At 37.7% G+C, this 72089-nt stretch overlaps 2 protein-coding genes across 5 annotated transcripts; both read left to right on the top strand.

The window, feature by feature from the left end:
* The first annotated feature begins 50619 nt into the window (after positions 1–50619).
* LOC140803088 (vesicle transport protein GOT1-like) lies at positions 50620–53580 on the top strand. 2 transcript variants are annotated; one of them, XM_073158788.1, is made up of 7 exons: positions 50620–50772; positions 50908–51012; positions 51398–51489; positions 51582–51662; positions 51757–51854; positions 51962–52043; positions 53393–53580. In XM_073158788.1, exons 2-7 carry the CDS (start codon positions 50982–50984, stop codon positions 53429–53431), a joined length of 423 nt encoding a protein of 140 aa, XP_073014889.1. In that variant the 5' UTR covers positions 50620–50772; positions 50908–50981; the 3' UTR covers positions 53432–53580. The 2 variants fall into 2 exon arrangements, with proteins under 2 accessions (XP_073014889.1, XP_073014890.1); XM_073158789.1 differs by having other exon boundaries at positions 50622–50790.
* A 2303-nt stretch (positions 53581–55883) lies between these two features.
* On the top strand, positions 55884–65076 carry LOC140803087 (transcription initiation factor TFIID subunit 7-like). 3 transcript variants are annotated; one of them, XM_073158786.1, is made up of 6 exons: positions 55884–55959; positions 58515–58661; positions 59480–59613; positions 59696–59815; positions 64178–64247; positions 64621–65076. In XM_073158786.1, exons 2-6 carry the CDS (start codon positions 58547–58549, stop codon positions 64779–64781), a joined length of 600 nt encoding a protein of 199 aa, XP_073014887.1. In that variant the 5' UTR covers positions 55884–55959; positions 58515–58546; the 3' UTR covers positions 64782–65076. The 3 variants fall into 3 exon arrangements, with proteins under 3 accessions (XP_073014887.1, XP_073014888.1, XP_073014886.1); XM_073158787.1 differs by lacking the exon at positions 55884–55959 and adding an exon at positions 58148–58324 and having other exon boundaries at positions 58512–58661; XM_073158785.1 differs by lacking the exon at positions 55884–55959 and adding an exon at positions 58149–58324.
* The last annotated feature ends 7013 nt before the right edge of the window (positions 65077–72089 follow it).

Below are 72089 nucleotides of genomic sequence, written 5' to 3'. Positions count from 1 at the left end.
CTCGTGCCCAAGGTCAGGTTTTTGCGCTGAACCAGGATCAGGCTGCAGATGAAACGGAGAGAGTCATAGCAGGTACTTTTCATTTATGTGGTATTCCTGCTTTTGTTCTTATTGATACCGGAGCATCACATTCATTCATTTCTGCACGATTTGTTAAGCGTCATAAGTTACCGTATGTTTCTCTAGACGTCATTCTTTCTGTTTCTACTCCGATGGGTCATTCGGTGTTAGCGAAGCGTCTAGTGATGGGTTGTCCCTTAGATTTTGAGGGTAACGAATTGATTGCGAATCTTATGATCCTAGAGATGGAAGATTTTGATTGTATTCTAGGTATAGACCTATTGACTACCTACCGAGCTACCGTGGATTGTTACCAGAAGCTTGTTCAGTTTCGTACGACTGAGAGCTCTAGTTGGTTTTTCTATGGTGAGGGAGCACGACCTCCGATGCCAGTGGTATCTGCTCTGAAAGCCTGTCGTGCTTTAGAGGCGGGCGGGGAAGGCTACCTCATCTATGCGATTGATTCCTCCACAGGTAGTGTTGGTATAGATGATATTCCAGTGGTTTGTGAATTTCCTGATGTTTTTCCAGATGAGATTCCTGGTTTTCCTCCGGTTAGAGAGGTGGAATTTGGCATTGAGTTAATGCCAGGGACTGCACCGATTTCTCGTGCCCCCTATCGTCTTGCTCCGTCAGAGATGAGAGAATTGAAGCAGCAATTGCAGGATCTTCTTGATAAAGGTTATATTCGCCCGAGTGTTTCACCTTGGGGAGCTCCAGTCTTGTTTGTCAAGAAGAAAGATGGATCTATGCGATTGTGCATTGATTATCGCCAGCTGAATCGTGTGACGATCAAAAACAAGTATCCATTACCTCGTATCGATGATTTGTTCGATCAGCTTCAGGGTACCTCTGTTTACTCCAAGATTGACTTGCGATCGGGTTATCATCAGATGAGAGTTAGAGATGATGATATTTCCAAGACTGCATTTCGTACTCGATATGGGCATTACGAGTTTCTAGTTATGCCATTTGGATTGACGAATGCGCCAGCAGTGTTCATGGATCTGATGAATCGAGTCTTTCGGGATTTTCTAGATCAGTTTGTTGTGGTTTTCATCGACGATATCTTGATTTATTCTCACAGTGTGGAAGAGCATATCCAGCACTTGAGGATTGTGTTGCAGATTCTTCGCGAGAAGCAATTGTATGCTAAGCTGAGTAAGTGCGAGTTCTGGATTGATCGTGTAGTATTTCTTGGTCATGTGATTTCCAAGGAAGGAATTTTTGTGGATCCTAGCAAGATTGAGGCAGTGCTGAATTGGTCACGTCCGACGATGGTGGCTGAGATCCGTAGTTTTCTAGGTCTGGCAGGGTATTATCGTCGCTTCATCGTGAATTTCTCTCAGGTAGCTAGACCATTGACGCAACTTACTCGGAAGGATGTTCCATTTGAGTGGTCTTTTAAAAACTGTTGTAACTGAGGGTGTTGTTGAAAGTCCGTTCAACAACAACGGTTTTTATCCGTTGTGGTAGGTAGAATTTGCGACGGTATTTAAAACCGTCGCTAAATCAATTAGCGACGGTTTTAATCATAACCGTCGCTAAATTTTGCGACGGCCTACATATAACAACCGTTGCTAAATTTAGCGACGGTCAGCATATAAAGACCGTCGTCGTCGTAACATTTAGCGACGGTCTTTAATCATGAATTCCGTCGCTAATTTGTTTCGAAAAATAAAAAAAAAATCTTTTAATAATTTAATAAATCTAAAAGAAACTGACAATCGAAACTATAATCGTGTAAAAGAGAAAAATTTTAAGTGTTTTAAATGTAAGAGAAAAAAATTTTAAGTGTTGTGAAGTGATAAAATTGTGTATGAGAAAAATTTTAAGTGTTGTGTGAAGTGATAAAATTATGTATGAGAGAAAAATTTTAAGTATTGTGTGAAGTGATAAAAATGTGTATGAGAGAAAAATTTCAAGTGTTGTGTGAAGTGATAAAAATGTGTATGAGAAAAAAATTTTAAGTGTTGTGTGAAGTGATAAAATTGTGTATGAGAGAAAAATTTTAAGTGTTGTGAAGTAGTGAGAAAAATTTTAAGTGTTGTGAAGAAAATGGAGTGGAACGCGGGTATTTATAGTGAGTTAGCGACGGTTTGTTGTAAAATCGTCGCCGAAATTTAAATTAGCGGCGGTTTGGATTTTATCGTCGCGAAATTTAGCGACAGGTTTTGAAATACTGTCGCATGTTTTACTTTTGCGACGGTTGGAATTTACACCGTCGCCAAATATTGCGACGGTGTTTTAAAAACCGTTGCTAAATTTAGCGACGGATGGCATTAAACCGTTGCTAATTTTAAGCATGCGACGGTTTGATTTAAAACAGTCGCTATAATTAGCGACTGTTTATTCAAACCCGTCGCTGATCTTATTTGAGCGACGGTTATTTGAAAACCGTCGCTAATTTTAGCGACGGTTGTTTGAAATTCTGTCGCTAAATTTGACACCGTCTTCCCCAACCGTTGTTATTTTGTCCAAAAACCACGCTATTCGACAACGGTTTCTTAAAACCGTTGTCTATTTTCCAAAAAAACACGTTAATAGACAACGGTTCATAGAACCGTTGTCATTGACCCTAAAACCGTTGTCTTTGACCCCCCAAAGACAACAGTTGTTTAAAACCGTTGTCTTTGGCCCCTCAAAGACAACGGTTTTAAAAAACCGTTGTCTTTGATCCCCAAAAGACAACGGTTTTGGCTAAAACCGTTGTGAAAAACTCCACGACAACGGTTTTGCACAAAAACCGTTGTCGTATGTGTGTTGTTGTATGGCGTTTTTCTTGTAGTGTGCTATGGAGGAAAAATTGTTGCAAGTTCTCAAAATGCACAAAAGGGCATTCGCTTGGAAGGTGGCAGACATCAAGGGAATCAGTCCATCAATATGCATGCATAAAATCTTGATGGAAGAGAAGTACTCACCTCTCGTGCAACCTCAAAGACGACTAAATCCAAAGATGCAAGAGGTAGTGAAAGCGGAAACTATTAAGCTTCTCGATTCAGGTATTATCTACCCTATTTCCGATAGTGCTTGGGTAAGTCCGGTTCAATGTGTGCCTAAGAAAGGTGGGATTACGGTGATCACTAATGAAAAGAATGAACTTATTCCCACGAGAACTGTTACGGGGTGGAGAGTGTGTATTGACTATAGGAAGTTGAATGATGCCACCCGTAAGGACCATTTTCCCCTTCCCTTTATTGATCAAATGTTGGAGAGATTAGCGGGGCATGAATTCTATTGTTTTCTAGATGGGTATTGGGGGTATAATCAAATCACAATTGTACCTGAGGACCAAGAGAAAACCACTTTCACTTGTCCTTATGGCACGTTTGCTTTTCGCCGAATGCCTTTTGGTCTTTGTAATGCACCTGCTACATTTCAGCGCTGTATGACTGCTATATTCCATGATATGATTGAAACCTTTCTTGAAATATTTATGGATGATTTTTCTATCTTTGGTGCAACGTTTGATGAGTGCTTGCAGAATTTGAGATCCGTGTTGAGAAGATGCGAGGAGACGAACTTGGTGCTCAATTGGGAAAGTGCCATTTCATGGTACAAGAGGGAATTGTTTTAGGGCACAAGGTTTCGGAGCAAGGAATTGAGGTGGACAAGGCAAAAACTGAAGTCATAAAGAACCTACTACCACCAGCCTCAGTAAAGGGAGTTAGAAGTTTTTTAGGCCACGCCGGTTTCTATCGGCGGTTTATCAAAGATTTTTCTAAAGTTGCAAAACCTCTATCCTCTCTACTTATGAAAGATATGCCCTTTGATTTTAATTCTAACTGTTTGCAGGCATACGAGGGTCACACTATATACTATGCAAGTAAGACTCTAGATGAAGCACAATTAAATTATGCCACCACTGAAAAAGAGTTACTTGCAGTAGTGTTTGCACTTGATAAATTTCATGCATATCTTGTTTTGTCAAAAGTCATTATTTACACAGACCACTCTGCACTGAAATATTTGCTTGCTAAAAAAGATGCAAAGCCACGCTTACTTCGGTGGATCTTACTGTTACAAGAGTTTGATTTGGAAATAAAAGATAAGAAATGTGTTGAGAATGTGGTGGCGGATCATTTATCTAGACTAGAGCTTGTTAGTAATGAATGTGTAGATCAAGCTATTAATGATTGGTTTCCTGACGAGCAACTGTTTGAGATGAAACATTGTCCATGGTATGCAAATTTCGCTAACTTTCTTGTCACAGGCACACCTCCACCAAACCTATCGTTTCACCAACGAAAGAAATTCTTTTCTGACGTGAAATACTATTTTTGGGAGGAACCGTTTTTGTTTAAAATTTGTGCAGATTCCATGATAAGACGGTGTGTTGCGGAGGAAGAGTTTGATCAAATTCTCAACCATTGCCATGACCGTGACGTAGGTGGTCATTTCGGACCAACAAGGACGGCATCAAAGGTACTTGAATATGGCTTTTATTGGCCAACTCTTTTCAAAGATGCTCGTTCTTATGTGCTACATTGTGATAAATGCCAGCGGTCAGGTAACATCTCTAACCGTCATGAAATGCCGTTAAATAATATCATTGAATGTGAGGTTTTTGATGTGTGGGGAATAGACTTCATGGGACCGTTCCCCAGTTCTTTCACGAAAAATACATCTTGGTTGAGGTTGATTATGTGTCTAAGTGGGTAGAGGCGGAAGCATATGCCAATAATGATGCTCAAGTGGTCCTAAAATTTTTAAAGAAAAACATTTTTAACCGATTTGGAACACCACGAGCAATCATTAGTGATGGTGGCACGCATTTTTGCAACAAACTATTTGAAAAACTTTTGAGCAAATATGGTGTCACACATAAAATCTCTACCCCCTATCACCCCCAGACGAGTGGGCAAGTGGAGGTGTCTAACCGAGAGATAAAGCGAATTTTGAAGAAAGTGGTAGGTGTCCATAGGAAGGATTGGTCGGTGAGATTAGATGATGCTCTTTGGGCATATAGGACTGCTTTTAAAACACCTATAGGCACTACACCGTATAGGCTTTTGTTTGGTAAAGCATGTCATCTACCGGTAGAGTTAGAGCATCGCGCATACTGGGCCACAAAAGCACTGAACTTTAATTTTACTGATGCAGGTGAACAGCGTTTGCTTCAAATAGATCAGTTGGAGGAATTTCGGAATCTGGCCTATGATCTAGCACTGTCATACAAAGAAAAGACAAAGAAGGCTCACGATAGGCGGATCATCGAAAGAGAATTTAAAGAGGGTGAAAGTGTCCTACTCTACAACTCCCGGTTGCGACTGTTTCCCGGAAAATTGAAGTCACGATGGTCTGGTCCATTCGTGATTTCCAAAGTTTATCCATCGGGAGCTGTAGAATTGAAAGATGGGAAGGACGGGACATTCACGGTCAATGCCCAACGCCTGAAGCACTACATGGGTGGCACAGTTGAGCCACAACTTGGAATCACCCGGTTCCAAGACATGCCGAACTGAGACCGGCCGACAGTCTAGCTCTCGACGATAAATTGAGAACTTACTTTTCTTTCCCTTATCTTGCATTTAATTTAATTTTCTTTTTATTTCGTATCAGCATATTTTATTTCACTGTTGTTTTTATTTTTTTTTTAAAAAATGTAATTTTCCCGAGAACTCGGCGCTCGGGCGACAGTTTTCTACCGCTCGAGCGCGCCCGAAGCATCAAAAAGTTCCCGAGAGGTTGGCGCTCGAGCGGTAGTTTTCTACCGCCCGAGCGCGAGCGCATACCTGTGAAAAACAATTCCAGAGAGGGTCGCGCTCGAGCGGTAATTTTCTACTGCTCGAGCGCGAAGTCTTTTAAATCGCGATTTCCCCTTTCCTCATTCTGCACGAAATTCTCCCCAATTTCACTCCCCAAATCCCTAACTCCTCTCATCTTTTTTGTCCTTTTCGATTTTCTTGTGCAGGCACCACCATCTCCACTCAATTTTCCGGTGGCAAGGCACACTCTTCTTTAGGAAGCAAGAACACCTTTCTCCAATTCAAGGCATCATCTTCCACTCTTCAATCCCATGGCCCCCAAGAAGCAACGAGGTAATCCTAGTCCCTCCTCTTCATCCTCATTTGATAGAACACGTTTCGTGAGTGCGGAGGCTCGTGCTAGATATGACCATGCTAAAATTCACCGAAACCCCATTTCCGAGAGGGGATTTCGTCGTACTTTTGAGGATCGATATATGCCACCTCTTGTGGACTTGGAAAGAAGAGGATGGGAGAAATTTAGCGAGCCACCTAAGGCGGCTGTGGTATCTGTGGTGAGGGAATTTTACGCGAATGCTTGTGAGCGCACTGATGATAGAGCATTTGTTAGGGGCAAGCTTGTGCCGTTCGATTCCACTACGATTAACGCCCTATTGGAAACGGCCGAGGTCGACGACTCTAATTTCCAGGCATTGATGGTTAATCCCGACTACAACCTGATTATCGAGACTTTGTGCCACCCGGGTGCAATGTGGAAACCATTGGGTGGAACGCCGAGCTGTTTCGAGGAGAAATACTTGAGGGCTGATATTGCCTTGTGGTATTTGTTTGTGGCCTGACGGATGATGCCGGTCTCGCACAAAAGCGAGGTGCAAAAGGAGAGTGCGGTGTTACTTTTTGCGTTGCACCAAGGATACGACATCGACGTGGGAAAACTTCTCAACTCGCAAATCACACTGAGCGCCCACAACAGCCACATAGGTCTTTTCTTCCCGACCATCATTTCCGAATTGTGTGCACGGGCCGGGGTGCACTTCAGGGACGACGAGGAGTGGCTTCAACCGATGAAGCCTATTTGTCAAGAGGATGAACAGCGAAAAAGGGCCAAACGACGGGCGGACTTCCCCCCTCGGGCGGAGGATGCCGGTGGATCTAGCACTACCGTCCCACAACGACGCCCGCCACAACCCCGCAGGCGAACTCAGAATGATAAGATGGATGAGAATCTCGCCTTCCAAGCGCATCAGAGTCAGTTCAACTGTTACGTCGCGGACCATTTATCTCACATTGACTCCATGATGCGCTCTTTGCTTGTGCACGGGGGCGTTGACCCGTCAACCATCCCACCGACTCCGCTACCTCCCCCCCCCTCCATTCCAGTTCCAGTATGATTATTCTCAGCATGGGGAGGCCGCAAGAGTGCCACCACCGGAGCAAGATGAGGAGGAGCAGTGATCAGGGGAGTTTCCTGTTTCCCCTACTTCGCACTTTTATTTCTTTGCCGCTTTTCTGTTTTTCTTTCTTATCGTTGTTTCCGTCTAGCATGTTTATTAGCTTTTATGTTTATTAGTCTGCATGTGTGTTTGCATTTCTGTGTTTTGAGTCTTTTGTGCAATGGGGACATTGCACACGTCTAGTATGAGGGGGTCGTCGTACGTCTTCTTGTTTGTTTGCATTCGTCTTTGTCTTGCATGAGCAGCAGTGATGGTGACATTAGTAAATGGGTAGCCGATGATGATTGTGGGATGAATGAACTGCATTCTACTTAGTCTTAGCACTCGTTATAAATACCTCAGTGAATTGAAAATTTCCATATGCACACATTGTGGGTGTTATTAGTAGTATAAACGACAGTCGAGTTTAAGAATCTGTGGGAGAAACTGAAAAAAACATGAGATGAAAGTCGAACTTGAGTGAATTTTTGTTGACAGTCGTGACCAACCAGTGACATGAAGTAGACTAGATCACTTGAGTCCACCGGAATAACTTTCGTCCTAATTGTGCATAATACTTCAAGAGTTATCCCTAAGCCAACTAAACAAACGTTCCATATACTCAAAACCTAGGGAGTACACTTGAGAAAATTGTGCACTAAAAAAAAAAAATAGTGTTGTGAATGAAAAAAGGGGATGTAAGGTGTGGGGGAGCCAAAAAGGGATGAAATCCTATCCCAAGGCTAAATAGATGGAGAAGTAAGGCGTTGAGGAATGTCAGATAAAAATTCTAACAAGTGCATAATGAAAATGATCAGTGTACGTCCCATCTTCTTTAGCCGTTCGAAACCTTATGATATTAACTCCCTACGTCCTGAGGTACAACCTCGGAATTTTTCCGCTTCGTGTTCACTTGTTGGTCGCAACTAGAAACAGAACTCAGGATAGGGAGACTTGCATTGAATTGTCGATTTGGTGACTCACATGATTTGCAAACAAAACTGTCTGAAACATGGTCTAGTGAGACCCACAGCACACGCACGACCACACTTTCTAGTCAAACCAAAATGATATAAGGTGCTTGAAAAGGGGTATTAATGAATGTTGTAATTTGGCAAATTGGATGTGGTTCAAACACCCGCTGAGGCAGGAGACACCGGTTTGCTACTTCACCGTCAGTTTCGTTAGTTTAATTCTTTCATTTTGTGTTTATTTCGTATTTTGGTTGTGGGTTGTAACCTATTTTGCTTGAGGGCAAGAAAAAGGTTAGTATGAGGGGGTTGATATGTGTCGTTTTTACGTGTTTTATTGCATTAGTCTGAATGTGTTTTGCATTGTGCATACGTTTATTTCAATCACATTTTGTTCATTTTAGAATAAACATTTGCATTTTATCATATCTCACTAGGGCATGACGAATTTGCAGGAAAAGTGGCCGGAAAACCAGAACATGGAGCAAAGTGTACAAAAGAGAAGGCAACGGACAGAATAAGCGGCGCCCGAGCGGTAATTTTCTACCGCCCGGGCGCGAAAGATGAAGTCCACAAACTCGACAGAAGAGTCGGCGCTCGAGGGGTACTTTTCTACCGCCCGAGCGCGAGATATGGTTTAGAATGGCCAATGTACAGAAGAGTCGGCGCTCGAGCGGTAGTTTTCTACCGCCCGAGCGCGAATGCCGCACACCCCAAGGAAGTTTACAGAAGGTGTGGCGCTCGAGCGGTACTTTTCTACCGCCCGAGCGCCACCTATTTTTGACAAGATTTTTCCAGCCGATTCTTTACCTTATTTGGAGAGGCTGGCTGATATGGCAAGGGGGAGGCACGAATTAGAGGATGATTCAGACTTGATTTTGCAGCCGCCACAAGCTTTTGGAGAGAACTTTGCGCTTTGATTGAAGATTGGAAGTTTTCCGAGCATCGTTCTTCGCAGATTTCGTCTCGCCTAGTATTTCTAATCAAGTTTCTTTCATTTTAAACATTGTTGCATTTATTTTTACTATGAATTCTAGTAGCTAACTTTATTATTTGTTGGGAATAAAGGGGATCCTACCCCGAACGTTGATTTAACTTAATTTATATTTCGACTGTGCGTTATTATTGATTTTACTACTGTTTTACTGTGTCATTAAAGCGTAGCTAACTTTAACGACGTTTTCATATCACGAGTGAGTTCGAGAGAATAACGAGTGATAGGAACGAGTAGTATAATTCGCGGATCTACAATTTACATAGATATATGAAATTGGATACGTGCCGATAGTCATAGTCCTTAGGGTCGAAAACTAGGGGATTTCATAGATCGAAATGCGATTTGCTCTTGATAAATAATTAAAGATATTTAATTACTTCATTGAGTAGAATTAGTCTGGCATAGCTCGAGAGAGTGTGTTCAATAGATTAGGAAATCTAGTCGGAAGCGTAGATCACGATCCAACGAATTAATTGATTAACGAGAGGTAGGTGAACCGAGATTCCCAACAAATCCATTTCTCATTGAATTTTAACTCAACATTTTAGATTAAATTCTCATTCATTACTTGTTGAATCATTTTAATTGCATATTTATGTGAGCATAATAGGAATAATCACACAACTCAATTTTCGTTGCTAAATGTTAAACAACTGAAAATAATAATTGTTAAACACAGTCTTCAGTGGAACGATACTCGTACTCTTGTACACTATATTATTACTTGACATCGTGCACTTGCGATTAATTTTGAGCATACAAAATCATATTTTTATTGAGGATATCACAGTGCAAGTTTTGCTCGATCAGGCTGATATCGGATCTTGTGTCTTTTGGAGGATCCTTATCGAGTACATATGCAAACTTATCCAAATTCAAAATAATCTTTAGATTTCATAGCCAGTCATGGTAATTAGGGACCATTGGCTTGTTTTGATTGAGAATAATGGAAAGTTGATTATGTGAAGACATCGCAGATATACTGAAAATTGATACAGATAAAATATTACTAATTATTTTAAAATCCCACAAAAGGAATAGGCTTTTTTTTGCTTTATTGTGGCGTAATAAGTAGTAAGAATGTTGACCAATTCTTCAAGGTGGACTCCAGCTTGTTCATATTGAAATTGGTCACAAAACTGTCGAATGAGAAAGGTAGCGATAGAAAGAGAATATTAGTCGTTAGATTGTTTCGCGTAACCAAGTCGAGGCCAACCAATTTCCCAATGATTCAAATCATCCCAACATTATGCTCTTTTAAATGCAGGTAATCATCAATAGCATTTATCGCTTCCTTGAATCTCCTTTGCATTTCATTCGACATTGACAACGAAGTTGACACCCTTAACAAACAGACAATAAAAAATGCAGGTAATTGTGTGAGGGAAGGAAAATTTGACACCTTAACAAACAGACAATCAAAAATATCTAAATAAACAACGACTCAATCAAATGGTGTAAAATACATGAAAATTCAAATATAAATTAACAATGAATTAAGAAAAGAAATAATTAGAAAAAGAATATAATTCTTGTATTCCGTCCGAAGAAGTGTTTTGTTTACGGTCATCAACCTGACTGTATGTTTCACCATGAAAACTTGTTTGGTCCTTTTTCTCTTAGTAAAAGGATATCCTTGTTGGAGGATTTGTTATTCTATTTCACAATTGAAGTCGAATAGGATAAAGGATATCCATAAAGTTGAAGACTTGATCCGGAAGTTGGTTAGCTGACAGTTAGTTAGCTGACCGTCGGAATACATCAATGGCCAAGAGCCTCTGGAGATCAAGAGTCGTTGGATTCAAGATGGTTTAGAAGGTCTAATTCATATAGCTCTTGATGGGATCTGAAGAAAAGAAAACGAAAACTTACTGAAGAGAAGAAAAAGAGGTGTTCCAAGAAAACGAGCATCATCTTCTTCAAGATAGATACAGAGTGTTCTTTTGGAATTCATAGAAAAAGAACAAGAGAGTATTTGCTTGAGTGCTGTGAGTTCTTGTATTCCATTTCCTTGTGTATTCTGGATTCTATTCAATTCTTAATGAGATCACCTCCTGTGGATGTAGATCAGATTTGATTGAACCATGTAAACCGCTTGTTGTTTACTTGTTTGCGTTCATACAAAATTCTGATCTGTTGCATTGTGGCTCATTCGGTAGTCATACTCTGAAACCTTGAGTTCTTGATTGTTACTCATTTGATCGTGGAACTAGTAAGGATTATAGCTGACAACTGGTATTAGAGCCAGGTTCTTGGCAGTTATATTCACACGATGATGGCTGGAAAAGTTGAACTCGATCAGTTTGACGGAAAAGGACACTTTGCTCTCTGGCACAGAAGAATGCACGCCATACTGGTGCAAAAGAAAGTTTCCAAAGCATTTGAGGGGGAAAAGAGACTCCCTGAATCTCTAACTAAAGAGAAGAAGCAGGAGATGATGGAATTAGATTTATGTACATTAACATTGCACCTAATTGACAAAGTTCTTCGCGAAGTCTCATCGAAAAGAACATCTGCAAGCATCTGGGTAAAGCTTGAATCCCTCTACATGACCAAATCTCTGCAAGATCGTATATATCACAAAAGAAAACTATTTTGTTTCAAGATGACTGAGTCTATGATCGTTGGTGAAAATCTAGATGATTTCAATAGACTCGTCTGGATTTGGAAAATATCAGGATAGAGATTGAGGATGAAGATAATGCCATCTTAGTCCTCAAATCACTTTCAAAATCTTATTCAGTGTTTGTGGAAACAATGAAATATGCCAAAGAATTGTTAGTCTTTGGTGAGCTACAAAAGGCACTGAAGGCAAAGGAATTCCATAACATATTGAAAAGGATGCGAAAGAAACTAGCGTCAGCCTTTATATAAGATGAAGATCAGACAAGAGGGAAACCAGATTCAAGAATTGAAGTACATCCATATCAAAGCCAAGAAAACTGAAGTGCTTCCTATGTCACAAATAAGGACACTTTAGGAGGTACTGCCCTGATCGACATAGACTCGTATACAAAATCAAGGTGGAAGGAGAACGTTTCATGATCTTATAAAATCGAATGCATAATCATGATCTGTTAAAGCATAAACATTTCAAAGCATAACTCAACATATCAACATATACGTGTTCATTTTCTTAATTTTAATTCCGTTCATTAGCTGTGACTTTTGTATCATCGTATTAGGAGATGGATCCATCAATGTGTAAGCGCGGTACCCGGCGGCAGGGACATCAGCGATAGTATTACCGATCCACTGAGCATTGGCCTTACATATCATCGTAGTAACGTATTCGTATTAGTCACAACCAACTTCCTTCCTTCAAAAACTTGTCACCATATTCATCACTTAATAAAACATGCATATACATAAATTTTTCTTTAAAATCAAGCATAAAACGTATTTTTTAATAACTGCATAAAAAGTCATATCCATGATGACATAATGTTTAAAACATATAAACTCGAGTTTGGGGCGCTGTCAGGACCGCTAACTCTGCTCGAAGATAACCCGGCTTAAATCATAATTCAAAGGTTTCTAATAAAGCTTCGCATGACCTAAAAAATCCTTACTAAGCTCGGTCATAACGACGTACCAATACCCAAATGAACCAATGGTGCTTAAACTAAGAGTTCCTCAGACCCTGGACCAGCGCCTAGGCACTGACATTGTGGCGCTTGGTGAGAGCCTAGGCGCCCGGTGTCAGCGCTTCAGTGCTGCCTAATTCTAAGCACAGGTGTGCGGCGCCTAAAGGGCAACGCCGCGGCGCTAACCCTGCGATAGAAAAGTTCCCAAACACTTCAATGACAACATCTACCCTGCTCTCAACCAACTCGAGCCAGCCTCAAACCAACACTTCCTAGCCCACCTTTGGACCCTTCCTAGACCAATATAACTAAGAACCCTAGCCCATGCATGCTGCAATGCGCAACAACCCAAGAATCACCCCAAATAACTCCAACCGAGACCAACCTCAACCAAACCATTCGATCGACTCCAAGACCCCCATCAGTTGTTCATAGCCCTCTCACAGCCCTGTCACGAACCCAAGAGAGTCAGCTTCTTGTCTAGAATCGTGTCATGCACGGCTGTAACTCCCTAACCTCTCGATCTACCATAGCCGAGACATACACCTAAGGAAACTGATCGGCTGTAACTCCTCGACATATGCAGCCCCCTAGGACCCTTACTCGGCAGCACCTTCCACATGGTAAACAAAAATGTGAGTTGTACACAAGATAAACGCATGTTCATGTCAAAAACTTTAAAAACGATGCTATATGATAGACCAACGAAATTTCATGCAAAAAGGTATACAACAACATATAAATGGTGTAAATGATGATACAAAGCGTGCCTTAGCAATAAAGTGATCAAAAACTCGAAGAAATAAGCGCAGGACATGAACCTGCAGGGCAGGGAGGTAGCTTTCTTTGAAAACTTGAAGGGCCGAAGGTGTGCTACTGAAAACTCATGTGGAGGCTGCTGGTGGAGGGGAGGGGGCGGTTGCTACTGGGTTTAGGGTTAGGGTGTATTTTAGAAATGTTTAAGTAGAAAATTAACACACTAATGGGGCCTATTGAAAATTTAAAAGGTTTTGGGCCCATTAAGCACTAAAATAAACCCATCAAGTCCAATATCACTTTCGAAAAATATTTAGTTTAGGTACTTTTATGATGGAAAAAGAGTCGTTTTAAGGAAGGAAGTTGAGGGTGTGCTCGGTCTTGTGTTGAAGGCCGAGAGGTTGTAGGGTAGGCAGCTAGGGTTCTTGTGATCTCCAAGCATTTGGGCGTGCATAGAGCGTCGATGGGCTTAGGGTAGTCCATTGAGGGTCCAATGTGATCATTCATGGCCCTGGGGTGGCTAGTTAGGGTTTGGCCTTGGTGGTTTGGGGCTTGAGTCGAAGGGTTAGCGGGTAAGGATCCGGTAGGGCGAAGGGAACTTGTGCAGTAAAATTCCAGCAGCTTTAGGGCTGATTTTCGTGAATCTAGGTGGCCTGTAAAATGTGGTTTAGAGGCTGATAGGATGTATTTTAGGCATGGTTTGAGTTTGGTAAAGTATGATTAGGTTTCGGGTTGATTCGGGTTAAAACCGGGACCCTCGGTCCAAGTTCTAAAACGAATCGATTAAGTTTTGAAACGGGCTCGAGTTTACGTCTAAGAAACACTTTTAATATGTTTTGGGATGTTTTAAGGAGTGTGGTAAGTTTCGGGTTAAAATTTAGAGGTCCAGGGGTAAAATGGTCATTTTTGAGGCCCTATCTTCTCTAAATTCATTGTTTTGATCCCTACAATTCTAGAATTTATGAAAACAGCCACTGCTTTCTAGAATTCGCAAAACAGTCCCTGAAATTTCAAATTTGCAATTTAGTCCATTAATTTTTGAAAATCACATATTTTAACTAGGAACTTTCGGTCATCTCAATTTTAGTCCCTGGACTTCTTAAAATTACATATAAGCCCTGAATTTCTAGGTCGTGTGCACTTACACCCTCAAGCTCTCGGTTTTTGCACTTTAGCCCCTCTAATTCTCGATTGATGCCATATATGTCCCATAACTTCGTTCTTTTCATTTGTAAGCCCCGTAATTCTTAAATTGATACAATTCATTCCTTTACATCCTTAAAGCTTATATTTTATGCCCAATTTATACAATTCTCAATTCCATCCCTTTAATTCAAATAAAGTAGAGCATGCAGCCTATTTTATTCTAGGTTCCTTATTATCCCAATCAATTCCACTAACCAAATTATCATGTTGTGGCCACGGAGCCTGCTGCTCGAAGAAACATGCCATACCCTCCAGAACATGCGTAGCAGCATACCTATTGAGAGGTGGTACATTCTCTCTACGATTTTCATGGGTCTCAGCGTGCCTATCATTACTATGTGTGCGTCTAGGAGACGTTATATCTAATCGTTTTCGAAATTTTAAACATAACTAACATGCATTTGAATCTAAGCTTCTAATCATATAGCATAAATAATCCATTTTTGAGCAACTTTAAGCATAAATATCATTTAACTTGAAAAATCATTTAAACATATAACGTAAGCATATAAACCATGTAAATATGCAGGTACCATCATAAAAATCATTTAAAGAAATTAAAATCACAGACTTGAGGCTTGATGACTGAGCTTTCCGGAACTGGCGGTGGTACAACCCTTTGCAAGAACATTGCTCTGATACCAATTGAAACGTCCACTATTTGTTTTTCTTTAAAATATACTAATTTTTTTTCTTTCAATCCTTCTGAATGTAAATGAGCCGAGCCGAGCCGATCCGAACAGTATCAGGCTCGGGCTCGGCTCGTTAAACTATTTGCTCGGCTCGGGCTCGGTTCGGGCTCGTTACGAGCCTTTGGTTTGAAGCTCGGGCTCGGCTCGTTCGGAAGTTATGATGCTCGGGCTCGGCTCGAGCTCGGCTCGTTAATAGCTCGTTTATCTTGTTTAATGAGCCTAGCTCGGGTTCGGCTCGTTAAACAAGCTCATTAAGCGAGCTCGTTTCTGCTCAGAAGACCTCGCGCAGCATATGCGCGAGGAGGCCAGTAGCTACGATGCGAGAACAGAGGCACTCGCGCATATGCGCTGAAGTGTGCGCGCATATGCGCGAACAAACCGTCGCTATTAGCGATGGATTGATTGAAAAACCGTCGCTGATTAAAGCCGCGACGGATTGTTTGAAAAACCGTCGCTGATTAAATCAGCGATGGTTTGTTAGCGACAAACCGTCGCTAAATGTTCAGTATAATTTAGTTTCCTTTGTTAATCTGCGCGGTTCATCTTATTACTTCAGCATGAACTTATTTTTCTTATTTTTTTACTTCGTCAACATTGATATGCCGAAGTAAAATTTAATAAAAAATATAGTGAAGCCCGTGTTTTTAAACATCCGAAGTAAAATATATTATTTTACTTCGCTTGTGTTATTACTGAAGTTATTGGTAATGTATTACTTCGTAATTTATTATTGCCGAAGTAAAGCCTGCCGAAGTAAAATCCGATTTTTCTACTAGTGTTATAACATTGTAATTTCTGTAAGATACACTTTAGAATTTTGAATAAATGAATATTATATATATATAAATATAATGAATTACGTGGACTTATATAATTTTGGACCATATCATATTATAATATGATACTATATAATGTATCACGTACATGGCCTTGTATTTTTGGACCTCACAATGCTAAGGTTTCTTCTATGCGGCGACATTAGATATCTAGTCGGTTGTCTTTGATGTCTGATATTCAGTTTATTATATTAAAATATTTTAATTTTTTTATATATTTACTTTAAAGTATAATTATTTTCAAACCATAATATTTTTAAATAATAAGATTATATGCGTATAATCATATGTAGAATTAATTAGGAGTGAGAGTGCATACGCTAGATTCATTGTCGTAGCAGCAATAACAGTTTGAAACTTTTGAACTTTTGTTTCTACATACGCTAGAATTAATTTCTACGGAGTGAGAGAGCATACGCTAGAATTAATTTATATCATTGCATTAACAGATATTTATATCATTGCATTAACAATCCAACAAATATGAGTTTCTTAAGTAGAATAAATTCATTGCCGTAGCAGCAATATTCAAACACACCTGAGAGGCTGAAACTTTTGAACTTTTGTCAATAATTGTTTTGCCCACTGTATTTGGAGATGAAACCAAACCAGAATTAGAGCTAGGGTTCGCGACCTATACGATCTCTAAACTCTCGATTCACGCCTCAATCAAAGTCGACCCAGACGGTACAAGGATATTCAGCCCTCGGCGCCGGCGGAAGAACGGAGAATCGTCGGAAATCGTACGCGGTTTAGAAGTGGACGGGAAAGGGGTCTCGCTACCTATACACGCTCAAATCTACCGATTTCTGCTTCGATAATGGTCGACCGAACCTGGGCTACGACCGGAGACCCTCGGCGACGGCGGGCGGAGGTCGGGAGGCGCGGATTCGGGGGGAATAGGTGAGGTTACGGGAATAGCCGAATAGGGTTTGGGATTTGGAATAGATGAGGATGAGGTTACGGAATATGCCATTATTGCCATAACATTCATATTTTTAATATAATTTTAATTTATTATTATTTATCATACATAATTATTTTAATATTATAACTCATTAATTATCTCAAATTCGAGCTCACGATCTACCTAAACGAGCCGAGCTCAAGCTCGAGCTCACGAGCCAGCTAAACGAGCCGAGCTCAATTTTGAGATCACGAACCTATTATCGAACATGTTCACGAGCTAACGAGCCAAACATCATTAATTTCCAGCTCGGCTCCACAAAATTGTCGAGCCCAAAATAAGGCTCGGGCTTGGCTCGATAAGCTTAACGAACGAGCCCCGAACGAGCTTTTTAACGAGCCGAGATCCGAAAAGCTCGCAAATGGTTCGGTTTATTTACATCCCTAAATCCTTCCATTCGGCCTAAATATACACACACACACACACACACACACACACACACATATATATGTATAGTTATTTGAAAATCCAAAAGAACGTATGCAAAACTTAAAATCATAAATCGTAAACCAAAACCTAAAACTAGCCCTTTCAAAACAAAGCATAAACTCTTAAATCTCTCAAAATCACTCAAAATCATAACTTCATAAATTCTTAAAGTAAACTTAATGCGAAAAACTTGCAAAGGCCTTCGGGTTATGTGCACCATTAGTCCAGCTAGTTCAACCATCAAGTTCTCCATCATCAACAACATCATGCTCACCGGCATCGATCAAACCTAGTGAGTCGATTGACTCAGCAAACCTTAACCATGATAACAAATAATACATATATGTTCACAAGCAACAGTGAAAGATACTTTTGATAAAATAGCTTTTCATGAACATGCATAACTTCAAAACATTTTTCTTTTCATCATAAACATTTCTTCTCATGATATACATATACAATTCCCTTTTTATTGAATTCAGATCGTTAATTGTGACTTTCGTATCAGCTGTAGGTTGATGGATCCATCTACGTATAATCATGGTACCAGGCATCGGGGACATCAGAGACACTCTTATCCGTCAACTGAGATTTGACCTTACATATCATAATATCATCGTATTAGACACAATCAAGTCACCTCCTTCAACCTTTCATTATATTCATCACTTATAAAAATTCATCCATATATATATATATATATATATATATATATATATATATATATATATATATATATATATATATATATATATATATATATATATGTATATAAATTGAACCTACGCCCCGGTTTTAACCCGAATCGATTCAAAACTTAGCCAAATTCTACAAATTTGAACCATTGCTTATTAACACCTAACCATGCCCTATGCAACCCAAACCAAGCCATTTAAGTCCAATAGAATAGCTTAAGAGTCTACTGAATTTTTGCACTCCTTTTTTTTTTTTTGGAAACCCTAGCTTCCACCAACTCCAACCCTTCGAACCTAGACCCTAACCACCATATCCAGACCCTAACCATACCCTAGATGACCCTACTGGGACCATAACCAAACCCCTTAGCCCCTTCCTAGACCAGCTCTATTGCCCATGCACTCAAACGTGTGAGTTCATCCCCCTTGCGCACGGAAACAAGGAACGCAACTCCTCCTTCGGCTCCAGCCTTTCCTATCCCCTCCAAATGTGCATGGACCCCCATGGCTCGATGATATTACCCCCACGAGCCCAGCTACTCTCTTGCAAAGCCCTCGCGCAGACCCCTTTTCTATTTCTTTCCCAAGTCGTGCCCTAGCCCTCATGGGCTCTATTTTTGTTCAAACTTGTTTCCCTCACTTCCAGCCCTTATGCAGCCTCCTAAACCCTCTGAAATTTATCCCTTCTAGTGGCCCTATCATGGCATCCAGTTTATGCATCAAAACATGAATTTTAAAGCATGAAAACTCAAGTTTTGATCATGTATTGCCATAAAAACGAAAATATTAGACAGTTTATCATATTTTTCATGCAATTATTTTAAATACACATAATATGGTATGAACTATCAGTGAAGGAAGATTAAGACGTGTCTTTGCGTATTTCATGCACGAAAAACAACTTGCGATGCGAGGAGCGTTGGAGGAGAGAATACCTTGCTGAAAATTCCTTCAAAGTTCACGTGATTTTGCTCTAAAAAACGTGTGGTGTGTATTTGTGTGCTAATGGTGGAAAATCCCTAGGTTTCTAGTGTTTTAAACATGTGGTTTGAAATGTTTTGGGTTTAGGAAACTCAATCTTTTGATATAAATTATTGGGTAGAAAGCTAAGCTCAATGACCTTTTATAATAGGCCCATCATATTGTAGGAAAAATATTTCGTTTAGGAAAATTTTCGAAAATATTAGTCGAGTTCCCAAAATGTGGCCGAGTCCCCTTGGTGGAAACTCATGAATTCCCTTGTCAGGCGACCCCGAACATCAGATGGGAAATACTTATCATAGAGCAGCTCCTTGAATTGATCCCACATGAGGGTAGCCAAGTTCAACCCGTGCGCTGCTCCCTCCCACCAAAGGGATGCATCATCTCTCAACATATACGTGGCGCACCTAACCTGGTCGCCATCCCTTATATCCAGGTACTGAAAATTGAGCTCCAATGAGCGGATCCATCCCTCCGCTAAAAACGAATCAGTGGTACCCCCGAACTCCTTCGGGTTGAGCCGTCTGAACTACTCATATATATCAGACTGTGGTCGAGGAGCCTGCTCCAGAAGTCATGCCCTCAAGAACTCGAGTAGCTGCATCCAATGGCGGCGGTGGTCCTCTGCCGCCTTTTGGAGTATCGTCCTGTCGGTCTATACTGGGGTGGGGGGGGGGGGGGAGTCTGTGAGGCATGATAGCTGAATACAGTCCAAATTCTAAACGTAACCCATCATGCAATTTAATATAGTTTTCAAAACATTTCCATCCTTAAATCATGGAAGTAGCTAATCATGTACTATAAATCGTAAATCATGTAATCATGCATGTGATAACATTAAAACATTTAAAACATAAAAACTTACAGACTTGAGGCTTGAAGACTACAAAAACTGGCTGTGGCACAACCCTATATAGGACCCTTGATCTGATACCAACTGAAACGACTACTAATTATAATGATACTAAAGATTTTACATATTTTTTTAAAAAAAAAACTACATTTCGAAAATAAACAATTACAAGCATGCATGCAATAACTACTATAAATCACACATTTTTTAAATACACTGAAAATTATTGCAGTTAAAAATGTTCTCAAAACTCCTATCGAATCATTAACACAAAAAGAAACATAGTTTGAAAATATTCAATAATCACTCATATACCATAAACATGATATGCGGAAGAAATAAGGCCCTCGGGTTAGCGTGCACACATCCAGCTCTGCCTACTCAGTCTTCGGCACCTACAATCTACTGATCAACAAACTTACCTTCATCATTCACACCTAGTGAGTCTAAAAACTCAACACACATGTAACATTATAGCAAATACATATACATAACAGGCAACAGTGAAAAGTACTGTAATAAAAATATATTTCATGATCTTATAAAATCGAATGCATAATCGTGATCTGTTAAAGCATAAAAATTTCATAGCATAACTCAACATATCAACGTAAACGTGTTTGTTTTCTTAATTTAAATTATGTTCATTAGTTGTGATTTTCGTATCATCGAATTAGGTGATAGATCCATCTACGTATAACCATGGTACCCGGTGGAAGGGACATCAACGACAGTATTACCCATCCATTGAGCCTTAGCCTTATATATCATCATATTCATATTAGTCACAACCAACTCCCTTCCTTCAAAAACATGTCATCATATTCATCACTTAATAAAACATGCATATACATATTTTTTTCTTAAAATCAAGCATACAACGTATTTTTTCATAACGGCATAAAAAGTCATACCCATGATGACATAATGTTTAAAGCATATAAACTCGAGTTTGGGGCGCTGCCAGGACCGATAACTCTACCCGAAGATGAACCAGCTTAAATCATAATTCAAAAGTTCCTAATCAAGCTTTGCATGACCTAATCTAATCCTCATTAAGCTCGGTCATAACGACGTATCAATACCCAAATGAACGAAAGGTGCATAAACTAGAAGTTCCTCAAACCCTGGACCAGCGCCTAGGCGCTGACACTGTGGCGCTTGGTTAACGCCTAAGTTGCCTGGTGTCAGCGCTCCAGCACTGCCTAATTCAAAGCATAGGTGCTGTGGTGCCTAAAAGGCCCACAGCCGCAGCGCCGTGACGCTAACCATGTGATAGAAAAGTTCCCAAAGACTTCAATGACAACATCTACCCTCCTCTCAACCAACCCGAGCCAGCCTCAAACCAACACTTCCTAGCCCATCTTTGGACCCTTCCTAGACCAATCTAACTAAGAACCCTATCCCATGCATCCTGCAAGGCGCAACAACCCAAGAATCACCCCAAAGAACTCCAACTGAGACCAACTTAACCAAACCCTTTGATCGACTCCAAGAACCCCACCAGCTGTTCATAGCCCTATCCTAGCCCTGTCATGGACCCAAGAGGGTCAGTTTCTTGGCTGGAATCGAGCCATGCACGGCTGCAACTCCCTAACCTCTCCATCTAGCCATAGCCGAGACATACAACCAAGGAAACTGATAAGCTATCACAAAATATCGAACTCCAACCATTTCCAGCACCTTGAATCCTTTCTCCCCGACATATTCAGCCCCCTAGGACCCTTACTTGGCAGCCCCTTTCACATGGTAAACAAAAACGTGAGTTGTACACAAGATAAATGCATGTTCATGTCAAAACCTTTGCAAAAACGATGCTATATGATAGAACTACGAAATTTCATGCAAAAACGTACAAAACAACATATAAATGGTGTAAATGATTCATTGGTTCGCTTTCAATCTGAGATGCCACAGAGAATGCATAAGACATACAGTCAGCACGTCCAAACTTTTGCGGGGGTTTTATAATCCCCTATCTCTATCTCTTGCAATTTTGTAGTCATGCAAATTTAATGGATCTTGTGTATAGATGTTTGACTCATCATCATCTGTTAGGCAATCACTTTGAGCCGAAGGATTTGTCTCTGATAGCTCCACCTTGATCTTTGTGGTATCTGAACTATTTTGGATCTCAGTAGTTAATTTTTCTGCTTGTGTTTTCTTGAGTGGAAAAAAGTCCTCCTTGAAGGTAACATCTCTACTGACAAGAGTCTTGTGATTGCTCGATTCAATGAACCAAAGTATATAACCCTTTATTCCAACAGGATATCCCAATAAAATGCATTTCATTGCTCTGTCTTCCATCTTTCCTTGCTTGACATGAGCATAAGCAACACATCCAAAAACTCTTTCTCATCCAGGTGAGGAGGATTTGATGTCCATTGCTCCATAAGAGTCTTAAATCCAAGTTGAACTAAGGGACTTCTATTCATTAGGTGATAGGCCGTATTGGCAGCTTCTACCCAAAAAGACTTTGGTACAGCTAAATATGATAGTAGACACCTTACCCTTTCCAGGATGGTACTATTCATTCTTTCAGCAAGTCCATTCTATTGTGGAGTGTAAGGGGCTGAAAAATGCCTTGCTATTCCATTGTTGTTACAGAACTGATGGAATTCATTGGAGCAGTATTCCAGTCCATTATCAGTCCTTAATTTCTTTAACCTTCTTCCAATTTGGTTTTCTACAGGAGTAAGACATTGCTTGAATTTCTCCAATGCCTCACCCTTGTTTTTAATAGTGTATATCCATACCTTCCTTGAATAATCATCAATTATTGTAATGAAGTACCTTGTCCCACCATTGGATGGTACCTAGATATCCGAATGTACATAATCCAATGGACCAGTAGAGGTATGCTTTCCCACATTGAACTTAACTCTTGTGGACTTGTCTCTTATGCATTCTTCACAGAATTCCATTTATTATAGTGGCTTCTCTCCAAGTAGGCCTTGTTTATGCAATTCAATGAGGCCTTTCTTACTAATGTGTGCTAACCTTAGATGCCATTTTCTAGTATTATTTTGTTGTCCCTCAGCTACACTTGCTGACCCTACAAGAGTGTTTCCTTATAGGAACATATAGGCCATTTATCCTTTGTCCTTTCTTCTTACTTAATGCTCCATAGTAGATATTCAGGGTTCCTTTCTCAGCCTTGAAAGTTTAGCCAACCTGATAAAGGATACCTATTGAGATTAAGTTCTTTTTTAAATCTAGGACTAATCTTACTTCTCTTAGGATCAACTCTGTACCATTTGCCATCTCAAGTCTTATAGATCATATCCTTTTGATCTTACATGTCTTATCATTCCCAATTAGGACTTCCCCACCATCAATCTCCTCTATAGTTTCAAACTGGGATTTATTAGAGGGGGCAAGGAATTTTATGTATTTTATAAAGAGATTTTTGGAAATATGTATTTTAAACCTTTTAAATTTAAGCCTAATGATTTTATTAATTTTAATGGACCTAATTTATTAATTAAAAATTAAGGTTGATTAATCCCATTAATTACGTGATTAAAGAATCCTTTTATTATTTATTATTTAAAAAAGAAGATAATAAATAAATAAGAGTCCTAGTCCTACACACACACACCCCTAAACACCTACATACACACCGAAACACACACACAAATTCATGTAAACTTAAAGTGAAAAATAAACGGCCGAAACTATGAGGATTGTTAAGGGGGAAGATTCCGATTTTTTTTCGCCATCGTTCTTCGTTCTTCCTTCCAATAACGATCATTCGACTCCCTTGCATCCCAATGTGGGTTTTGGTGGGGTTTTGACAAGAAAAAAATAGAAATCGTCATCCGTTTGTCACCGACTTCCACCGCTTCGGTATACGTATTTCAAGCGCTTTAAACGCGAAGGCACATTTCTAAACCTTATTTTTGCACCATTCAAATCATATTATGTGTGTTTAATCATGTTTGCATGAAAAATATGAAACCCTCCTTTTATATTCGTGGCTTGAACATCTTAAAACTTTGATTTTCATGCATTGAAACACATGCTTATGATGCACAAAGGGGCTTCCATGATAGGGCTATGGGCAGAAACGATTTTCAACATGTTTACGGGTCCATAGATGCATCTTTAAGGGCTGGACAATATGGATGCAAGAGCTGAACGAAAATTTGGTTTTTAGGAACTTGGATTTGCGATATTTTATGATAAAAAAAGAAAAGGAAAAATATTTTTGAAAGATAAGAATTGTGTGTGACAAAAAAGATATGATATATGATTATTGGGAATATCATGAGGAAAAGGCCCTAGAGGGAGCTCAACGATCGTATTTCCATTTTACGTCAGTGCCTAGTGCATGTTCCCATGCACAATGCTAAGCTAAGACTGATCAATCGACCACTTGATACAACTAGTCACTTTTAAGGATCAAAATTCACCTAAAATGATAAATGATTGAAAGCTTTATGATTTGTTGATTTATGATTTAAATTATGCTTACAAATTTATGCTCGCTTATTTTGAATAAAATTATGATTTTTTATGCATGTGCTTGTATATGTATTATTTGTTACTCGTGTTTAGAACGTGCTGAGTCATTAGACTCAATAAGATTGAATGTTGCAGGTGATGATGAGTTTGAGGGAACCAATGATGTCTGAGTGGATCGAGTCCGGCAGTACACTACGGAGGTACATTATTTTCCGCATTAGCTTGATAATCAAAGTTTTAAAGATTTTGTTAAAAGTATTTAGAAATTTTCATGCTTTATTTTGAAATTAGTTTTGATTATGTTAATGGTTGATATAGGATTTTTTTTAATTGACAATTTAGAGATTTTACGCACTTTAAATTTGTAGATGTTAAATTAATTTGGATTATGGAAATTTTAAGTTAGTTTAATTATGAAGTTCAAATTTGTTGTTCAATTTTTTTAAAAATAGTAGGATTTTAATGTTTAAAAGTAGTGGACGTTTTATCAATCCAATCAGCTCTAGTCACGCATCAGTTGAAGATCCTCAACTAACAAGGCCAGCTGATCATCCTCCGAAGATCATCACCGACTCTGGTGAAGTTTTAAGGCTAGTTGGTCTTCGGGCACCTCCCACTTCAGTAATCCATCCTACTGTCCTTCCAATATCGCTCTGCCAGTAGTGGGGCCCTTGATCCTACGGCAATCTGCCACCTTGTGACCGTCTTTTTTGCATACGAAGCATCTGAAGGTGCCCCACATGCATTTCCGTAGTGTAACTTGTTGCACTGCTTGCACGGCTGCCCTTCCTCCGGCTTAGGAGCCCCTAGTGCTTGAGACGGTTGTTGTTTTCCCGACCTCCTAAACTGTCCCTGGGGCTTTTGCTGCCCCTGATGCCTCGATGGCCCTGTAAACTGCTTCTTCTGAGGCTGGGAGCTAGACTGGGACTGGGATCTCTTCCGCTGCATCTCAAAATTGATATCCCTTAGGGCCTGCTCCACCTAAAATGCACAACCATTCGCCTCATCATAACTATCCGGTCTCATAAGCATAACATCCCGGTGCAAAGTCGGCCTGAGGCCATCCATGAAATGCCTCAGCTTATGGGCGACATCTCTAGCAATGAGGGGCACAAGTGACAGCCCATGTCGAACTTCCGAATAAACTTAGCCACAGACGAGTCCCCCTGGCGGAGACTCGTGAACTCCCTTGTCAGGCGACCCAGACATCAGATGGGAAATACTTATCATAGAACAACTCCTTGAACTGCTCCCAGGTGAGGGTAGCCAAGTTTAGCCCGTGCGCTGCCCCCTCCTACCAAAGTGATGCATCATCTCTCAACATATGTGTGGCGCACCTAACCCAGTCGCCATTTCTCATATCCATGTACTGAAAATGGAGCTTCAATGAGAAGATCCACCCCTCTGCTAAAAACGGATCAGTGGTACCCCCGAACTCCTTCAGGTTAAGCCATCTGAACTACTCGTATATATCAGCATGTGGTCGGGGAGCCTGCTCTAGAAGCCTAGCCATGCCCTCGAGAACTCGAGTAGCTGCATCCAATGGCGGCGGCCGCGGTCCTCTACCGCCTCCTGGAGTATCATTCTGTTGCTCTGTACTAGGGGCGCGTCTGGGAGGCATGATAGCTGAATACATTCCAAATTAAATGTAACCCATCATGCAATTTAATCTAGTTTTCAAAAGATTTCAATCCTTAAATAATGTAAGTAGCTAATCATGTACTATAAATCGTAAATCATGTAATCATGCATGATATAGCATTAAAATATTTAAAACATGAAATCTTACAAACTTGAGGCTAGAAGACCACTACAATCCTACTAATTTTTTTTAAAACATAAAATTCGAAATTCATATTTAAAATATCTTAACATTTCCGTCATCTAAAATAATTTAATATTTGAAATCTCAAGTGCATAAAATCCCTAACTCGTTAATTAACCAAAAACCCTACATCGACCTTTAACAAGATCAAAATAACCTCAAATTAAAGCAGGAAAATCTCTAATTAAATCATTAACAGAATCTTTAAAAATTTAATTATCAAGCTAATGCGGAAGATAATGTCCCTTGGGAGTGTATTGTTGAATTCGATCCTAGTGAAACTAATGACTCAACATGTTCTAAACATGAGTAGAAAATAATACATATACAATAGCAAACAAAAGAAAGCAAGATAACCTAAACCAAGTATACTTGTGGCACGCTAGGCTAGGACATATTTCTCAAAGAAGGATGCAAAAGCTAGTGGGGAAGGCGTGCTTGACTCGTCAAACATAAACTCTCTATAGACATGTGAATCATGCCTGAAAGGAAAAATTATCAAAGCCCCTTTCTCGGATAAAGTGGAACGTGCACTTTATCTATTGAATTTGATCTACACAGATGTGCGTGGTCCGCTAAGTGTTAGAAAGAGATATAGGCAATCATACTTCATTATATTTACTGATGACTTCTCGGGATATAGGTATGTGTGTTTAATGAAATACAAGTCTGAAGCCTTTGAAAAGTTCGAAGAATTCAGAGCTGAATCAGAAAAAACATTTAGGAAGAATATGAAAACACTTCGATCTGATCGAGATGGAGAATACTTAAGTACTGAGTTTTAAGACTACCTTAAAGAGAATGAGATTTTCTCACAGTAAACTCCTCCTACCACACCCCAGTTGAATGATGTGTCAGAACGTCGTAATCGAACATTGATGGAGATTGTTTGATCTACTGGGATGAACTGAGTTGCCATCATCTTTTTTGGGATTTGCGCTTGAAACAACAGCAAAGTTGTTGAACGAAGTCCATACAAAGACAATGAATAAAACTCCATATGAGATATGGATGGAAAAGTCACCCAAATATTCTTTCTTAAGAATATTAGGATGTCATGCTTACGTGAAGCAGACAGTGAGAGAAAATTGGACAATAGAGCCAATTTCTGCTACTTGGTGGGATATCAAAAGAATTTTATTGTATATTAGTCTAATGATCCCAAAGAAACAAACAAATGTATTTGTTTCAAGGAATGCCACCTTCTTAAAGAATGAGCTTCTATTTGAAATAAAAAGCGAAATGATAGAACTCGAAGATATTCGAGATCCACCCACTTTAGAGACAGTGAAACCCACACCCTAACAGCCAGTTGAAGAAAGACAAGCTCTTAGGAGATCCGAAAGGGTCTCAAGGCCGCCTAAGATGATGAGCCTACTTCCTGAAGAAGGCCAAGATGAGCACATTCTTGGATGTGATCCAAAAATATTCAAAGAAGTGATGTCTGATGCCGAATCATGTAAATGTCTTGAAGTCATGCAGTCCGAGGTGAACTCCATATATTCGAACCAATTGTGGTCCTTAGTAGATCCACCTGAGGGAATTGTTCTCATATGGTGCAAATAGATTTACAAAAGGAAACTTGGCGCGAATGGAAAGGTAGTGACCTTCAAAGCAAGATTGGTAGCAAAATGATATACTCAAAGGCAAGGTGTTGAGTATGAAGAAACCTTTTCTCCGGTCACGATGTTCAAATCCATTAGGACATTACTAGCCATAGCAGCATAATATGACAATGAAATATGACAGATGGATGTGAAGAGAGTGTTCCTTAATGGAGTCATTAAAGAAGAGAATCACATGTCTCAACTTGAAGGATTCACATCAATACGAAGTGTGCATAAAGTATGCAAATTTCAGAGACCCGTCTATGGACTCAAATATGCATCAAGGACCTGGAATCTCATATTTGACAACACTATCAAAGAGTTTGATTTTGTCAAAAACCTTGAGGAACCTTTTGTATACAAGAAGTTAGTGGGAGTACGGTGACATTCCTAGTACATTATGTTGATAAACATACTACTCATTGGAAATGATGTAGGGATGTTTCAATCAACTAAAGTATGGTTAGCTAACAATTATCCATGAAGAATATGGGTTACACATCATATGTCTTAGGAATACATAATATAGTGATAGATAGAAGAGGATGTTCGGGCTCACTCTCTGGAGGAGTCCAAGGAAGGATATCTACCAATGTGTCACTGTTTAACTTTATCCAAGTCTATATGCCCTAAGACTGATGAAAAGATAGAAACCATGAGCCACATTTCATATGCGTCTATTGTATGCAGTATAATGTATGGTATGATATCTACTCGATCTGATATTTCATTTGCATTGAGTGTTGCAAGCAGATATTAATCGAATCTCTTTCGTGGCGTTGGGAGACCATGAAGGAAATTCTTAAGTACTTAAGAAGAACCAAGAATATGTTCTTGGTCTACGGGAGTGGAGAATTAAAATTGGAAAGCTATATTGATTCTAGCTTCCAATCATATATGAATTATTCAAAATCAACAACTGGATTTCTATTCAAGCTCAATAGTGGTGTTGTCTGCTGGAAAATTTCCAAGCAAGACACACAATGGATTCAACCACTGAGGTCGAATATATAGTTGCATCGGCTGCAGTAAAGGAGGGTGTTAGGATAAGGAATTTCATCCAAGAGTTGGGTGTCATCCTCAAACAGTTGATCTAGTCTCGGTCTACTACGACAACACCAGTGTCGTTGCGCAAGCCAAGGAATCTAGGTCTCATCAGCGATCCAAACATATACTAAGGAAGTTCAACATAATCCAGGAGATTGTGGGAAGAAGAGACATAACTGTAGAGGTAGTCGGCTCTGAAGATAACATTGTTGATCCACTGATGAAGTCCCTACCATGACAATTGTTTGATAAGCATCGTGAAGCAATGATTATAAGATCTATGGGTAGTTGGCTATATGACAAGTGGAATATTTTTAGAGAAGGTGCCCAGCTAGCTAACTTGTGGCTTGAGCTTTATTGACTCTGATGTAAAAATAATCTTTCTTTTAATAATATTTTATGGTTTCATCTAATTATGACATTTACTCTATCTGTATACTCATTCAAACGGCATAGATAAAGTCATTGAATATATAATAGGCACCATGAGATCTGCCTCTCAACATAAGACCATGAAACTCATTAGGACATGTACTATATATTCTAAACATGTTCCTAGTCAAATCGACCGCCTAAAATAAGGATAAAGGTCAATTGAGCATGAGACTAGTATATGTGTTGTAAACGTCATGTTTCATTAGTAAGGGCATGGAGATGCCCATACATACAGATGGATGATCGTATGATGATACACTGAACAACCCTTCCTCAGACTGTCCAAGTGGTTCACACTTATCGAGTGGAATAGTCCATAATTAAGGTTGTACACCATTATTCCTTTGAGCCGAGACAATGTAGAAGCTCTACGTACTAGCATGTACTTTGGTCCATTTATCGACTCCATTAAGGGTCATCAAGTAGCGAGGTTGGGTGTAATTTTGAAATACGTAGGAGCAAATGCATTGTAGTCGGGGATTCACAATTTAGCTATGGGTGAAGATATCATATGTGATATAATGAGTTAATTGTGCAAGAAGTCTCTGACCAGAGTAAGACATGTGTCTTAGGGAAAGGTGTTTTCCTAGTTGCACATATCATGTCATTATTATTGCTCAAAGATAGATCACATTGTTATCGAATTCATATGCAACTCTCGAGATACCAATGGTTGCAAATTTGATCGAGATATATGTAGTAGCCCGAATTCCAAATTGGGTAATTAACGGATTAATGGTGATTAAGAAGGTTTAATGTGTAATTTTGACCGTGGTCATGATCGGACGGACCGAAGATGGTTCGGTAGCACCGAAGAGTTCGGACGATCAGAAGTAAGTTCGGTGGATCCGATCATGAGGTGTCAAGAGTCGATCGACACGTCAGTTTACATGCAAGTTCGGATGATCCGAAGTGTAGGTTCGGTGGATCCGATCATGAGGTGTCAAGAGCCGATGGACACGTAGGAGTTCGGATGATCCGAAGTGGGTTCGGTGGATCCGAACATAGCCTATAAATAGTGCTCGGATTTCCTCATTTTGCATTGCAAATTCTTGAGTTGTGTCTCATAGTTGAGAGGTTTGGAAGGTTTCTAGGGTTAGTTGTTGGTCGAGCGATAGCCAAGAGCTGCCAGGATTGGTAGCGTAGCGACGCCTGAGTTACGAGGCAATCGACATCAAAGGGCTGTCGACGGACAAAGGTAAACCCTAAACCTTTGGTAGTACTAGGGAGTACTGGTTTTGCTAGTCGAGCATGGTAGTTTCGTTCATTGAGTATGCTTTTGTTGCGTAGGCTTGTGCTAGACCTGATTAGCGGTGTTGCGTAAGGCTAGGCTTGCTGTGTTAGAGGTACGAAAGTACTATCCGAGATATCCTGGTCGAGTATACATTCTTATATGTGTTGCATGATTATGTGGTGCATTGATATATGTCATATGATGCATGCTATTATGTCACGCTTTATGATGCATGTTGCATTTCATGTTGAGCCGTATCTCCTTCGAGATAGCCTTTACTGTTGAGCTGTATCTCTTTCGAGATAAGCTATATCTTGTGGGGCCGCTCAGCCCTGTCTTGTCTTGTGGACGCATGGACACCGAGAGTACACAGTGGCCGACGGGTCCGGAGGGCTTCGGTGATCCGGGACATTTTAGGTCCACGTCTGTTCTTGTAGTGGATGCAGTGACCCAGAGGAGTACCGCGCGGCACTATCCACTTGGCGCCTCTAGACTGAGCATTTTGAGATCCTTTGTTACTCCTGTTTCTTGACTACCCTGGTATCATATCATAGCATGTGCATTTCATATAGGTTTGTATACTCATGCTTTTGTACTGGGCGTTCTTATCGCTCACGTCCTCGGTTTTGTTTATCTTGGACACCCCATTCCCTCGGGGCAGGCCTCAGGTTGGACAGCTCAGGAGGAGGAGGAGGAGGACGTTGAGTAGCTGGTTGGTTTAGTTCTTCGGTATCTTTTTGATTCGATATGGTTGTACTGGATATTTTTAGTTTGAGTTATTCTAGACTTTGATTAGGTTGTATAACTATCATTTGTTGACTGTTTCCGCAATTATCTCTGATTGTTGTTAATTAGGTTATTTGCATGCTTAGTTCTTGCTTAGTAGGTGATTCTGGAACGGGTCACTACATTTATGGTATCAGAGCCTGCTTACGATTTTAGGATATAGATTTCTGTTTTGGGATTTTCGTTGACCATTTTACCATTTTCCTTATTCTTATAGCGATGGCTGACCACTTTGGTGATGAGAGTAGTCAGGGAAGTGTAGGTCGTTGGGGTGACCAGGACGATCGTAGGCGTCATCGTGAACATCGTCATCGTCGGGATGGTCCTAGGCGTTTTGATTTGCACCGTTTCATTCAGATGGGGCCTAAGCCTTTAGTCGGCGGTGAGACTCCCGATGATGCTGAGGATTGGTTAGAGCGCATGGAGAGTTGTTTCCGTGCATTCCAGTGCACCGAGGAGCAGAGGATGGAGACCCTTAGTTTTCTTCTCGAGGGCCGTGCTCGCAAGTGGTGGCGATCGACTTCTGCGCCGATAGTCCAGTCCCAGGGTAGGGTGACTTGGGCCGATTTCCGTGCAGCTTTCATGCAGCTGTATTTTCCTCCAGCCCTTCGCCAGGCAAAGACGATTGAGCTCCTGAATCTTAAGCAGGGTAGTATGTCTGTTGATGAATATCAGCAGAAGTTCTTCGAGTTGTTACCATTTGCTCCTCATATCAGTGGCAGTTCTGAGGCCAAGTATGACCATTTCCTTCAGGGTCTTAACCAGGAGATTTTTGATCGAGTCACTGTCTGTGATAATCCTACTTCTTATGATGGGTTAGTGAACTGGTGTCGCCAGGCAGAGATCAGTCTCCAGCGTGGTAGGGCTATTCTTTCTTCTAGACCTCCGAGTACTTTGAGCCCTCGATCTCAGTCTTTCAAGAAGTCGGGTTCTTCTTCTTCTGGATCTGGATCACGGTCTAGCGGTGTTTTCCGCTTTGGTAAGAAGAAGGTTTCTTGTGTGCATTGTGGGAAGAACCATCCATTGGAGCAATGCCGATCAGCCGCGGGAGCTTGTTTTTAGTGCGGAGAGATGGGTCATCTCAAGAAGAATTGTCCTCAGTTGCGAGGTGGAGCAGGATCTGGTTCCGGATCTCAGACGACTGTTCAGCAGAGGAGGCAGGGTCAGGCAGTGGGTAGTTCAAATCTTCGACCTCGTGCCCAAGGTCAGGTTTTTGCGCTGAACCAGGATCAGGCTGCAGATGAGACAGAGAGAGTCATAGCAGGTACTTTTCGTTTATGCGGTATTCCTGCTTTTGTTCTTATTGATACCGGAGCATCACATTCATTCATTTCTGCACGATTTGTTAAGCGTCATAAGTTACCGTATGTTTCTCTAGACGTCATTCTTTCCGTTTCTACTCCGATGGGTCATTCGGTGTTAGCAAAGCGTCTAGTGATGGGTTGTCCCTTAGATTTTGAGGGTAACGAATTGATTGCGAATCTCATGATCCTAGAGATGGAAGATTTTGATTGTATTGTGGGTATAGACCTATTGACTACCTACCGAGCTACCGTGGATTGTTACCAGAAGCTTGTTCAGTTTCGTACGACTGAGAGCTCTAGTTGGTTTTTCTATGGTGAGGGAGCGCGACCTCCGATGCCAGTGGTATCTGCTCTGAAAGCCTGTCGTGCTTTAGAAGCGGACGGGGAAGGCTACCTCATCTATGCAATTGATTCGTCCACAGGTAGTGTTGGTATAGAGGATATTCCAGTGGTTTGTGAATTTTCTGATGTTTTCCCAGATGAGATTCCTGGTTTTCCTCCGGTTAGAGAGGTGGAATTTGGCATTGAGTTAATGCCAGGGACTGCACCGATTTCTCGTGCCCCCTATCGTCTTGCTCCGTCAGAGATGAGAGAATTGAAGCAGCAATTGCAGGATCTTCTTGATAAAGGTTATATTCGCCCGAGTGTTTCACCTTGGGGAGCTCCAATCTTGTTTGTCAAGAAAAAGGATGGATCGATGCGATTGTGTATTGATTACCGCCAGCTGAATCGTGTGACGATCAAAAACAAGTATCCATTACCTCGTATTGATGACTTGTTCGATCAGCTTCAGGGTACCTCTGTTTACTCCAAGATTGACTTGCGATCGGGTTATCATCAGATGAGAGTTAGAGATGATGATATTTCCAAGACTGCATTTCGTACTCGTTATGGGCATTACGAGTTTCTAGTTATGCCATTCGGATTGACAAATGCGCCAGCGGTGTTCATGGATCTGATGAACCGAGTCTTTCGGGATTTTCTAGATCAGTTTGTTGTGGTTTTCATCGACGATATCTTGATTTATTCTCACAGTGTGGAAGAGCATGTCCAGCACTTGAGGATTGTGTTGCAGATTCTTCGCGAGAAGCAGTTGTATGCTAAGCTGAGTAAGTGCGAGTTCTGGATGGATCGTGTCGTATTCCTTGGTCATGTGATTTCCAAGGAAGGAATTTCTGTGGATCCTAGCAAGATTGAGGCAGTGCTGAATTGGTCACGTCCGACGACGGTGGCTGAGATCCGTAGTTTTCTAGGTCTGGCAGGGTATTATCGTCGCTTCATCGTGAATTTCTCTCAGGTAGCTAGACCATTGACGCAACTTACTCGGAAGGATGTTCCATTTGAGTGGTCATCTGAGTGCGAAGATAGTTTCAGAGAGCTTCGTCGACTTCTGACTTCTGCACCTGTTTTGGCGTTACCGTCAGGATCTGATGGTTTCAGTGTTTACACCGATGCTTCTTTTCAAGGCTTAGGGTGTGTGTTGACGCAGAATGGTCATGTGATCGCTTACGCATCCAGGCAGTTAAAACCTCACGAGGAGAAGTACCCTATTCATGATCTAGAATTAGCTGCTATTGTGTTTGCACTAAAGATCTGGCGTCAATTATTTGTACGGGGTTAAGTTTGAAATCTTTACTGATCATAAGAGTCTGAAGTATCTGTTCACTCAGGCTGAGTTGAACATGAGACAACGTCGTTGGATGGATCTACTTAAAGATTATGACTGCGAGATCAAGTACCATCCAGGTTCTGCGAACCTCACAGCCGATGCTCTTAGTCGCAAAGTGAGAGCCTCTGCACTTCAGACCAGTGCTATGTTTAGTACTGTCCAGGATTGTTGTTCGTTGGGATTTAATTTCAAACATCGGAAAGGTATGGAGAGCATTCGTGTTGCTACCATTTTATCTGAGCCAGCTTTGTTCGCTCGGATTCGAGATGCTCAGATGTCTGATCTCAAGACTCGGAGATTAGCCCGATTGGTTGGTGGAGATAGCAATTTCCATTATCAGTCTAATGGTCTTCTGTGTTTGTCTAATCGGGTTGTGGTACCAGAGGATGATACTTTGAGGGAAGAGATCTTATCTCAGGCCCATCGAAGCAAGTTGAGTGTCCATCCGGGAAGCAACAAGATGTATAAAGATTTGAGGACACGATTTTGGTGGAAAGGGATGAAGCGCAGTGTTTATCAGTTTGTTTCCAAGTGTCTTGTTTGTCAGCAGGTTAAGGCAGAGCACCGTCGACCGGGAGGATTATTGCTGAACTTACCTATTCCTGAATGGAAGTGAGAGCATATTGCGATGGACTTCATTACTCACTTGCCATTATCTTCGAGGAATAGTGATGCTATTTGGGTAGTGGTGGATCGACTCACCAAGTCTGCTCATTTTCTGCCATATAACCGTGATTTCACTTTCGATCGTATGGCTCGCTTGTACATTCAAGAGATTTTACGTCTGCATGGAGTACCAGTCAGTATTGTTAGTGACAGAGATCCTCGTTTTACCTCACGATTTTGGGGTAGTTTCCAGTCAGCATTGGGCACTTCATTAAGTTTGAGTACGGCTTATCATCCAGAGACCGACGGTCAGACGGAGAGGACTATCCGTACACTTGAGGATATGTTGCGAGCTTGTGTTATGGATTTCGGAACCGCTTGGCAGGATCATTTGCCTTTGATTGAGTTCGCGTACAACAACAGCTATCATCGTAGTATTGGTATGGCACCATTTGAGGCGTTGTATGGGCGACGTTGTCGTACTCCATTATTTTGGGATGAAGTTGGGGAACGACATGTTGAGGGACCGGAGTTAGTCCAGCAGGCTATTGATAAGGTTGCAATAATCAAGAAACGGATTAAGATCGCTCAGGATCGACAGGCTAGTTATGCGAACACCAAGCGGCGACCTCTTTATTTTCAGCCAGGTGAGAAAGTGTTTCTCCGAGTTTCACCTTTTCGCAGAATTTTGAGATTTGGTCTCAAGGGTAAGCTGTCTCCGAGATTTATTGGTCCATTTGAAATATTGGAAAGCGTGGGAGATTTGGCTTACAGACTTGCATTGCCGCCGTACCTATCAAGTATTCATGATGTGTTCCACGTATCTTTGTTGAGACGATACATAGCAGATAAGTCCCACATCTTGCATCCATCTGAAGTTCAACTTGATACGGATTTGTCTTACGTGGAGCGACCAGTTCAGATTCTCGATCGCAAAGACAAGGTGTTGCGAAATAAGATAATTCCTCTTGTCTTAGTTCAGTGGCAGCGCAGAGGCACTGAAGAAGCCACTTGGGAGTTAGAGAGTCGTATGCGTTCAGAGCATCCAGAGCTCTTTTGAGTTATGCTTTGTATATGTTTGTGTTTTCAGTTGTAATCGAAATATCAGTTGTATTCAACAACAATTGAGATGTAATAGCGATGTTGTTATTTCGTTTTGTTCATCCTCTAAGCCTGATTTCGAGGACGAAATCTTTTAAGGGGGGGAGAATGTAGTAGCCCGAATTCCAAATTGGGTAATTAACGGATTAATGGTGATTAAGAAGGTTTAATGTGTAATTTTGACCGTGGTCATGATCGGACGGACCGAAGATGGTTCGGTAGCACCGAAGAGTTCGGACGATCAGAAGTAAGTTCGGTGGATCCGATCATGAGGTGTCAAGAGTCGATCGACACGTCAGTTTACATGCAAGTTCGGATGATCCGAAGTGTAGGTTCGGTGGATCCGATCATGAGGTGTCAAGAGCCGATGGACACGTAGGAGTTCGGATGATCCGAAGTGGGTTCGGTGGATCCGAACATAGCCTATAAATAGTGCTCGGATTTCCTCATTTTGCATTGCAAATTCTTGAGTTGTGTCTCATAGTTGAGAGGTTTGGAAGGTTTCTAGGGTTAGTTGTTGGTCGAGCGATAGCCAAGAGCTGCCAGGATTGGTAGCGTAGCGACGCCTGAGTTACGAGGCAATCGACATCAAAGGGCTGTCGACGGACGAAGGTAAACCCTAAACCTTTGGTAGTACTAGGGAGTACTGGTTTTGCTAGTCGAGCATGGTAGTTTCGTTCATTGAGTATGCTTTTGTTGCGTAGGCTTGTGCTAGACCTGATTAGCGGTGTTGCGTAAGGCTAGGCTTGCTGTGTTAGAGGTACGAAAGTACTATCCGAGATATCCTGGTCGAGTATACATTCTTATATGTGTTGCATGATTATGTGGTGCATTGATATATGTCATATGATGCATGCTATTATGTCACGCTTTATGATGCATGTTGCATTTCATGTTGAGCCGTATCTCCTTCGAGATAGCCTTTACTGTTGAGCTGTATCTCTTTCGAGATAAGCTATATCTTGTGGGGCCGCTCAGCCCTGTCTTGTCTTGTGGACGCATGGACACCGAGAGTACACAGTGGCCGACGGGTCCGGAGGGCTTCGGTGATCCGGGACATTTTAGGTCCACGTCTGTTCTTGTAGTGGATGCAGTGACCCAGAGGAGTACCGCGCGGCACTATCCACTTGGCGCCTCTAGACTGAGCATTTTGAGATCCTTTGTTACTCCTGTTTCTTGACTACCCTGGTATCATATCATAGCATGTGCATTTCATATAGGTTTGTATACTCATGCTTTTGTACTGGGCGTTCTTATCGCTCACGTCCTCGGTTTTGTTTATCTTGGACACCCCATTCCCTCGGGGCAGACCTCAGGTTGGACAGCTCAGGAGGAGGAGGAGGAGGACGTTGAGTAGCTGGTTGGTTTAGTTCTTCGGTATCTTTTTGATTCGATATGGTTGTACTGGATATTTTTAGTTTGAGTTATTCTAGACTTCAATTAGGTTGTATAACTATCATTTGTTGACTGTTTCCGCAATTATCTCTGATTGTTGTTAATTAGGTTATTTGCATGCTTAGTTCTTGCTTAGTAGGTGATTCTGGAACGGGTCACTACAATATATGTGTTGAAGCGACCGTACTGTACGCTAACCGTATCTTAAGATTTAGTAGGCACTATCATTGATACCTAAAGGAACATGGGGCGAAACTACTAAACGCTCTTACCATGATCCAATGGATGCAATCAAAAATGAGTTCTGACATTCTTGATCAAGATGTTGATGAAAGTAATAAGGTTAATTAAGATAAGCCCGAACAAGAATAAACGTTATTCCAAATCACATGGAGATGTGAACCCACGGTTAGTTGTAACTGTTGAAACATTTCATGTTCGTAATCTTGATTTTGATGTTAACAAAACTTGCTATTTTGTTTCTAATGATTTTACTTAGTGCTCAGTAACTGGAACTGATCAGTGATCGAGCCAAAAATGAAGCTACCGAGATGCAAACCGAGAGCGCCAACTGATCGCCCAAACTGAATCAGTTCAATGGATATATTAAAGAACAATTCAACTGATTGACCAGCTAATAGGTGGTTCAGCAAAAGAACTTCAAAAGCCTGGCCAGCTGATGAAGAGCTCAACTGATGAAGAGCCCGGCTGACCAGTTCAAGTGAATCAGTGAAATCAGTTCAGCTGACGAGCCAACTGATTTCATCACACCAATTCAAGACTAGTTCAACTGACGAGTTCAGAACATCAGTTTGGAATCAATCAGTTTGTAGAACACGACAAGCTTATTCAATAGAATCCAGCTGTGCGCACTGAGGAAAAGCTTTTGTCCAGTCAAAGGATAATAATAGATGTTGCAACAGTGCTTAAAGCAAAAACGTTCCAGAATGACTGTCGGTAAATACACACATTTCTAGGAACGAATTCAAACTGCAACGTTCATATTTGATGATTTTTGGTGTATGGTCTCATTGCATATATAAATACCGGACCAAGATCATCAATATACAAGAGTGCAAAAAACACACAAGTGTGTGAAGATCTAGAAAAAGAGAAAAAATACATGCCAACTGCTTAGTCTATAAGCAAAATTCTCAATGTGTGAGAACACTTTCGTGTTATATTCATAGTTCAGTTCTCACATACGCACACAAATAATCACTCACACATATAGAAAATTGAGTGTACTGATAAGTTGAGTGAGTCTTGCACAAAGACAATAAACTTGTGTATGTAGTCTTTGACACATAGACGTTAAACAAGTGTTGGCTGGAAGTTGCTGCCTTCAGTCTAGACTAGGAGTTCAGTTAGGCAGTAGGGTAAGTCTTAAACTGAGTGGGTTTGCACAAATCTTTGTATAAATCAAAGCCTTCTAGTAGAACCTACCCGAGGTGGTAGAAAGAGTGACGTATGAGCAGTTGAAGTCTCCAAACATCCATAAATATATCTTGTGTACTTAACTGTTTAACTATGTTTTCAAACTGATTTGATCAGTTCGAGCTGTTATAAGTTCAATTCTCACCATAACTTAACTAATATATGCAAGAACTAATCCCCTTATATCAATTAATCACTTTACACAACTTAAAAGCTTTAAACTTATTAGCTTTCTTAACCAAAGATTATTTCGAGTATTTTCTGTTTGCTTTAAAACCAAACTCGGTGTTTACATTATTAGAACACGATCAATTGCAGCTCATTGAGAATATTGTGTTTGAAACACCTTCAAAGGTGCCCAAACCGATCCATCAGTAACCTGAACCATTGAGGGTCACACAAATATCGGATTTTTTGTTCCCATTGAGAAAGTCAAAGTTCAATGAGTTGAATTTAGTGACTTTAGTTTGATGGAGATAAAAAATGAATACTTATAAAGGAGTTTATAAGTTGGTTATATAAGATGTAAGAAATGGAAATTAGTTTAATTGATAATTGAAGAAGGAGAGTGGAACTTTCTGTTTTGGTAAAGGAGTTTACAAAACTAACAGCTGCCAAATATGGACAGTGAAAATTTTAATTTTCGAATTTTTCAATTTAAATTATATGAACAAGACTTGTATCCTTGATATATAGGCGCTTGCAGATTGTCGATCGAGGTTATAATGAGTTCACAATTATTATTTACTTAATTTGGAATTTTTAGATTAAATAATAGTACTGGTAGTGACGACTACATATATATACAAAATTCTCATAAAATGTTCTAGAAAGATACAAAATTAATTAATTTCTACATGTGTAGATTTATTAATAAATATACACATATATTTTATATTGAAATATAAATATATATATATATATATATATATATATATATATATATATATATATATATATATATCGTGCTTTATCAATAGTTGATTAATACATTATATAAAAATAATAATAATAATAATATGATTTTTTAATTAATGAAAATTAAGAGTTATAGTGATAATAGGATTATGAATCTTAGCAACACACAACTTGTGTTATTTTTAATAAATATGTTATCAAATGTTGATAATACATAAAATTAAAACATAAGACAAAATAACACACAAAAGCCTTATAAAAAATCAAAGTAACCTCTCGACCACTTTAAGAAATTTTAGAAAAAAATTTGGCCGACACTTCCTTGTGCCTCTTTTCCCGCACTGCTGCACCAACTCTAGATTTCTGAAATTCGAGTGTCCTGTTCTCAACGCAAAATTGTTTGCGACTATTAGTGCAATCCAAACAAAGAACAGAGTCCCCGATCGTGGACTTGATTTGACGATCAAAGTTGGGAGATCCGTTCGTAGGGATATACAAGAAAGGTCAACTCTGATAATCCCGAAATGGTTTGGTATCCAGCATAATTTACGTGAAGGTAACTGTAGAGCCCAAAATCAGTACACGTAAAACCTATGTATTTATTAAAATTGCTAAATTATTTATTTAATTTTAGCATGATTTTTACGATGCATGATTTATAATCTTTGCATTAATTTAAATTATTACATGTTTATATGATGCACGTTAAAATTTTTTCTTGAGTTTATGTTTCTGGCGAATATCCGATGCGGGATCGAGAAAAGAGACCGGTGACGATTTATGATTAAAAATTATGGCATTTTATTTCAAGTCAAGAAATTAATATTTTAAATGATTTATGAAATATTAAGCATTTTAAAGCTTAATTTTATTGATTTTAAGATTTTCAATACTAATTTGATTACTGAGAGACTTTAATCTAGTAATTGACACTCAATTATTGTTTTATTTAAAACTTTGTTTGGGTTTAAATTATTAGATTCGTATTATCTTATCACTAATTATTTAATTAAGTAATTTTTAGCCCCTAATAAACCCCCCTCCCCCCCAACCCCAGACACACACACACGTACGTCTCACACACACACACACACACACACACACTCACATTTCATATTCTTCAGAGAAAACTAGGGTTCTAGAGGTTTCTTCCAGCAGCCACCATTCCCCTCGATTTTTCAGAAGATTCATACCGATTTTGTAGAAAGAATTGTGCCACAAGTCGTCCCGGATCGATTCTCATATCTTCTCGCGTCGTTGTTCGTCTCTTCGTGAGTATATTCATCAAAGGCATGTATAATCTTTCGTTTCTCGCATCAATCTTGTCATAATTTTATGAAATGATTTTGTATCAAAATTGTTTAATGTCAAAAATGTTTAAAATGATTTTGTATCAAAATTTTAGATCTCAAAACCAAATTTACTGTCATTTCGAGTGCTGTGAATTTTTGGTCGACTTTCTGGAAAAACTTTTAACATATAAAACATAGTACTCTTTGATACCTTTGATTTACAGTAAATTCGTAATTTTTGAACAAGAAGGAGTGAGTTATGATCATTCTCGTGTGACTGCTCAAATTGTGGCGTTTTGAAAATGTTCTTCATGTTTCTTGCATTTATTGGGTTGCAGGCTTCGTTGGGAAGCGCCGAGTGGTCATTGCTGCATTAGGACATGTCATGTGTTGCGTTCATACGTCTTTCGGTGTTTTGTTTTGAGTCGGTATGGGTTTGGTTTCATTAGAAGTCACAGGGAAGTGAATGGGTAGAAGGTGACATTTTTAGGTTTGGTTCGTGCAGAGTTAGCGCCGCAGCGCTTCATTTGGAGCATTGCAGTGCTGCAGTTTTGTGTTGAGCAGTGCCGCGGCGCTGCAGGGTAGCGCCTAGGCGCTTGACAGGGGCTGCAGCGCTCCTCCTCAGTGCATAGGCGCTGTTCAGGGGCTCGAAAGCTTGATGAGGGTTAGACTAGTTTTTATGAGTCTTGAATGCTAATATTTGAGTCACGGATTAAACGGGGTTCGGGTTTTTTTCCATTGCTTGGGAAATGTTCGTACTTCACATCAAGATTTTGTTCGGGGTTCGATGTCATGGTTTAGTGTGATGTTTAACATGGCCAAGTCCCGAGTGCTCTAGAAATTCATAAGTTATTTATTTACTTCGGTGGTGAGTTTGATTGGCATGATTAAGTTATGAAATTTGAGTTGCTTGAAATACATGTTAGCATGTGCAGCAGTAGACCAAGCGAGATCCAACAGATCTCTCAACGCTATGTAAGTATGTTCGACGTGCAAAAGAAATATTTTATGTTTTTGAGGTATGCTAATTGTCTTGTGACAAATTATGAACGTGTTTGGAAGCCGGAGAACATGTCAGTGGACCTCTCCACCCCGGTAAAGTATGGCCATGTTTTGATCAGGATTAGAAAGCGGTAAAGTATGATCAGGGATCAATCCACCCGGTAAAGTATGACCAGGGATCATGTATGTGGTAGTGGACATCCCTGCCAGCCCAATACTGTGATTTAGTCTGATCATGTGCACTATGTTATGGGTCACTTGCTTTGAAAAATATCTCTACGCAAAATGATGTTGATGATGCATTTTTAAGTATGTATGATGCAAGCACGTTTATGAAAATGTTTATGAATTGATGGCAAGTCTATGTTTACGTATGTATGTTCAAGATTTAAATATGTATGCGCTACTTTAAAATGCATGTGGTTGTATTATATGTTACTTTCTATTCCCAGTTTATACATATTGAGTCTTTAGACTCACTAGACTTGATCGATGCAGGTGAGGACGAGTATGAGGAGGCGAGAGGTGGGGACCAGTGAGTTGGCTCCGACGGTGCGGAGGCCTAACCCGAGGACTGGTTAGTTTTCAAGGATTTTATGCATGTCATTTCATTTACTCTGATTTTTTCTTTGGAAGTTATTTCATGTGTTTAAAACAAGTACTTTTGCAAGCTCGTTTATATTCCAAATATTTTATCAAACATTTTATTTGTATTGCATTTTGAAAGATGAATACTTATTTAAGAAAATTTTTTATTTTCCGCAAATTTTAAGTATGTTCAAAAGTTACGGTACGTTACAGTAACAATACTAAACATTATATAGATGCTTAAATGCATACGATGCCATACGAAATTTTCGAGCGTCGAAAATAAAAATTTTAAATTTTCGTTGTACCTTGGGTGTGAGGAAACGATGCTCCAACATTATGGGGGTTCTTGGATGTGGACTTGCATTTGTTTTGTTGCAAATGGAAGGAAAGTTGGTGGTGGATTAAGAGAGCTTGGAGAAGATGGCATGGACATGGAGCCACCTCATATATGTGTAGGCATGGATTCAAAATCATTTTAATCTGGCCTTTTTGAATCCGATATCGGAACTAGTGTAAGACCAATTTCGTATAGCTATATTAGATCACATATACTACTCATATTAACAAGATGTGTCTTCTTTTCAAAATTTCATAACATAAGAACTCCAAAGCTAAGCTTGTTTGATTTGAAACAATTATGGAGTGGGTGACCTATTGGAAAGTTTATCAGAATGCATGTAACGAAGACATAAGAATGCAAGAAATACTTGTGAGTAAGGTGAGGATAGTCGTCAAATCTAGTGTGACGTATCAAAGAGGCTCTGCATGGCGATCCAATTCTAAGACAAGCCTCAGGACGCTGAATCCCAAAAAGGGAGGGGTGAAGGACCATTGGTTAGCTTCGGGAAAACCCCACATCGCAAATCTATGGGAGAGATGTTGGACATCAAAGTTGAGAATTAACTTAAAATATTTGATAGGTACTACAGTGAATTTTTTTCAGAAGTTCATCACATTAAAAACTTCAAAATTAAGCACGCTTAACTTGGGACAATTATGAGATGAGTGACCCCCAAAACGTTTCTCAGGATACGTGTGAGTGAGGTCATAAATACATGTGGAAGTCACGTGTTGGTACGGTGATGATAGTCGTCAAATGTAGATAGTTACACATCGACTGCATATTTATGTTGATTTTCAAAATCCCATTTATCATGCAACACCCACAAACTCCATGGATAATTTCCTAGACCATTGTCAACAACCCCTAGGGCCAGACCTTTTATGAGGCCAAGGAAGCCACCGCCTCAAGTCCAGTCCTTGAGAAGGTCTAACACATCTATTTTGAGTTAATGACCTACTAAAATGATTTTTTTGGCTCAATATTAAATAAAAATAAGAGTAATTCGAATTTTTTTTGTTTATAATTAATCAAACTCGATCTTTTCTTCAGGTTCGGTTTGAACAATTTAAACGATATCAAGAGGCTTTGGGCCATTTGTTGTGTTTGGAGAAGTTAATGAGTTGGTTTTTAACTAGTTTGATGAAATATTGTATAGAGCTTCAACAATTTGTTAAGATGCTACAATGTTTGGCAAACTGAATGATTTATTCTTAAATACTTATATTACATATAAGATTTTGTTAACTATCCTAGTAATAATTATATAAGCAGAAAGAATATTATTGAAATTGAAGTTAATAAACACTTATCTTCGATCAATAATGTCATAAAATAGACTATATGAGCTCTCTCTATTGTTATTTGACAAAGAAAATATCCAAAAACTGGATTATACAAATTTGATATATATATTTGCATCTAAAATAGCTAAACAATTATTATTTATATAATTATTTCAAATATTTATTGACTAGTTTTTTTATATAATATATTGTTTTTTGTGTATTTATTATATTTTTTTACTTGCTAACTGAATTTTATCATTATTTATAACAACAAGAGAACTAATTTTTAAATTTTTGCTTCAGGTCCCATCGAACACAAGTATGACTATGACAACCGCACACAATAAATCCATAAATGTATTACCAAAAGTCCAATGGTTGCACAATTGTGGACCCAACTGATATTGCAAATGAGTTCGTTATTTATTACAAAAGCCTTTTGGGTACGAATGTTGCAACAAAACCACTACAAATGTCCACTCTTATGGATGGTATGAGAGTTGTTAATGATGATTGGCTTATGTTGACTTGCATTCCTTCTATGTTAGAAGTGAAAAATGCTTTGTTTGATATTGACAATGACAAAGCCCCGGGTTCGGATGGTTATGGTGCTTTCTTTTTCAAATCTGCTTGGCACATTATCGGTTCGGATGTCTTCAGTGCAATCTCTGAATTCTTCAAAAAGGGCAGACTACTAAAACAGTGGAATCATTCCCTTATCTCCTTAATACCGAAATCAGCGGCTGCTACTACAGTTAGCGACTATAGGCCTATTTGTGTTGCACGGTGTTCTATAAGATTATCTCTAAGTTGTTGGTTAGTATATTGTCTCAGGTGATTAGGAAGCTGGTTGATGAAGCTCATGCGGGCTTCATTGAAGGTAGATCGATAGTGGATAATATTCATCTGGCTCAAGAGCTGCTTCGAAAGTATTCTAGGAAACGAGGATCTCCCGGGTGTATGCTCAAAGTTGATCTAAAGAGCCGTATGACACAGTTAATTGGAGCTTCTTGAATGATGTACTAAAATACTTGAATTTCCCGATTACTTTCATTAAGTGGATCATGGAGTGTGTTTCGACAACTTCTTATTCCGTTGTGATCAATGGTCGTTTTCACGGGCACTTCCAGGGACAGAGAGGTCTCCGACAAGGTGACCCTCTTTCTCTTTATTTATTCACTTTGTGCATTGAGGTCCTTGCTCGTGATTTGAAGAGAATGTCTCGTGATCCAAATTTTAGCTTTCATCCAAAGTGGCGAAACATGGCTATCACCCATTTAGCATATGCTGATGATTTATTGCTATTATCTAGAGTTGATGTGCGTAGTGTCTCTATGATCTTGCAATGTGTGAATAATTTCGAGGACATGGCTGGACTTAGGATAAATTTTTCGAAGTCTAACGTATATTTGGGCAGTGTTCCAAAAAATGAAAAGCAGAAAATCATTGATATATCTGGATTCACTCTTGGGGTCTTGCCTTTTCGATATTTGGGAGTGCCCCTTGCGTCCAGACAGCTTACTTCCTCGGATTACTGTACACTTGTGGATGCAATCTCGAATAAAGTTTTTGCTTGGCCCAAAAACTCGTTATCTTATGCAGGGAAACTTGAACTTATTAGGTCAGTTGTTCAGGATATTGAATGTTTCTGGTTATCTATTCTCCCGTTACCTTCGTGCATTATTGATAGAATTTATTCAATGTGTCGGAAATTTGTTTGGCCTACCAAACACCCCCCATAGCGTGGAGTGTCCTTTGTAAACCAATGGATGCAGGTGCTTGGCATCTTAAGAATTTAAAAGCTTGGAATAATGCCTTGATAGCGAAGACTCTTTGGAACATTCATATGAAGAAAGATTGTTTGTGGATCAAATGGGTTAATCATGAATACAGTCACTTGTCTGGTGTTTGGAGTTGGGACTGGAGTAAAGAGCAATCTCCTCTTATTAAATAGATCATTGCGTTACGTGATGAGATGATTTTAGCCCATGGTTCGGTGCAAGCCTCGATCGCAATGTTGGGTACGTGTTTTGGTTGCTCTAAGGGACTATCGAATGCGTATGATTTCTTTGTCGATAGATGGAATAGATGGCCTTGGAAACCTCTTATCGCCAAGTGTTGCATTCTACCGAAGCATAGGTTCTTGTTGTGGTTGGTTGCTCATCACAAGTTGCTTACTCGTGACATACTAGGTTATCTTCTAGACAGATCTTGTGTTTTTTGCAACTATTCTGCTGAATCTGTGAGTCATCTCTTCTTTGATTGTCCTATAGCTAGATCTATCTGGAATTGTATTCGTTTGTGGCTTGGGATGCGTAAGAGAATGGGAACTAGTGCGGCCGTTCTGAATGCTTTCCGAGGTGTTTATCGTGGTAGCTCGGCCCTCAATAAGATGCAGTGTGTGGCTCCCCTGCAACGGTTAAGCATATCTGGAATATCAGAAATAGAAAGATTTTCGAAGATGAGCAACTGAATCTTGAGGGGACGATATTGAAGATCAAGATTCATGTGCTTCGAAGTGTGCCAAATGCGTGTGATTTGGTTCAAACATTGTTATAGAGTTTTTTGTGGTCTATTAGTTTACTGAAAAATTATTGTTGTTAATGTTCTTAGGAATGCCCAATGTAGTTGTTTTGTACTAACTTTTACTCGTTTTTAATGAATCAATTCATTAAAAAAAATAAAAATAAAAATAAATAAATGTATTACCATGAAAGCTTGCAAGTAAAGGCCAAAGGGCCTAGAGATGCCCCCAGAGAGTAGGCATGCTTAACGGGCCGGTTCGACCCGGAACCGACCCAAAACCGGCCCGTTAAGCCCGGAACCGGAACCGGTATGGAAGAACCGGACCCTAAACCATGTACAATCCCTTCGTTTTTGGGCTGAACCGGTTCAGCATTTTCTGAACCGGTTCTGGATCCGGTTTCGAACTGGTTCTGGTCCGTATCCGGAACCGGATCCGAAACCCATAATCCAAATTTTTTTAAAAAAAATAATAATAAATTGCCTTTGGGCCAACGGCTGCAAAGGTAGCTGTTGGCCCAAAGGCTACACATTTACAGCAGCCGTACATTTCAGTAGCCGTTCTTCAACGGCTACTGAAATGTTTTATTTATTTTTTTTAAATTTGGCCCCCAAAATTGCAAATATATATTTTTTTAACCCTCAAAATAACCTATAAGTACAAGTCATTTTTCATATTTCACATATCAATTTTTTCTCAACTTCTCATTTCTCTAAAATCAATATATTTCTTCGCTATCATTTCTCCAAATATATTCAATAATTGTGTTATAATTTTATCTATAATCCATATTATTTTTATTGTTATTTATTTATTATTTCGTAATTTACTCATACAAATAATTCGAATTTCAATGGCATCATCTTCAAACCGTCGTGGTGGTGGTGGGGAATACGCTCTCGACTTTGGTGAACATTTTGGCTATGTCCCCGACTTTGATGAAGTCGAACCTGGCCACGAGGATGAAAAAGCCATGGAACTCCCCAACAAAGATGTAGGGACGACATCGTCTACTCGAGCAAGCAACACAATGTCAACGAGCACGACGACAGCCCGTGTAAAGCGAAGCAAAGTTTGGGATCACTTTGATATTGAACAACAAGGTACGAATAACTCTTTTGCTGTTTGTAAAATTTGCAAAACGAGGTATTCTTACAAAACGGGTGGTGGTTCCGGTGGTACCGGTACTTTGAAAAAACATTTAGTTAAGGTGCATAAACTTGACCCTGATACGCTACAATCATTCGGTAGGGAACCAATACAACAACAAATTAATCCTTTTAGTGGTAAAGCTTTTACAATTACAAAAGAAATTTCTCGGAAAACCATCGTAAAGTTTGTTACCAAATGTTGTCAACCTTTTATAATAGCTGAACAAGAAGGTTTTGTTGAATTTACTAGTACTATTCAACCTAGTTTTCACAATAATTCTAGGCACACACTTAAGAAATATTGTTTTGATATTTACAAAGAATATAAAGAAACACTAAAATTGCATCTTTCAAATATTTCTTGTAGAGTTAGTTTGACAACTGATATTTAGACTAATTTAAAATATGAATCATATCTTGTTGTTACATGTCATTGGATTGACGAAACTTGGATTATGCAAAAAAGAATTTTAGCGCTAGATCATTTAGAATCGTCTCACAACGCATACACTATAGCTAGATATGTTTTAAATGTTGTTAAGATTTATGGCATATAAAATAAAATAATGTCCATAACGTTAGATAATGCGAGTGTCAATGCTCTTACAGTTAAATATCTTAAATATTCACTAAAACCAATTTTAGAAGGTAATTTGCTTCATGTTAAATGTGTGTGTCATATTATCAACTTATGTGTTAAATGTGCCTGTGATGAACAAATGTCCACTGTAATAGAAAAATTCAAATTATGTGGGAAATTATTACGTGAAAGAAGATATGGACGTGACTGGAAAACACTAGTCGAATCAACCGGAATTAAATTTAAAAAATTTCCTCTTCCTATTGAAACTAGATGGAGTTCTTTATATCACTTGCTTCATACTTTATTACGTTTTCAAGATTTAGTTACTCCATATTATAATAATATTACAACACAATCTTTAATGCTAAGTGACGATGATTGGAATATTTTGAATAAATGTGTTTCTTTGTTAGAAATTTTTAAAGAAGCAACTGAAAAATTTTCTGGAATTAACTACCATACTTCAACCATGTTTCTACCTTTGCTTTTCAATATGTTTTATAAATTTATTGAATATCGCGATGATTCTGTTATGCGTGATTTTGTTTCAAATATGGAAAACAAATTTTTAAAATATTGGGAAACTATCCCAATTGTGCACGGTTTAGCAACATTACTTGATCCTACTCAAAATCAAGGAGGATTAGACGTGTTTTTTTGAATATTATGCTAAATTTCTTGGGAAGAATGTTGACGATCAAAAGAAGTCAATCATTCATTCTCTCCAAGAATTGTTTGATTTGTATGCTAGTGAACAATGTGATGAACCGAGTGTGCAGCCGGAGGAGATGCCGACATATAAGAGCAAAAGTGGAGCACTGAACTTATTTCAAAGTTTGAAACGACAAAAGTTCAAAGGAAAATCAGTGACAACAACCAATTACAATGAGATCCAAATTTATCTAAGTCAATATATTGAGACTACAGATAATTTTGATGTTCTAGATTGGTAAAAAGTAAATTCTAAACTTTATCCAGTGTTATCTGCAATTGCAAGAGATGTCCTATCACATTCAAAGTTCAAGTGTTGCTTCCGAATCAGCATTTTCAGTATGTGGAAGGATCATTGGTGACCAAAGAACTAATTTAAAGCCAGAAACACTTTCCATGCTAACGTGCCTACAAGATTGGTTTGCAACAGAAAAAAGAATAGGACCTCTGGCGTGATCGACGAATTCCAAAGCTCAAGTTCCGACGAAGATCCAGAATATTCCAAATATATTTTAATAAATCGTGATGAATTTTAGATGTTCAATTATAAAAATAAATGTTTAAGTTATTCTGTTAAATTTTTTTATGTAATCACAATTATTAGCAATCAAAATACTAAATAAAAAATTATTCATTAATATTAATTATATAGTAAAATATAATAAATTAGAGTTCAGAACCGGTTTAAACCGAACCGAAACCGGTATATTAGAAGCCGAACCGGTCTTAGTTTGGATTGGTTCCAAGTTTTTCAACTTGTAACCGAAACCGGTTGGGAACCGGTTAGGACCGCTTCCGAACTCACCGGACTTAGAACTGAAACCGGTCCGGTGGAACGGATAAGGATGCCTTCCAGAGAGCATGGAAACCATGAAAGAATTTAATAAAAAAAATTCTTGTAGATTCTTTTAAATATTTATTTATTCAAATAAAAGTGATTTTTAAATATATATGGTAAGCAAAATAAAAATAAAATAATCAGTATATTTATGATAGTGACTAAATTAATTTCTATGATAAAGTTTTTAACGTTATCAACCGATATAATTTTCATGAAAAATATTATAAAATAAAAATTATATTTTACATAAAAAATTATTTATTTTGCATTCTTATTTCAAAATTTCGACGAGATGAAATGCAGTCGTTTCAATCGTAATGTCGTCACAGCGCTAATAAGAAGTGCTTGCTTCCCTTCGAAGTTGAAAAAACTGAACTATTTCTATCTCAGATTGGATTTGGATCTCACGTACTCAGAGTCCGCATTTCCCAGGAGTTACAAAGGAGGTACGGCTGCTAGTTCTTGTGATTTTTTGAATCTCAACCCTAATTTTTGTGCTTTTTGTTTATAATTGATCATTTTCTCATTACATGTTCTTTTGTGTATTATTATTGTGTAATTGATGTCTGGTTTATGTGCAGGGTGGTGCCGAGTTTCATTTCGAGTTTTGACCGACAATTAGTGCCATATTGTATCGCAATCTACTTTAGCGAAGATGATGTCATTTGAGATGAACGATCGCAAAAGTATATTAATCAATTGTCCTTATCTCTTTCCATCGTTTCGTTAGCCTTCTGAAACTTTATTGTGTTTCTCTGCTTATGCTATGCTTGTTGATAGTTTGATATTGAGTTTGTTTAATTGGTCATTTTTCCGAATTTTTTGCGTATGATTTGCAAGAAATTTTGAAAATAATAATTGCTCTATTCATATAGATTTCCGTGTCAGCTTTGATGTGAATTGTGCTGTGAATATCGTTCGTTTATGCTTTCTTTGTTTTCCAATCAGAATATTATCTCTCATGGTTATACTGAAGAATAGGTCAAGCCATTTGAATAATTTCATTTTGGTGAATGAAGTTTTTAAAGTGGTTGATCAGAACTTTTTTTGTCATCTGATGTGATGAAACAGAAATTGGACTTGGTTTGACGGGTTTTGGAGTGTTTTTTTCCTTTCTGGGTATCATTTTCTTCTTTGACAAAGGACTACTTGCAATGGGAAATGTAAGTGTGATTTTGTATTCGGCAATAAGTTGTTTTCAAAATTATCCTTCTCATCTTTCATTTTGCTAATATTGCTCATTTTTCTCGGACAGATCCTCTTCATATCAGGGGTTGCTTTAACAATTGGACTTAAATCATCCCTGCAATTCTTCTTGAGGCCTTCAAACTTTAAGGTTTCTATCCATTGAAGATTCTACATTGATGTTATTTGTTACCGTTTTTATTTCTTTATAATGACCTTTTATGTTGTTTTGTCATGTATTGCAGGGATCTGTTTCATTTGTCGTTGGCTTCTTCTTAGTCATCATTGGATGGCCTGTACTAGGAATGATTGTTGAGTCGTATGGATTCGTTGTTCTATTCAGGTTTAACACTAGCTATACGTAAAGTATAAACTGTTAACTTCCACTTGGGTTTAATTTGAATCTTCTTAGACTGCAACATGTTTTTGTTAATTATCGTTTATTTGCAGTGGCTTCTGGCCAACAGTGGCTGTTTTTATGCAGAAGATACCTGTTATTGGTTGGCTTTTCCAGCAGCCTTTTGTCAGAACGGTATGTATATTTGGATTTGTATTTTAGGAAACAACAATTTATGATTTATGATTTCATTTTCATGTAAGACGGTCTTGTGTTTAGTTGTATTCTTTTAGGTTTTGTTTACTAAATTATATACATTGGATTTGTCTATGTTAGGAAGTGTGATAACGTAACGCAGAGTATTTGGTGAGAGAGTGATTATAATGCTAGAAATCCTTGGTGGCTCACCTGATTTTGGACCCACGTCAATATGTATTGAAATTTTTTGTTGCTGAATTGAACAGTTATCTGGAGCTTCTCGTTAAAATTTAATAACCATCTACAACATACTTTAATTTAACCTTCTACAACATACTTTGGTTGGGATGCTAATATGTCAGATGAGATCTTTTCTGATTTATGTCACAAAATCCTGGTGGAAACACCAAAGATATAAAAATTATTGTGTGACAGGATAAAAATACGCGATATTATGCTCTTCAATGCTTGTGATCATGTGTCGTTTTCGTCAACTATCTTCCCTTTCCCATGTCCATTAATTGCGGAGCAATGGCCACCAATCCATATTATCTTAACTGCAGGTCATCCTTCTAGATGTCCTTTGGTGTTGCGGCTTGAGAGTTTTGTTAAGAAATATATCTGTTTTCTCATTTCGGGTCTAGTATTTTGTTGAAGTTTTGTTGATTTAATTAATTCATTTTTTAAGCAAAACCAGAAGCTCAGATGAAGGTCACTTTTTCATTGTTCAAATGCTGACCTGCAATGGTACCAAATGTAAGAAGGGAGTGTTCTTGTGGCCAATATGCTTGGGAAGGCATAATGATCTATGGTAGAAATGAAATATAACTGTTAGAAGGTTAATCGGTTCCTTTGTTAATACGAAACTAAAGAGGGAAAATAGTTTTATTTCACTATATAATCTGTTCCCATTCTTCTTGTGAAAACAACCTCGGTAATAATTCTGAATCCTACACGGGGATTATTATTTGATGCTTTATTGTAAATTGTAAACTAGAAAATGGGCAAATATATAATCATAAGTATTGGTCATTATGTAAATCGTTGGTCATTATGTAAATCGTTGGTCATTATGTAAACCATGCTCTTATTAGTTTAGAGGCTGTTACGACGTTTACTTCTTATTATATAAAGCTGGGAATTGGACATTTGCAAAATTTGAGCTGCTATTGTTTTTTGTTTTGTTTTGTTTTGTTTTGGATGGTATCTACTATCTAGTAAATATTTTCTATATGTGAGACAGATTGGTTACTTGCCTATCAAAGTTCCCTTCGGCGAAATTTTATCTTTACACATGTTTTGCATCTTATGATATGACATGCTGCTTGGTATATTGGTTGTTGCAGTTTATGGATCGTTATCGAGGAAAGAGAGTACCCGTGTAAGTGTAAGCAAGAGAAGTTCAGGAAGAGTGGTGCGTGAAGTCCCTTGTAAGTTTTGTAAAATGCTGTGTGGTCAACATTTTTGTGTAAGCTTGTGAAAGTACGGTATATTCGACCCACAATGTGGTCTATTAATTCTTGTTGATTATTCATTCTCCCCCTGTCCTCCATAAGAAGTTCGTTTGAATACCCAAAAAAAAAGGACGATTTCTCTATTCACATAGCATGTTCTTCTCCCATACTACTATCTATCCATAAAAGCATTTAATCGCTAGAGGACGAGTGACATTTCCGGTATCACTCGAAATTAATACAGTTTTAACTTCTGGACACTGGAGTTCGAGCCTTTCAAAAGTGGTTCCTCCGCTTAAATATCAGCTACGTAGCAAATCTTACTGTCCATTCTGCAGCTTGTATGTCATACTTCGCTCTGTCAGCCAAGTATAAGTTGGCAATACAACTGGGAACAAGTGGTTTATCTGCAACAAACATCGCGTCTGGATAAATTAATACCACATGTCAATTGTATGTAACTAACCAGGAAATTGATGGGTTATACTTCCATGCATAGGTGATCAATATCTATTTTCGTGCTAACGAAAGTTAAAAATGAGCTTGAAGAATAAAAAATACATCATATTGATCCTGTCAGTCTGTGCGTGAAACTAAGGAACAGAAAAAGGTCTCGACACTAGAACTTACAAAAAACAATCAAAAAACTATGGTCCGAGGGCGTACGGTCCCGCTGGGAAATGTGGAAAGAGAGTGCATAAGTGATCTTACTGTCCTTCATATCTTTTTAAATTTATTTTCCAAGATCAAGGTGAAACCAGTAAATTAAGGGACTCCACAAAACCTACTAACAGATCACAACAAAGGTTTTAATACCTCAACTTGTTGCTATCCAGTGTACTCCAATAATAATAAACTAGTAGCCATGATTGGTTATTGTTATTAGAAACTGGACAACCATAGCAAGATTAAATAGAGCCAAGCTACAAGCTCATTTAAACACCTTCATCAAACCCTACCACTACAAAAAAAACGGTTGATTAACGACGGTTATAGAATAAACCGTGGCTATTATAGCTACGGTTTTGCATACAACCATCGCCTAGTAAAGGTAGCAACGGTTTATCAAAATCCGTCGCTATTTTAAAGACGGTTTAACAAAAAACCGTCGTTAATATTGTGACTGTTCAAACAAACACGTCGCCATTTTTTGCGTCGGGTTTTTTCACCGTCGCCTTTGGCGACGTTTATATTTAAGTCCGTCAAAATATTAGGCGACGGGTTTTTTTATATCCGTCGCAATATTAGGCGACGGTTTTAGTAGACCGTACAGTTTCATTTATTATGGGATCACACAAAATAGGGACTATATTTTTTTGTTTCTTGTTGTACATTTTATAATCCAATTGTGAATATAAAAATATATTATTAGTAAACTACCAAAAGACACCAATCTAGTGTAACAGAGAGCATTTAAATCATAGTTTCTTGCTCCTAGATGAACAAACATTTTATGATCTTTTACATGATACACATAATGTATTGATTAAGCAAATTGAGAGTACTTCAATAATCAAGTTTAGTGAAAAGAGCTTTCGATTGGGATAATTTTTATAACTAATATTTGGAGAAGTTTTCTATGAGAAAATTTATGACATTGGTATAGCGAATATTTAATGTTTTGAGATTTTTCATATTCATTACAATAATCCTTTTAATTTGTTTGAGGGTGGGGCTGTTAGGGAAAAAAGTTTGTTATTTTAGGGTATTAAACCTGAGATTTCATTCTAAATTTGAGTTATTGATATCTGAAACATCAGTTCATTATTGATATTTACAATTCATGATTTTATATTCACATAAGAATACATGTTTTTTTAGTATATATTGTAGCTCAATATATATAAATTTTAAGGATTCAGCAACTATGATCATTTTCACAGTTGTTTTTCTACTTGAATATGTCTATCACGCATATCTAGTAATGCTAATGCTATATATATATATGAAAGAGATTGATACATAGTGTTTGGACTATCATATGATTTAAAATATACATGAGTTGAATTAGAGACCTTCTAAAATAACCGTCGCGACTCGCGACGGTAAAACTAAAACCCGTCGCTTGTAGCGACTGCTTTTAATGACCGTCAAAACCATCGCTCGTAGCGATGGTTTTTAATAACCGTCGCCCATTGCGACGGTTTATACCGTCGCCGATTGAATCGGCGACCGTGTTTTTAAAAACAGTCGCTAGTAGCGACGGTTGAACAAAACACCGTCGCTAATAGCGACGGGCTTGACACCGTCGCTATAATTCTTTATATACCGAGGTTCGCGATAATTTTCTTTAAGCGATTTTCGCCTTCCGTCTCTGGTAGTAGCGAAACTCTACGAATTTTTTCGCAGTTTCAGTTTTCTTATTTTGTACTAACATTTTTTCGTATTAATTTCGTAGGTTTGCTCGTCGGGGTGATCTTCCAGTGTTACGTTGATCTGTATATCTTCGCGCACGTCAGGTTTTTAAAGCGTTTTCTTCACAGAAAATTTAATATTTAATTTTTACGTAGTAGTTTATTTATGAATTTTAGCGTAGTATTTTATGTATGAATTTTAGCTTAGTAGATTATTAATTTTGTAAATCATGCATCGGTTGTTTTTTACTAAATAGATTAAAAACTGTCGCTTCATTAAGCTACGGATTTTTTAAAGACCGTCGATTAATAAAGCGACTGTTTTGTCAAAACTGTCGCTATATATAGCCACGTTTTCTGACAAAACCGTCGCTTAATATCCCCACGGTTAAGTTATACCATCGCTTAAATTAGCGACGGTTTGTGTATAACTGTCGCTTAAATTAGCGGCGGCTTGTATGTAACCGTCGCTAATTGAAGCGACGATGTATCTAAACCGTCGCTAAATAGCGACGGTCTGTTTATCTAGCGACAGTATTGTTCAACAAAACCGTCGCTATTTGTAACGGTTATTGCGAAACCGTCGCTATATGAAGGTGAGGCGACCTCCGGTTACGGACTACCAAACCGTCGCTACAACCGTCGCCTCACCGTTTTAGCGACGGTTTAGCCCCTTTTTTTTTGTAGTGTACGTTTATACTACAAGAAAAAGCGAATTCAAGATCTGAAAACAACCCACCAAATTTTGACTAGGAATGGAAAACAAACAAGTTTTTGGAGCAAAATCCCATCACATTTTCCTTTGTGCTGACATAGTTAGCACTTCTCAAACATTCATAGGGCGTTTAGAATTATACTTTTGCGTTTTAAACGCTGGACTCCAAACTATTCCGGTGTTTAGGCGGATATAGTCTTTCTTGTAATTCTCTACGAATGACTCTTCTCCTTTGATCGCCTAATTGGGTTCACGATCAAAGACTGTCTCCCTCGCTTGGATTGCACTAGAAATCGGAAGCGATTTATGCGTTGAGATTACGTACTCCGAATTTCCAAAATCCGGAGGCGATGCAGCATCAGCGATGCGGCGGTGGAATAAGGTACTTGGCCGAAAATTTTCTCAATTTTCTTCAAGGTGGCCGTGACTTTACTTGGTGAGGAGGGAGGAGAATTTTGTGTATTTTGTGGCAAAAATTGGTGATTTATTATGAGTCCTAGTGGTATATAGAGTGAGACTCCTAATCTAATTAGAAATCTCTCTCTCACAAGCACTCTAATAATTTCATTATATTTAAACTCTCATGTAGTTAATATGTAATGCATTTATTAACATTTAATAATACATGATATAATAATATCATATACTCATATTTTATATCATCATATAAAATATATACATATATATGTATATTAAATTAAATAACAATTATTTAATTTATAAACTAACTCATTGGTTAATTTAATTCTTGATTCCTCTAGAATATTTATGGGAATTTGTGCATGTTAATTGTAACGTACCGTATTAAAAAACTATTTGAATTTTTTTTTTCGGAAAAATAAAAATATTCTAAATTTTGATAAAAATAAACTGCTCGTCAAAAAAATATTGAAATATAAACAATTCAAACAAAGTTTTCAAAAAGTATTCGTTTAAACCACGTAAAATAGTCTCATAAAATCAGAGTTTTTGAAACATGCATAAAGTTCTTAAAACATAGGCGGTCCTCGGGTTTAGCCTCCGCGCAGTCCGAGCCAGCTCACTAGTCCCCCTGCATCGATCAAGTTTAGTGAGTCTAAAGACTCAACATGTATAAACTGAGAGTAACAAATAATACGTAATAAAACCACATGCATCTTTAAAGTATAACGTGCATAGAAACTTGAACGTCATAACATAAATGTAGACGTGCCTTCATCATAAAACTTTTCATAAACATACTTGCATCATACATACATACTTGAACATGCATAACTTCATTATTTTGCGTAGAGATATGTTTCATAGCAAGTGACCCATAACATATTATGCATGATCGGACTAAACCACAGTACTGGACTAGCAGGTATGTCCACTACCACATACATAAGATCCCCGGTCATACTTTATCGGGTGGATTGGTCCCTGATCATACTTTACCGCTTTCCAATCCTGATCAAACTCGGTCATACTTTACCTGGGTGGAGAGGTCCTCGGTCATGTTCACCGACTTCCAAACCCATTCTTATTTGGTAACAAGTCATTTAGCATACCTAAAAAATAAAACATTTTCTTTTGCACGTCGAACATACTTAAAAACCGTCGAGAGCTTTGTTAGAATGCTCTGGACATACTACCCTAACCAATACAGCAAAGATTCAGAAGATCCTTGGAACCGTGTTGAAAAAATTGTGTAAAAAGCATCAAGGCTTGTGACCGTAAATCACAGGAACTGGTCTTCGCCCTTTCCTTCTTTGCAAGATTTTGCTTTTTGAGGTATTTTGTACATGACGAAGGAATCATTCATACATGTATAGGGATTAGCGTGGTTACAATTAGGGTGCAAGAATTGGGTTTTTTTTTTCGATTGACCCTTGATTATGTTTGTGAGATCGCTAGAATTTACCATTTGAAATTGTTTCAATACTTGTGAAATCCACTGTTTTTATTTAATTGTGATAAGCAGTTGTGGGGATCAAAAAGAGTAAAACAACAGCAATGGAGGAGCAATTCATACTCAGAGTGCCGTCAGCTGTTGCGGAGAGGATAGAGCGGCTTTTGAACGACCCCGCTTCTTCTTCCGAAGACAAGTCCATGGATTTATCCTTTTCGGGTTGGTCTCACAATAACTCACCTTCTCCTCACCCTCGCTCAATATCGTGATTTTTTAAGCTTCGAAACCCTTTTTGGGGTTTGATATCATAATTACAGAACTCGAAACCTGTGAAATTAAAGACTAAGTCAGTGTTGTGGAATTTTGGCCTTGCCTGCTTGGTTTATTAATGTTTTCTAGGAGACTGTGAACTTGATACTCCATTTAACTTTTTATAAGTTTTAGAGATTAGAGACCATGCATTTCGATTAGATCCTGTGTTTCCTATCAGTTGAACTATGCATTTCATTTATAGAGCCTTTTGTCTTAGATGGGATTTAAAAAATGTATAATGAAATGATTTCAGAGCTCTTTGAGGTAAAAGTCGCTTTCTTTGGATTGCAACTATTTTAGTGAGTTGGTCATTTACTCATCCTGCTTGCTATTGGTCATTCTTCAAGCACGGAAAAGGAAGAAGTAGAATGATTTAGTTTTGCTTTCACATGCCAATATATTTGCTGAAATGAAAATGCATTTACACATGAAAACTGGTTGATTATTTTACAGATGTCATTTCATACCACCCGTGAAGTATTTACTATTGTCCTAAACAATTAACTCTTTCCTACTGAACTCTCTTTTTGGGAACCTATGTCACTCTCATATTTTACTAATAACCAAGTCTTTGAGGAGTAACTAGCAAAATGGCCAACCCTTTTTGCTGATTAGTAATTCCTGATTTGTAAAAGAAACTTTGGGGATGTTTACATAGGACCATTGAATTCGAATTTAATGTTATATCAATTGGTTTGCTGCTATATGGCTTATCTTTATGTCAGAGGATGGAAGGACGGGCAAATTCATTATAGGGAATGACCACTTCTCTGCTTCTCTCTTGGATCTTCCCACTGTTGTGGAATCATATAAGACTTATGACGACAATGTGTTGATCAAAACTGCAGACATTGGTCAAGTAGGTGTACTTCTCCTTATTAGTTATCAATCTTGTCTGCTTTAGCTGTGATTAGGATTGTTAACTATAGAGAGTTGTGCAGATGATAATGGTGAGAGAGGACAGCGACAATATTCCTGAATCATTAGAGCACAGACATGGCCTTACACCACCAATGAGGGATGCTCGGAGGAGAAGATTCCGCAGAGAGCCAGATTTAAATGTGCTAGTAACTTTAAGCCAATTTAAATTTTATATGCCGCTTTATATTAGTTTTTTCCTGAAATAGACAATAGAGTTTCGTTACTAGGTGTTCTATAAGCTTTCGTAAATTATTTAACATTGTCGTAGCTTGATTCTAATTGACATTGTAGAAGTCAAAGGAGAGGAATTGTTGAACATATAACACATTGTATAGAGTACAATGGGGATTTAAATTCTAATAATTAGGGCATATAAAAATCCTTTTGTATCAGAAATAGAGAATAAAAAATCATATCTGATTGCCTAAATCGATCTTGTCCATTAAATACAAATTTAAATTTTAAATTATTTCTACACTCCCCTCAAACTTGGTAAATGTTGATGAGACCAAGCTTGCCTACAAGAAACTCATTGCTTGACAATCTTTTTTTAAAAAGATTTGGTAGTTGGTGAAACGTATGCACATTGTCCAAGCTTAGAATCCCTTCATCCACCTTTTTTTCTAATGAAGTGACAATCAGCCTGTATAATTGACTTATTATCTATTACTATTATTAAAGTAGAGAACCACATATTAATCACCTAATATAAAAGTAAAATTACACTATATGTTAAATTGATAAACGTGTACACATCACATGCAAGAATCACTAGTCAAAATAAAGTTTCATAGGGTCGTCACGATGAATTTTTAGCTCTTTCGTTACTCTTTTTATCCAGATAAGTTTACATACCCATGAGTTATAGCTCCATACTCTGTTTCTGCACTGCTGCTTGCGACGACTGACTGTTTCTTGCTTCGCCATATTACTAAATAAACCAATGAGTAATAGCCCAATCAACATTGGTGAAAGCACTTACTGTTCTATCATCGATCTTTGTGAAGAATAACCCTCTCCCAAGAGTTTGATTCAGATATCTCATAATTCTGTAGACAACATTGAGATGACCTTGACATGTTGAGTTCATTAATTATTGGCTCCCTGCAAAGGCATATCAGGACGAGTGTGTGAGAGGTAGATGATTTTCAAGCCAAGCACTGATAACTTCATTCATCAATTTTACTTCATGCATTTTTGTCTTGTCTCCAATTAAATAGGAGTATTGCTTGGGTTACATCCCAACATTCCAGTTACCTTCAACAGATCTAAGGTGTATTTCTCAATGAGACTGAGATGCCTTTTTTGGTTTTTGCGATTTCGATGCCTAGAAAGTATTTCAAGATCTTTAACTTCAAATCTCTAGCCATCATTTTCTTGATTCCTCCAGTTCTTTAGCATCCTCTCCGATGACAGTGATATCATCAACATACACCATTGTTGGAGTGTTTAATAAATAGTGTATAATCTGCTTGTCCTTGAACATAACCAAAGGCTTTTATTACCTTGGAGAATCTGTCAAACCCAACACGAGAAGATTGTTTCAGCTCATAGATGATTTATTGAGTCTACAAACTGTGTTATCTCCCACTTTTTTGAACCCGGGAGGTTTAATCATTTACACCTCCTCTTCATTTAGGAATGCATTCTTTATGTAAAATAATGAAGGGGGTCCGATCAAGATTAGCTACAAGATATAAGAGAATTTTCATGGTGTTTAGTTTGGCAACCAGAGCAAAGGTTTCGGTGTAATCAATCCCATATGTTCGAGTGAAATCTTTGGCGATCGAATGGCTGCGACAGCAAACTGTTGCTGTTAGGACAGAAACACTGGTATCCCTTTGGTGATAGTGAATACCCAAGAAAGACACTTTTAAGTCATGAGGATCAAATTTAGTCCTATTATGATCATAGATATATGCAAAATCCATAGAACAAAAGATTTTTAGCGGAAGGTCACTGGATCTGGAGATATGAAGGTAGGACTTGTGGAAGAGAGACAATGGAGTGACAAAGTTAAGTGGGCGACTTGGGAGATGAATGATGAAATAGGTTTCTTGGTAAATGTTAGGGCACAGGAAATTTCGAAGGATGACAATTTTTTCGTTTAGATACTCTATTTTGTTGTGGAGTATCAACACACATCCAGTAATCACCTAGAATGGCATTGGTGTATTCTTTCTCGTTATCAGTGCAAAGAGGCCGGATATTGGTCTGAACTTGGGAGTGAATAGATTTTGAATGTTTTGTTGGTTTTTGATTTGTCATGAAGTAGATATAGGGTTTGGAAGAAAATGAAGTGTGTGTGCCAAGTCATTTCAATGAACATAAGGAACAATGAACATAAGGAACAATCTTTTTTCTATGAGATGAGAGAATTTGCAGGCATCTCAAAGATTACTATGGATAATTGAGAACGGTGTGGAAGGGATATAGGGTTTGGAAGTAAATGAAGTGTGTGTGCCAAGTCATTTCACAGAGTTCACGAGAAAACGAAATGGAACTTTTATTATGAAATAACGATGGAAACAAGTGTTAAACATATGAAAAACTAGGATGACCAAGACGCGGTGTTCTAAAAGACACCGATTAGCCGCTAAGTGATTGTCCACCGTCCCGATTTTTTAGAACGGCAATGTCTCTGGGCGCTGTTAAAAAAATTGACCGCCTAGGCTGCCTAGTCACGGCCTAGGCGACTCGAAATCCGCCTTACTTAGACGGCCGCCTAACATAATATATAAAATTTATTTATTTATTTTTAATTTTGTAAAAAAAGATTGTGGTGCATATTTTTCAATCAATTTATATTTGATAAAGATGATGAATATCTCATTGATTTTAAGTTTGAATCCGATAATAGAGAAATTATTGGAGAAATATGAACATGAATAAGAAGAATTATATATTAAGTAAAAAAAAACCGCCTAGGCGGTAGGCGGTAGGTTGCCACCTGCCTCTTTTTAGAACACTCCCAAGATGATATTGTCATGACATTAACAAATAAAGATAGAGTTGGACGCCTTAGAATCTAGGATCCAGAGGCTGCAGGTTTATGAGAAGAAAGTGATGGAATTTTATAAGATTAGGTCTTGGAGCATGAGCCTGTAGTGGTGCTGGAAGAGGCACTGAAATTTTTTTGATTGATGAGACAACAGTATTGTTCGATTTGAGCGATTTGCTCCCTGGTTGAAGGAGCATGACTACCAGAAACAATAGGAGGTTCTGGGCTGGATTGAGCAATGGAGCCGAGGACAGAATTCTTTTCTTAGGTTGCCAATTCGCTGATTTCCCATAAATATCCCGACATTTATCCTTCATATACTATGGCTAGGTTGGTGACAATGATCACACCAGGGTCGTTTCCCGGACTGCCCCCCTTGTGTGCAGTTTCTAAGACGCTAAAGCAGACACCTCCAGAGCTGATTTAGGTGATGAAATAATTTCATCGTTAAGACTTAAGCATCACTTTACGGCGACCTTCCTCGCACAGTGAGAAGGAAAGGGATTCCCAGAAGCAACTGGTCTCGAGATTCATCCGGATTTCGATTGAGTCCATCCAGAAAGTCAAAAACTCTCCTTTCGAGTTTCCTCCCTTTTTTGACCATGCATTCAGTGCATAAGGTACTGTCATCCAGAAATGAATTAAGTTCTTGCCACAGATCTTGGAGTTCAGAAAGTGTTGAGAGTCACAGAATTGGATCCTTGCTTCATCTCCTTCAGTTTGGAAGGATCTCAAAATATTTGAGATGCATTCCCAAGATCAAAATACATGCGACAAGCGGCATCCCAGACCTTTTTTGCCGTCTGGAACCAAAGGTATCGGCGGCTAATGTGGGGCTCCATGGAGCATGCAAGGACTATTGCATTTTCAGCCAACCAATTTTTGTATGAAGAATCAGATTTGTCCGTAGCAGGTGAATTTTCCGCGACCACGTATCATGATCTTCACAGACTGTGTCCATTGCAAGTAATTCTTTCCGCTGACTTAATGGTCAGTGATGTGAAGGGACAAAATATCACTCCCGGACAGAGGAGCAGCTGCCATCGAGTCTTAGACCTGGTTAAAAAGAGAATGATGTGTTAAATCGGAAAAAAAATGGCATTTCAGCGATAGGTAAGTGAAAGCCCAAAAGAATGTCACAACAATTAGAGTACTGGGTTGAAGAGTGTATATCGCAGAGCTGAAATCTGCAGAAAAAAATATATAATTGAGAGGAAGCAGTGATGAAGTCTGCTAGGAAATTTTGTGAAATTAGAGCCTGAAAACTGATGTGAAAAAGTCAAAGGAGAGAACAATTTTTGTATATTTTATTTATGAATATACTATACATTATATGGAGTACAAAATCCTATCTTAACGAAAATAGAGAATAACAAATCCTATCATATCACCTAAATTGATCATATCCAGTATATACAAATTTAAATTAAATTATTTGTACTACGTGTTTGTGAACTATAATTTTTTAATTTTGTGTTGTGTCTCTGTTTACATTTTGCAGCCTGAGGTTGTACGTCGTGTAGAGAAAGATTTACAGAACATCATGGCTGGTGGAACAGTTGAGAATATTGATATCCTATATATTTTTTTACACACTCTCTACTTCTCTCTTTGTTTTTGTTTGTGTTCTATGTCTTTTTGCAGTGTTTGGGTTTTTGGGCATGATGATTGCATGAGTTTCTGGAAAGTTACTGTTGTGTAAGGAAAAGCCAAATCATATACGAAACTACTCATTACTAGTTTCTTTCGAAAAGTATAGTTATGTAGATTTTGATTCTCTAGTTGTAAATCTACATAATCCATCATATGGGCAAAGATCTTTTTATTATAATGTACTTGTCAAGAACTCTATTAATCCTAAGTCACCAAAATTGGGATGCTCTGTTTTATTAAATGCTTGTGAGTTGACGACTCTATTTCCACACTCCTTGACATTTTGATTACGCATTGAAATGGCTGAGCAAGATGAATATGATGAAAATGCCCGTAGTGCAAGTAAGAAATCAATTGCTGCACCTTTAGCAAAGCCCGTTGTGCCTGAAGCTGGGTTGATTGGTGTGGAGCCTGATGGGAGTGATTCTGATGACACTGATGACTCGATCTGAACCAAAGGACTGTCAGCATAATGTGATATCTCTCCTTACACCTGTGATGTCTTCAATGGCCTTCAGAAATTCTGTTTCTATCACTTTTATAGCTGCAAGTGAAGTAATGGATGGTTTTCTGCTGTTAATATATTGCAGTTTTTTTCCTGAATTATGCTCCTCATAAGTGTAATGTGATAAACTTGAAAATTGATAGTTTTGTGGACGATATTGCATGTCCATTGATTTGTAGTTGAATTAGACTGGTTTTTGTATTTTTGGCATGAGATGCATGAATTTTGTTGTTGAGCCTCAAGTGTATCTTAATGTGCTTTGCTGTACAAGTGGAGAAAAAAATATCCATTTTTCTTTTCTGTAACGTATATTATTTGATGTTCAATGCTACGCAGCAAGCAGTTTGTTTGCCAATGTATTTTTTATCTTCCTGTCTTTCGCCTACCTACTCAGCAACTCCTATGTATGTGCAGCGAGCTCTGTTATTGTTTTCTTGGTACGGTGGGTTTCATCATTTATCATGGAAAAAGATTCGGTCGATCAAAATTTTGGAACTTTCCAGTACTATATTAGCCTATAGATGTGCATATCCTTTATCATATGTTTTGCGTTGTTATTTCGAGTTTGCCGTTGCTGATCTTACTGTAAACTGCCTGTTTGATGTTCTTGAGAAGCAGAATTCATGGTAGATTCTTTTAGGTGTATGTCGGCAGGTTCTGATCTTTTCGGTTGTTAGAACCGTCGCTTATTTGATTTTTATAATCAGGTCCTACTACAATTTTGCTTGCTCCCACTAGCTGAACTTTCACATTTGCTTTCTGAATACTGTGAATCAATGTCGTCATTATTCGTGAAACTATTGCTCGAGTTTGTTAGTCTTTCCCTTTGGTTTTGGAAGGTGTTCTCCAAAGCTCCAATCAGTGAAGAATTCATAATATTTGTGTGTCATGTCTAGTAGTTATTTCATGCATTTCCATCAGCACTGGGGATTGGGGAAAGAATACTCTGCTTCAGATTGTATATTAGCATGATACGGAGTTTTATGTCCGAACCTATAGTGCATATATGACCCACCATTTTGGGTTGTAAATAATTCTAACAATGAGATTATGTCGAATAATACTAATTGGATGATGAGTTTAGATATCGTATCCATAGATAAACACTATAATATGACTTAATTTTTTCTAATTTAGTCTAATCAAATTCAAGTGAGATGCGATAAATTAATTAAAACTAAATTAAACAATTTAAACAAATTAAGTAAAGCAAAAATTATAAACTATTAATTTAGACGAAAATTCAAATTCTTTAAAAACGACTAAGACGCACAATAGCACGGAGACAATCTTATAATCTACGTGTCAAATTCCATAAATTAATTACTTAATTCACGAGAAAATTTCCAAAATTTCTTATCAAACATTTATCGAATTAATAAACTTAATTAAATCCAACAGTTCAATTATTTTTAACTGAATTTAATTAGATTTAACCGCAGTAAGTCGCTGTGAAATTTTTATTTTTCAACCTAAAGTCGCACCTTAAACCGAATACTATTTTCAGTCAGTTTAATCATGTGTTGATTGATGTAGTGAAGCAAATATTAATTTATCGTCTTCTGATTTTAGATTAACCAACAAATATTTAATTTAATTGACCAAATTAAAAGAAGACATGATAAACAATATCAATCAATGGATTAAAATAAATATTAAAATCGAATCAAACTCAAAACATAAAAAATAACTTGTCTCGGTCATATCGTGGTTTTAGTCTATAAAATTCAACTCCATTAATTCAAAACAAAAGTGAAAACTAATGTTTAAATTCATAATAGAAAACATAATCAAGAAGGAATAAAAAGAATTCTCGGTGATATTGGTTGTTGATGTCTTCCTTTGTGTTCGGCCTCTTCCTCTCTTTTGTTGTTTTCACTTTTGTTCTCCTCCCTCCATTTTTTTTCACTTCTGTCTACCTTCTTTCACGTCTCACTTCTCTCTTTTTTTCATACCCCTCTATGCGTGTAGCGATGTTTTTCTTTTATTTCTACTTAATGGGCCTAATCCTTCAAATATTTGAAGCTTACGTCAAGTTCAAAAATTGTTAATAAGATTATTTATAATTTATTTTTAAAATGTAAATCTTCAAATTTTCCAAGATTTGCCCAAATTTTCTCTCAAAATTTCAATATTTTCAAGGTAATAAAATATAAGAATATTTGATTTCTTTTATTTTGGTAATTTGTTGTCTGAAGTCTTATACAATCATCTTATATCCTCAATTATGTTTTTTCCTCTTTTATTCAAATCTATGAATATTATAAAATTAATTCAAATAAACACATAATAAAGGATAACAATTACATAAAAGCAAAAACATTATAAAATAATGTCCATAAAATCTCTATAAGATTTAGGCTTATCAATACACAAATGTTTTTAATCTACTCATCCGTCCCAAATCTACCAATGGTCCAAACCTATAGGTTTGTTAGAAAATTAAAAAAATCATTGCAACAAAAAAAAAAAAAAAAAAAAACATTTACAAACAAACTTCATATTTTATCCCTAATTAATTTCTAATTCGTTTTAAAAATGGTTACACAACATAAATTTGTACTAAATATAAAATTACTATATATTTGATCGAATCGAAAAATGAAAAAAGGCTTAGATAATTGAGACAAAGAAAGCGTTTCCTATGAGCATGCAGATTAACTTTTATTTTACGACGTCGATGGATCAATTTTCCAAATACGAGCTTTTCAGACTAATGCACCGTCGAACATTCACATTATTTATATATAAAAAAAAAAAACAAACCCTCGTAGCACTTTAGTCTCACCGTGTCCAAGAGAAAGCTCGTAGTTTAATCAGAAAGCAATATGAAATGAAGTGAAATGTGTATGGAACTTTTAAAGATCTATAAAAATCCCACAATAATAAAAAAAATAATATAAAAGTGAACAGGCTAGCTGTTGATGGAAACTTGTGTTGCAGATGGATTAGTTGTCATCGTTTATTTATTTAATTTAATAATAATAATAAATGAGCTGGTAATATTTAAGGTTTGCAATTAAGTCATATCTAATCTACGTAGTCGTTCCCGAAATACTAAGATAATTACGTTGCTGTCGGTCGTTTTATCTATTTTCCATTTGGCAAAATCTCGTGTGAGACGGTTTTACGGTTCGTATTTGTGAGTTTATTTGGATCATCTATGAAAAAGTATTATTTTTTATGCTAAGAATATTACTTTTTTTGTGTGAATATGGGTAGAGTTGGCCCGTCTCACAGATTAGGATACGTGAGATTGTCTCACATGAGACTCATTCTTTCCATTTAGACGAGAATGTGCTTTCTAACATGGTCGATTCGATCTATATTTATAGTGAAAAATAATATTTTCAATATAAAAATTAATATTTTTTTATAGATCGATTCAGATCAAATATATGTTTCATAAAATTAACATATGAAACGATCTCGTACAAATTATTAGGTTGGACAAAAATATCCAATATGGACAGTGTAAAAACTCAATGGAAAATGTGTTGGGACCCAAAAATCCATATAGGATGGTCGGAGAATCTAAAACGCGTAGAGTGGCAAAATGGGTATTTCAGATCTCAAACAAAACGTATTTATTTAGTGTAATAATTTTTGAAAAGGTCAACGCATGGCACACACAAACTTGCCCAACAAGTCAGTCTTCCCCGAGTGTGTGTCAAACCAATTTAAATTTAATTTATTTTGAGGAAAGGGAAACTATGGCGTCTACTTAAAAAGGGGGCTTGGATGACTAGAACCATTCGGTTTATGCTACATCGGATGTGTTTCGATTCTTGTAATTTTCTATTTTATTTTTTACATATATATATATATATATATATATATCGATTACATACATATACAGAATCAAAATAGAGAATAAATCGAATTTTTCGAGCTCGAGCAACTCAATATGTTCTCTAATTTAGACTGGGCTAGAAAATTAATAGTCCATCGAGTCGAGATCCTAGTTCGAGTACACTAGTTTTTTTCAAGTCGAGCTCGAGTAGTATAGATATATGATAATCAAGCTCGACTACTCCATTGCACCTCTAGTTTAAATACATGTCCAAAAATTTTAAATCCACGTATAAAAAACATGCAACAAGTATGTTTTATGTATCAATAATAAAGAGCACAAGAGATTATATTTATATTTTTATATTATATAAATAAGTTTGAAACACTTAGAATAATCAATTTTTGGTGTCATGATCTGCTTCAATAATTATATATATTAAAAAAGTGTAAAAAACTTTAATGCAACTCATCTGTAACTCAGCGGATATAATCATTGTTTCTTAAACTACAAGTTGTAGGTTCAGTTTTTAGCTGGTTCTTTTTTTTTTCTATTTATTTTTTAATTTATATATTAAAATTACAGTATAATTTCTAACAATTTCTTATAATTACATTTCGATCTTCATTTAAATATAATCCAAACGAATTATACAAAATATTGTACAAGTCGATACACTAGTTTATTATTATTTTTCATGGGACGATCAATAATTCCACATAATCATAATCAAATCAAATGAATTATATATTCTTTGAATTGAATAAAAGTAGAAAAGCGAAAGGTAGGTCTATCCACTGTAATTCAAATGGTTTGCCTTTTCATTTTTTTTTTTATCACATCCCCCAACCCCACCCCCCCCCCCCCCCCACCCCACCCACCCCACACCAAACACAACGTACCGTATGAAAAACACGATCGAGCATACATACGCTTAAATTTTTTTCTATATTTGCCGATTTGTTTTGGTCAAAAGTCCAAGGCTTTGAATTCAATAGTTGGAAGTCTAAGGTCATGTTTTCTTTTATTTCGTGTTTTCATCCAACAGTGTTTCATTCAATCCAACACCTCTCTCTTTAAACAAATAAAAAGAATACATGTTTTCGGGTAGTATGTATTCATATTTCACGTACTTTATGTATTTGACATTTACATTTCTTATCAAGTATTAAAATTATAAAATATTAGGAAAATAAATGTCAAATACATTAAGTATGCATTTTTTTAGCAATTCATGTAGGGTTTTGATAAAATTTTGGTTTTTCCGAATTCATCTCTTTCTGTCACAGCAATGAACTCGCCGACGAAAATCTTGGTGACATTTAATATTAATGTGATATATTGTTCAAAAAAAAAAAAGTATAGAGGAAGTCAATAAGAAAAATAGATATGACAAGAAGGCGGATCTAGATAGACTCACGGATCGTATTTTGTAAGACAGGTCTCTTATTTGAGTCATCCATAAAAAAATAATACTTTTTATGCTAAGAGTATTACTTTTTATTTTGAATATCGGTACGGTTGACCTATCTCACAGATAAATATTCATGTGACCGTCTTACAAGAGACCTACTTTATATTCTTGATTTTTTTTGCTCTATAAACATATTTGTTTCACAATAAAATAATTTTCTGAAATACAATAAGCAGTTAATTATCTTTTCATCTATTTCCTAAGGATGCATCTCACTACGCAAAGGACATGGATCATTTATATACATATTATATTAGGTGAGAGACTCATTCGGACTGGAGTTGAAATAAATAATGGCGGTCCACGAAATCGCTGACTCGAAACACGACTTTAGCCTCTGTAATAGTCCGTCGGTGCGATTTTACCTTTTAATTGTGTTGTATATTCTCACGTGGACTGGAAAAGCGCGTTTTGGTTGGAAAGGTCCACGCTATGGTGGTTCTGTCCATTGCCTATTTATTATTGGCGGAGTCTTTTATTATTATTATTATTTTTTTATTTGTTTAGATTTATATATTTTTATTTATAAAATATTCTCATAAAAATATTATTAATTTCTATTAAATGTCTAAATTCACACTACCATATATTCTATATACATAATATATTAATATAAATTATTTTATATATTTTATGCACTGAATATACACAAAGGCTTGTTTTAATTTTCAAATTTTGAGTTTTAATTCCTACCAAATCCATAATATATTGTACATAATATATATGTGTTTATATGCTAGTCCTACGGTGTCCAGCTAATGTACACCTAAAATCTCCAAATTAATTTGTCTCGAGTTAAAATATTTAAAGTTTCGATCTTTATCTTTATATATATGAATTAAAAAAAAACAAATTTTGAGAAATTGAAAATGTAGATAATTAATGAACATGGTTGGGAGTACTGAGTACATACGATATTATGATAATATGAAACATGTCTGATAATATTTGCATAGCAAAAACTAGTGTGAGACAGTCTCAAAGATCATATTTTGTGAGACATATCTCATATTTGGGACGTTCATGAAAAAGTATTACTTTTTATGCTAAGAGTATTACTTTTTATTGTGAATATCGGTAGAATTGACTCGTCTCACATATAAAGATTCGTAAGACCGTCTCACAAGAGCCCTACTCTATTTGCATGCATTCTACGCCTAATACATGTTTTACTAATTCATCGATCAAAATTTATCATTATTATTAGATTTTATTTTGATATGTCTAATTTATCACAAAAAATCATATGAGTTCATCTCAAGAATCAATATTATAAGACAAAGGTATATTCGACCCGTCCGATAAAAAAATATTATTTTTATGTCAAAAATATTATTTTTCATTTCAGGTATAGACCAGGTTGATGGACCAATATTACGAATATATATATATATATATATCTATGAGACTGGCTCACGAAAGACTTAGTCACTAAACTAATATTCAGCCGCAAAAATACTAATTTCAAACCGGTAAATAGGACAATTAACCAAATACACACACATATAAAATTATAAATTTATGTGAATATAATATTCTAAATATATATTGTGTCATATATAACCGATATAAAAATATATTTAAAAGTAGTTAATTAATATAAGATCGACCGAACGAATTAGGACAAATCGATCTTCTTTTCTCTCATCGAAGAAAAAAGTTCTTAAATAGGATTAATTCTCTGAAATAAGAACTCTCATCCCTCTTTAATAAACTAAATCAACTTTATTGAAGTACATACTATGAAGACTTTGAATGTACAATTATTTCATCTTATAAAAATTTTAATGGCTTGCTTTAGAGTGGAATTGATCCGAGTTTGATCACTCTTTGGTACTTAATCCTAATGTTTCATTTAGATCGATGAATTTGTAATTATTTATTCAAATCTATAATAACAAATTCATTTGTTTGATTGGCTTAATCCACTTAACAATGGATTTCAAATTTCGAACTATTTATTTTTCGAGTCATTATAGTATATTTTA

Source organism: Primulina eburnea, chromosome 10, assembly GCF_022965805.1.
Source record: "Primulina eburnea isolate SZY01 chromosome 10, ASM2296580v1, whole genome shotgun sequence".
NCBI classification, from domain to species: domain Eukaryota; kingdom Viridiplantae; phylum Streptophyta; class Magnoliopsida; order Lamiales; family Gesneriaceae; genus Primulina; species Primulina eburnea.
Note: the sequence above shows the minus strand (reverse complement) of the source record. Positions and strands in the feature narration are given on the sequence as shown.

Excerpts from the sequence above, each read along its gene's own strand:
- LOC140803087 (XM_073158786.1), top strand. The coding sequence starts at position 58,547 with ATGGAGGAGCAATTCATACTCAGAGTGCCGTCAGCTGTTGCGGAGAGG. Across the intron at positions 59,614-59,695 it reads AAACTGCAGACATTGGTCAA|ATGATAATGGTGAGAGAGGA; the intron begins GTAGGTGTACTT and ends AGAGTTGTGCAG. Across the intron at positions 64,248-64,620 it reads TGGAACAGTTGAGAATATTG|GCATTGAAATGGCTGAGCAA; the intron begins ATATCCTATATA and ends CATTTTGATTAC.
- LOC140803088 (XM_073158788.1), top strand. The coding sequence starts at position 50,982 with ATGATGTCATTTGAGATGAACGATCGCAAAA. Across the intron at positions 51,013-51,397 it reads TGAGATGAACGATCGCAAAA|AAATTGGACTTGGTTTGACG; the intron begins GTATATTAATCA and ends GTGATGAAACAG. Across the intron at positions 51,663-51,756 it reads TGAGGCCTTCAAACTTTAAG|GGATCTGTTTCATTTGTCGT; the intron begins GTTTCTATCCAT and ends CATGTATTGCAG.